Raw genomic sequence first — 72,089 nt, 5'->3', positions numbered from 1 at the left:
GACTCAATGCTCAGCCTATGCCAGCCCAGAGGTATTCAAAAACACACACAGAGCTCACTCTGACTCAATGCACATTACCTAACAGCACACACACACACACACTCTCACACACATGGCTCATAGTCAGTTCATAGTCTATAGCAGCATCACACCCACACTGAAAGCTCACTGTGACTCACTGTGCGACCTATTTAAGCACACACATACACACAGAGCCACAGACAGACACGGCTCACTCTATCTCTGTGTAAATCTTGTACCGGCAAAACAAACTCACAACAACACTGTGACTCAATGCTCAAACTATACCAGCATATGCAAACAGCTCACTGTGACTGAATTGATTGTCTATACTGGCACACAGACATACACAGCACACTATGAATCAATGCACAGCCGGTACCTTCATGCACTAGTACACACACATGGCTGTGACTCAGTTCACAGTCTATACCAAAACAACAAAAACATGGCTCACTGTGACACAACACGCTGCCTAAACCAGCATACTTTGACACACACACACACACACACACACAGAAGCACAAGACTCACAGTGACTTAATGCACAGTCCATACCTGCAGATAAACCCATACAAAGTGATAGCTCACTGGGACTGTGCACAGCCTATACCAAGAAACCCTCACAGACACTAACGGATCACTGTGACACAAATGCACAGCCTATATCTTCATGCATAAACACACAAACACACTTTCATTGTGACTCAATGCACAGCTCATAATAGAACACATGCATGCACACACACAAACAAGGCTCACTGTGACTCAGTGTGCCACCTATATAAGCACACACATACACACACTGCCACAGACACACATGGCTCACTGTAACTCAGTGTACATCTTACACAGGCACAAGAAATTCACAAGCACACTGTGACTCAATGCTCAAACTATACCAGCACATGCTCACACAAAGAGCTCACTGTGACTGAATTCCCAGCCTATACCGGCACACACACATACACAGCTCACTATGAATCAATGCACAGCCCGTAGCTTCATGCACAAACAAACACACATGGCCGTGACTCATTTCACACTCTATACCAACACAACACACACAGGACTCACTGTGACACAACACACAGCCTAAAGCAGCACACTTTGACACACACACACACACACACACACAGAAGCACATGACTCACTGTGACTCAATGCACCGTCCATACCTGCAGAGAAACACATACACAGAGATGGCTCACTGGGACTCTTTGCACAGACTATTCCAACAAACCCTCACAGACACTAACGGATCGCTGTGACTCAAGGCATAGCCTCTATCAGCATGCATAAACACACAAACACACTGTTCATTGTAACTAAATGCACACCTTATTACAGCATACATGCATGCCCACACACACACATGGCTCACTGTGAATCAGTCGACAGTCTCTGACAGCACACACACACACAAACACTCACAAACCCACTGTGACTCAATACACAAACTCTATCAGCACACACACACACAAGGGTCACTGTTACTCAATGCTAAACCTACAACTGAACAGACACACACTCAGACACACACCTCACGGTGACTCAATGCTCAGACTGTACCAGCACAGTCACATGCACACAGATCAGTGTGACTGAATTCACAGCCTATACGAGCACAAACACACACACACCTCACTATGAGTCAATGCATAGCCTATACCTGCATGCACACACACACAGACACATGGCCATGACTCAGTTCACTGTCTATACAAGCACACACTCACACATGGCTTACTGTGACACAACACACAACCAAAAACAGCACATGTGGACACACACACAAGCAGAGACACACACGATTCACTGTGACTCAAAGAACTGTCCATATTTGCACACACACACACACATATGGCTCACTGGGACCCTGTGCACAGCCTATAACAGCAAACACTCACAGACATTAACGGATCACTATGACTCAATGCATAGCCTATATCAACAAGCCTACATACACACCCAAACACGGCCATGTGACTCAGTGCACAACTTATAGCAGAAAACATGCAGGCAGACACACACACATGCGGCTCACTGAGACTCAATCCACGGCTCTAACAGCACACACACTCAAACCTCACTGTGTCTGAATACACAAGCTATACTAGCACACACACAGACAGACACTGACACACATGTCACTGTGACTCAATGCATAGCGTATCTCAACACACACACACACAAAGCTAACTGAGACTCAATGAGCAGCCTACACTTGAATGGCCACACACACCTCACTGTGACTCAATGCACAGCCTATGCAAGCACACACACACACAAGGCTCAGTGTGACTCAATTCACAGTCTCTAACAAGACACACCTCACTGTGACTCAATGCATCCCTACAACAGCACAGACACGTAGACACACACCTCACTGTGACTCAATGCACAGCCTATACCAGTACACACACACACACACGCACACACACTCACGGCTCACTGTGACTCAATGCCCAAAATTCACCTGAAAAGACACACACACTCACACACAAACCTCACTGTGGCTCTGTGCATGGCTTATACCAGTGCACAAAGACAGACATTCACACACACACCTCATTGTGACTCAATACCCAGCCTATATGTTCACACATATGCACGCTCACACACACACAGCACAGTGTGAATCAATGCAAAACATATAGCTGCACAGCACGCACAACCACACACAAAGCTCAATGTGAATCAATGCATAGCCTATACAGGCACACATGCATGCACACACACAGACACTATGTGCAGTCTATAGAGTGACACACAGAAAAACATGGCGCAGTGTTACAAAATGCGCAGCCTCTACCAACAGACACACACACACACAGCCACACATAAACACGGCTCACTGTATCTCAATGTTCATCTTATACCAGAACACACACACACACACACACACCACACTGTGACTCAATGGTCAGAATATACCAGAACGCACACATGAAAACAGCTCACTCTGACACAATGCATGGCCTATACAAGAACATCACACACACACAGCTCACTATGTGTCAATGCAAAACCTATACCAGCATGCCCCCCCCCCCCACACACACACACACACACACAAACGGCCATGACTCAGTTCACAGTGTATACAAGCACACACACACACACGGCTCACTGTGACTCAATAACCAGCCTACACCTGGACAGACACACACACACACCTCACTGTGAATGAATGCACAGCCTATACCAGTACAGAAACTTACACAAACACACACCACAGATGGTCACTAACTGCCAGCCTTTACATGCAGACACATGCACAGTCACACACACACACCTCACTGTGAAAGAATGCTCTGGCTGTACTGGCACACACAAACACACACACACACAGTTCACTGTGAAGCAATGGAAAGCATATAACAGCACACACACACACACACAGTTCAATATGAATCAAGGCACAGCCTGTAAAAGCACACACGCAAGAACACACACACACATGGATAACTGAGACTGAATGCACAGTATGGAACAGCACACACACACACACAATCACACACACACCTCACTGTGATTCAATGTGCAGCCTCTACAAGAACATTCAAACACACACACGACTCACTGTGACTGAATGCACAGCCTATACCAGCACACACACAAACAAACACAGCTCACTGTGATTCAATGCACAGCCTATACTTGCACACACATGCACATTCACACACACACTTCACTGTGACTCAATGCTCAGCCTATGCCTGCCCAGAGGTATTCAAAAACACACACAGAGCTCACTGTGACTCAAGGCACATTACCTAGCAGCACACACACACACACACATACTTCACTGTGACTCATTTCACAGACTAAACAAGCATCAAACCCACACTCACAGCTCACTGTCACTCAATGTGCAGCCTGTATATGCACACTCATACACACACAGCCACAGACTCTCATGGCTCACTGTAATAGAGTGTACATCTTGTACCGCCATAAGAAACTCACAACCACACTCTGACTCAATGCTCAAACTATACCAGCACATGCTCACACACAGCTCACTGTGACTGAATTGAGGGCCTATACCATCACAAACACATAAACCGCTCACTATGAATCAATGCACAGCCTGTACCTTCATGCACAAACACACACACATGGCCGTGACTCAGTTCACAGTCTATACCAACATGACACACACACGGCTCACTGTGACACAACACGCAGCCTAAACCAGCACACTTTGACACACACACACAGATGCACACGACTCACTGTGACTCAATGCACCGTCCATACCTGCATGGAAACACATACACAGAGACGGCTCACTGGGAATGTGCACAGCCTATACCAACAAACCCTCACAGACACTAACGGATCACTGTGACTCAATGCACAGCCTATATCTGCATGCATAAACACACAAACACACTGCTCATTGTGACTCAATGCACAGCTTATAACAGCACACATACATGCACACAGACACATATGGCTCACTGTGAATCAATCCACACTCTCTAACAGCACACACAGACACACACAAAACTCACTGTGACTCAATACACCACCTACACCAGCACACACAGACACACACAAGGCTCACTGTGACTCAATATCAAGCTGACAACTGAAGAGACACACACACACACAGATCACTGTGATTCAATCCTCAGACTATACCAGCACACTCACATGCACACAGATCAGTGTGACAGAATTCACTGCTTATACCAGCACACACACACACACACCCAGCTCCTTATTGGTCAATGCATAGCCTATATCTGCATGCACACACACACACACATGCCGTGACTCAATTCACAGTCTATACCAGCACACACACACACGGCTTACAGGGACACAACAAGTAGCCTAAAATAGCACATGTGGACACACACACACAGAGACACACACATCTCACTGTGACTCAATGCACTGTCCATATTTGCACAGACACACAGACAGCTCACTGGCACTCTGTGCACAGCCTATACCAACAAACCCTCACAGACACTAACGGATGACTTTGACTCAATGCATAGCTTATATCAGCAAGCACACACACACAAAAATACGGTCATGTGACTCAGTGCACAGCTAAGAATAGAACACATGCATGCACACACACACACAAGGCTCACTGTGACTCATTTCACAGTCTCTAACATCACACATAGACACACACCACAGTGATTCAATGCACACTGACACCAAAAGGGACACACATACACACAGCTCACTGACTCAATGCACAGCCTATACCAGCACACTCACACACACTCACACACACACATGGCTCACTGTGACTCAATGCCCGGCATAAACCTGAAAAGACACACACAAATATCCCTGTGTCTCAGTGCATGGCCTATACCAGTGCACACAAACACAAACTCACACACACACCTCACTGTGACAAAATGTCCAGCCTATATGTTCACACACATGCACACTCACACACACACAGCTCACAGTGAATGAATGCAAAACGTATAGCCGCACAACATGCACAACCACACACTAACTCAGTGTGAATCAATGCATAGCCTATACAAGCACACATGCATACACACACACAAACACAATGCACAGTCTATAGAGTGACACACAGAAACCCAAGGCTCAGTGTTACACAATGCACAGCCTCTAGCAGCACACACACACACACACACACACAGCCACATATATGCACGGCTCACTGTATCTCAATGTACATCTTATACCAGAACACACACACACACACACATACACAGCCACACACCACACTGTGACTCTACGTTCAGAATATACCAGCATTCACACATGAAAACAGCTCACTCACACTCAATGCATGGCCTATACCAGCACAAAACACACACGTAGCTCACTATGTGTCAATGCAAAATCTATATCAGCATTCACACGCACACACACGGCCATGACTCAGTTCACAGACTTTACAAGCACACACACACACATGGCTCACTGTCACCCAATAACCAGCCTACGCCAGGACAGACACACAAACACACCTCACTGTGAATGAATGCACAGCCTATACCAGTACAGAAACATACACAAACACACAAGGCACACTGTGACTAATAGCCAGCCTTTAGATGCAGACACATGCACACTCACACAAACACACTTCATTGTGAACAATGCTCAGCCTGTACCACAACACACAGACACACACACACACACCCAGCTGACTGTGAAACAATGCAAAGCATACACCAGCACACACCCACACACACAGTTCATGTGAATCAATGCACAGCTTATAAAGTCACACACAAATGCACACACACACATGGCTAACTGTGACAGAATGCACAGAATGGAACAGCACACACACACACAATCACACACACACCTCACTGTGATTCAATATGCAGCCTCTACAAGACACTCACACACACACATGGCTCACTGTGACTGAATGTGCAGCCTATACCAGCACACACACAAAAACACACAGCTCACTGTGAATCAATACCCAGACTCTACTTGCACACACACACACACCCTCACACAACACCTCACTGTTACTCAATGCTCAGCCTATACTAGCCCAGAGGTGTTCACAAACACAAACAGAGCTCACTGTGACTCAATGCACAGTAACTTGAAGCAAACACACACACACACACACACACACATGGTTCACTGTGACTCAGTTCACATTCTATACTAGCATCACATCCACATTCACAGCTCACTGTGACACACTGCACCACCTATATAGGCACACACATACACACACAGCCACAGACACCCAAGGCTCACTGTAACTCGGTGTACATCTTGTACCGGCAAAACAATCTCACAACCAAATTGTGACTCAATGCTCAAACTATATCAGCACATGCACATGCCAAGAGCTCACTGTGACTCAATTGACAGTCTATACCATCACACACACATAAACAGCTCACTATGAGTCAATTCATAGCCTATGTCTGCATGCATACACACACACATGGCCGTGACACAGTTCACAGTCTATAACTGCACACACTCACACATGGCTTACTGTGACACAACACGCAACTGAAAACAGCACATGTGGACACACACACACCCAGAGACACACATGACTCACTGTGACTCAATGCACTGTCCATATTTGCACAGACACACACACACAGGTGGCTCACTGGGACCCTGTGCACAGCCTATACCAACAAACCCTCACTGACACTAACGGATCACTGTAACTCAATGCATAGCCTATATCAACAAGCATACACACACACACACACAAATACGGCCATGTGACTCAGTGCACAGCTTATAACAGAACACATGCATGCACACACACAAAAACAAACATGGCTCACTGATACTCAATCCACAGTCTCTAACAGCACACACACACTCACACTCAAACCTCACTGTGTCTGAATACACAAGCTATACTGTTACACACTCACACAGACACTGACACACATGTCACTGTGACTCAATGCACAGCCTATCTCAGCACACACACACAGACATACAAAGCTGAGACTCAATGCCCAGTCTACACCTGAACAGACACACACACCTCACTGTGACTCAATGTCCAGACTATATGTTCACACACATGCACACTCACACACACACAGCTCACAGTGAATCAATGCAAAACATATAGCCACACAACACGCACAACCACACACTATCTCAATGTGAATCAATGCATAGCCTATGCCAGCACACATGCATGCACACACACACACTCAATGCACAGTCTACAGAGTGACACAAAGAAACACATGGCTCAGTGTAACACAATGCACAGACTCTATCAGCACACACACACACACAGCCACACACATGCACAGTTCACTGTATCTCAATGTACATCTTATACCAGAACACACACACACACACACACACACACAGCTCATTGTGAAACAATGCAAAACGTATACCAGCAGACACCCACACACCCACACTCACAGTTCAATGTGTATCAAGGCACAGCCTATAAAACCACACATGCATGCACACACACACACAGCAACCTGTGATTGAATGCCCAGTATGTAAGAGCACACACACACACTCATACACACCTCACTGTTAATCAGTGTGCAGCTTCTACAAGCACACTCACATACACACACGGCTCACTGTAACTGAATGTGCAGCCTATATCAGCACGCACACAAACACACACAGCTCATTGTGCTTCAATGCCCAGCCTATACTTGCACACACTTGCACACTCACACACACACCACACTGTGACTCAATGCTCAGCCTATGCCAGCCCAGAGGTATTCAAAAACACACACAGAGCTCACTCTGACTCAATGCACATTACCTAACAGCACACACACACACACACTCTCACACACATGGCTCATAGTCAGTTCATAGTCTATAGCAGCATCACACCCACACTGAAAGCTCACTGTGACTCACTGTGCGACCTATTTAAGCACACACATACACACAGAGCCACAGACAGACACGGCTCACTCTATCTCTGTGTAAATCTTGTACCGGCAAAACAAACTCACAACAACACTGTGACTCAATGCTCAAACTATACCAGCATATGCAAACAGCTCACTGTGACTGAATTGATTGTCTATACTAGCACACATACATACACAGCACACTATGAATCAATGCACAGCCGGTACCTTCATGCACTAGTACACACACATGGCTGTGACTCAGTTCACAGTCTATACCAAAACAACAAAAACATGGCTCACTGTGACACAACACGCTGCCTAAACCAGCATACTTTGACACACACACACACACACACACAGAAGCACAAGACTCACAGTGACTTAATGCACAGTCCATACCTGCAGATAAACCCATACAAAGTGATAGCTCACTGGGACTGTGCACAGCCTATACCAAGAAACCCTCACAGACACTAACGGATCACTGTGACACAAATGCACAGCCTATATCTGCATGCATAAACACACAAACACACTTTCATTGTGACTCAATGCACAGCTCATAATAGAACACATGCATGCACACACACAAACAAGGCTCACTGTGACTCAGTGTGCCACCTATATAAGCACACACATACACACACTGCCACAGACACACATGGCTCACTGTAACTCAGTGTACATCTTACACAGGCACAAGAAATTCACAAGCACACTGTGACTCAATGCTCAAACTATACCAGCACATGCTCACACAAAGAGCTCACTGTGACTGAATTCCCAGCCTATACCGGCACACACACATACACAGCTCACTATGAATCAATGCACAGCCCGTAGCTTCATGCACAAACAAACACACATGGCCGTGACTCATTTCACACTCTATACCAACACAACACACACAGGACTCACTGTGACACAACACACAGCCTAAAGCAGCACACTTTGACACACACACACACACACACACAGAAGCACATGACTCACTGTGACTCAATGCACCGTCCATACCTGCAGAGAAACACATACACAGAGATGGCTCACTGGGACTCTTTGCACAGACTATTCCAACAAACCCTCACAGACACTAACGGATCGCTGTGACTCAAGGCATAGCCTCTATCAGCATGCATAAACACACAAACACACTGTTCATTGTAACTAAATGCACACCTTATTACAGCATACATGCATGCCCACACACACACATGGCTCACTGTGAATCAGTCGACAGTCTCTGACAGCACACACACACACAAACACTCACAAACCCACTGTGACTCAATACACAAACTCTATCAGCACACACACACACAAGGGTCACTGTTACTCAATGCTAAACCTACAACTGAACAGACACACACTCAGACACACACCTTACGGTGACTCAATGCTCAGACTGTACCAGCACAGTCACATGCACACAGATCAGTGTGACTGAATTCACAGCCTATACGAGCACAAACACACACACACCTCACTATGAGTCAATGCATAGCCTATACCTGCATGCACACACACACAGACACATGGCCATGACTCAGTTCACTGTCTATACAAGCACACACTCACACATGGCTTACTGTGACACAACACACAACCAAAAACAGCACATGTGGACACACACACAACCAGAGACACACACGATTCACTGTGACTCAAAGAACTGTCCATATTTGCACACACACACACACATATGGCTCACTGGGACCCTGTGCACAGCCTATAACAGCAAACACTCACAGACATTAACGGATCACTATGACTCAATGCATAGCCTATATCAACAAGCCTACATACACACCCAAACACGGCCATGTGACTCAGTGCACAACTTATAGCAGAAAACATGCAGGCAGACACACACACATGCGGCTCACTGAGACTCAATCCACGGCTCTAACAGCACACACACTCAAACCTCACTGTGTCTGAATACACAAGCTATACTAGCACACACACAGACAGACACTGACACACATGTCACTGTGACTCAATGCATAGCGTATCTCAACACACACACACACAAAGCTAACTGAGACTCAATGAGCAGCCTACACTTGAACGGACACACACACCTCACTGTGACTCAATGCACAGCCTATGCAAGCACACACACACACAAGGCTCAGTGTGACTCAATTCACAGTCTCTAACAACACACACCTCACTGTGACTCAATGCATCCCTACAACAGCACAGACACATAGACACACACCTCACTGTGACTCAATGCACAGCCTATACCAGTACACACACACACACACACGCACACACACTCACGGCTCACTGTGACTCAATGCCCAAAATTCACCTGAAAAGACACACACACTCACACACAAACCTCACTGTGGCTCTGTGCATGGCTTATACCAGTGCACAAAGACAGACACTCACACACACACCTCATTGTGACTCAATACCCAGCCTATATGTTCACACATATGCACGCTCACACACACACAGCTCAGTGTGAATCAATGCAAAACATATAGCTGCACAGCACGCACAACCACACACAAAGCTCAATGTGAATCAATGCATAGCCTATACAGGCACACATGCATGCACACACACAGACACTATGTGCAGTCTATAGAGTGACACACAGAAAAACATGGCGCAGTGTTACAAAATGCGCAGCCTCTACCAACAGACACACACACACACACACACACAGCCACACATAAACACGGCTCACTGTATCTCAATGTTCATCTTATACCAGAACACACACACACACACACACCACACTGTGACTCAATGGTCAGAATATACCAGAACGCACACATGAAAACAGCTCACTCTGACTCAATGCATGGCCTATACAAGAACATCACACACACACAGCTCACTATGTGTCAATGCAAAACCTATACCAGCATGCCCCCCCCCCACACACACACACACACACACACAAACGGCCATGACTCAGTTCACAGTGTATACAAGCACACACACACACACGGCTCACTGTGACTCAATAACCAGCCTACACCTGGACAGACACACACACACACCTCACTGTGAATGAATGCACAGCCTATACCAGTACAGAAACTTACACAAACACACACCACAGATGGTCACTAACTGCCAGCCTTTACATGCAGACACATGCACAGTCACACACACACACCTCACTGTGAAAGAATGCTCTGGCTGTACTGGCACACACAAACACACACACACACAGTTCACTGTGAAGCAATGGAAAGCATATAACAGCACACACACACACACACAGTTCAATGTGAATCAAGGCACAGCCTGTAAAAGCACACACGCAAGAACACACACACACATGGATAACTGAGACTGAATGCACAGTATGGAACAGCACACACACACACACACCTCACTGTGATTCAATGTGCAGCCTCTACAAGAACATTCAAACACACACACGACTCACTGTGACTGAATGCGCAGCCTATACCAGCACACACACAAACAAACACAGCTCACTGTGATTCAATGCACAGCCTGTACTTGCACACACATGCACATTCACACACACACGTCACTGTGACTCAATGCTCAGCCTATGCCTGCCCAGAGGTATTCAAAAACACACACAGAGCTCACTGTGACTCAAGGCACATTACCTAGCAGCACACACACACACACACACACACACACATACTTCACTGTGACTCATTTCACAGACTAAACAAGCATCAAACCCACACTCACAGCTCACTGTCACTCAATGTGCAGCCTACATATGCACACTCATACACACACAGCCACAGACTCTCACGGCTCACTATAATAGAGTGTACATCTTGTACCGCCATAAGAAACTCACAACCACACTCTGACTCAATGCTCAAACTATACCAGCACATGCTCACACACAGCTCACTGTGACTGAATTGAGGGCCTATACCATCACAAACACATAAACCGCTCACTATGAATCAATGCACAGCCTGTACCTTCATGCACAAACACACACACATGGCCGTGACTCAGTTCACAGTCTATACCAACACGACACACACACGGCTCACTGTGACACAACACGCAGCCTAAACCAGCACACTTTGACACACACACACAGATGCACACGACTCACTGTGACTCAATGCACCGTCCATACCTGCATGGAAACACATACACAGAGACGGCTCACTGGGAATGTGCACAGCCTATACCAACAAACCCTCACAGACACTAACGGATCACTGTGACTCAATGCACAGCCTATATCTGCATGCATAAAGACACAAACACACTGCTCATTGTGCCTCAATGCACAGCTTATAACAGCACACATACATGCACACAGACACATATGGCTCACTGTGAATCAATCCACACTCTCTAACAGCACACACAGACACACACAAAACTCACTGTGTCTCAATACACCACCTATACCAGCACACACAGACACACACAAGGCTCACTGTGACTCAATATCAAGCTGACAACTGAAGAGACACACACACACACAGATCACTGTGATTCAATCCTCAGACTATACCAGCACACTCACATGCACACAGATCAGTGTGACAGAATTCACTGCTTATACCAGCACACACACACACACACCCAGCTCCTTATTGGTCAATGCATAGCCTATATCTGCATGCACACACACACACACATGCCGTGACTCAATTCACAGTCTATACCAGCACACACACACACGGCTTACAGGGACACAACAAGTAGCCTACAATAGCACATGTGGACACACACACACAGAGACACACACATCTCACTGTGACTCAATGCACTGTCCATATTTGCACAGACACACAGACAGCTCACTGGCACTCTGTGCACAGCCTATACCAACAAACCCTCACAGACACTAACGGATGACTTTGACTCAATGCCTAGCTTATATCAGCAAGCATACACACACAAAAATACGGTCATGTGACTCAGTGCACAGCTAAGAATAGAACACATGCATGCACACACACAAACAAGGCTCACTGTGACTCATTTCACAGTCTCTAACATCACACATAGACACACACCACAGTGATTCAATGCACACTGACACCAAAAGAGACACACACACACACAGCTCACTGACTCAATGCACAGCCTATACCAGCACACTCACACACACTCACACACACACATGGCTCACTGTGACTCAATGCCCGGCATAAACCTTAAAAGACACACACAAATATCCCTGTGTCTCAGTGCATGGCCTATACCAGTGCACACAAACACAAACTCACACACACACCTCACTGTGACAAAATGTCCAGCCTATATGTTCACACACATGCACACTCACACACACACAGGTCACAGTGAATCAATGCAAAACTTATAGCCGCACAACATGCACAACCACACACTAACTCAATGTGAATCAATGCATAGCCTATACAAGCACACATGCATACACACACACAAACACAATGCACAGTCTATAGAGTGACACACAGAAACCCATGGCTCAGTGTTACACAATGCGCAGCCTCTAGCAGCACACACACACACCCACACACACAGCCACATATATGCACGGCTCACTGTATCTCAATGTACATCTTATATCAGAACACACACACACACACACACACACACACATACACAGCCACACACCACACTGTGACTCTATGTTCAGAATATACCAGCATTCACACATGAAAACAGCTCACTCACACTCAATGCATGGCCTATACCAGCACAAAACGCACACATAGCTCACTATGTGTCAATGCAAAATCTATATCAGCATTCACACGCACAAACACGGCCATGACTCAGTTCACAGACTTTACAAGCACACACACACACATGGCTCACTGTCACCCAATAACCAGCGTATGCCAGGACAGACACACAAACACACCTCACTGTGAATGAATGCACAGCCTATACCAGTACAGAAACATACACAAACACACAAGGCACACTGTGACTAATAGCCAGCCTTTAGATGCAGACACATGCACACTCACACAAACACACTTCATTGTGAACAATGCTCAGCCTGTACCACAACACACAGACACACACACACCCAGCTGACTGTGAAACAATGCAAAGCATACACCAGCACAAACCCACACACACAGTTCAATGTGAATCAATGCACAGCTTATAAAATCACACACAAATGCACACACACACACATGGCTAACTGTGACAGAATGCACAGAATGGAACAGCACACACACACACAATCACACACACACCTCACTGTGATTCAATGTGCAGCCTCTACAAGAACACTCACACACACACACGGCTCACTGTGACTGAATGCGCAGCCTATACCAGCACACACGCAAAAACACACAGCTCACTGTGATTCAATACCCAGCCTCTACTTGCACACACACACACACACACTCACACAACACCTCACTGTTACTCAATGCTCAGCCTATACCAGCCCAGAGGTATTCACAAACACAAACAGAGCTCACTGTGACTCAATGCACATTAACTTGAAGCAAACACACACACACACACACACACACACACGGTTCACTGTGACTCAGTTCACAGTCTATACTAGCATCACACCCACATTCACAGCTCACTGTGACACACTGCACCACCTATATAGGCACACACATACACACACAGCCACAGACACCCAAGGCTCACTGTAACTCGGTGTACATCTTGTACCGGCAAAAGAATCTCACAACCAAATTGTGACTCAATGCTCAAACTATATCAGCACATGCACATGCAAACAGCTCACTGTGACTCAATTGACAGCCTATACCATCACACACACATAAACAGCTCACTATGAGTCAATGCATAGCCTATGTCTGCATGCATACACACACACATGGCCGTGACTCAGTTCACAGTCTATACCTGCACACACTCACACATGGTTTACTGTGACACAACACACAAATGAAAACAGCACATATGGACACACACACACACACAGACACACATGACTCACTGTGACTCAATGCACTGTCCATATTTGCACAGACACACACACACAGTTGGCTCACTGGGACCCTGTGCACAGCCTATACCAACAAACCCTCACAGACACTAACGGATCAATGTAACTCAATGCATAGCCTTTATCAACAAGCATACACACACACACACAAATACGGCCATGTGACTCAGTACACAGCTTATAACAGAACACATGCATGCACACACACAAAAACAAACATGGCTCACTGATACTCAATCCACAGTCTCTAACAGCACACACACACTCACACTCAAACCTCACTGTGTCTCAATACACAAGCTATACTGTTACACACTCACACAGACACTGACACACATGTCACTGTGACTCAATGCACAGCCTATCTCAGCACACACACACAGACATACAAAGCTGAGACTCAATGCCCAGTCTACACCTGAACAGACACACATACCTCACTGTGACTCAATGTCCAGACTATATGTTCACACACCTGTACACTCACACACACACAGATCACAGTGAATCAATGCAAAACATATAGCCACACAACGCGCACAACCACACACTATCTCAATGTGAATCAATGCATAGCCTATACCAGCACACATGCATGCACACAAGCAGACTCAATGTACGGTCTACAGAGTGACACACAGAAACACATTGCTCATTGTTACACAATGCGCAGCCTCTAGCAGCACACACACACACAGCTACACACATGCATGGTTCACTGTATCTCAATGTACATCTTATACCAGAAGACACACACACACACACACACACACACACACACAGCTCATTGTGAAACAATGCAAAACGTATACCAGCAGACACCCACACACCCACACTCACAGTTCAATGTGTATCAAGGCACAGCCTATAAAAGCACATATGCATGCACATTCACACACAGCAAACTGTGATTGAATGCCCAGTATGTAAGAGCACACACACACACTCATACACACCTCACTGTTAATCAGTGTGCAGCTTCTACAAGGACACTCACATACACACACGGCTCACTGTAACTGAATGTGCAGCCTATATCAGCATGCACACAAACACACACAGCTTATTGTGCTTCAATGCCCAGCCTATACTTGCACACACTTGCACACTCACAGACACACCACACTGTGACTCAATGCTCAGCCTATGCCAGCCCAGAGGTATTCAAAAACACACACAGAGCTCACTCTGACTCAATGCACATTACCTAACAGCACACACACACACACACTCTCACACACATGGCTCATAGTCAGGTCATAGTCTATAGCAGCATCACACCCACACTGAAAGCTCACTGTGACTCACTGTGCGACCTATATAAGCACACACATACACACAGAGTCACAGACAGACACGGCTCACTCTATCTCTGTGTAAATCTTGTACCGGCAAAACAAACTCACAACAACACTGTGACTCAATGGTCAAACTATACCAGCATATGCAAACAGCTCACTGTGACTGAATTGATTGTCTATACTGGCACACATACATACACAGCACACTATGAATCAATGCACAGCCGGTACCTTCATGCACAAGTACACACACATGGCTGTGACTCAGTTCACAGTCTATACCAAAACAACAAAAACATGGCTCACTGTGACACAACACGCTGCCTAAACCAGCATACTTTGACACACACACACACACACACACACACAGAAGCACAAGACTCACAGTGACTTAATGCACAGTCCATACCTGCAGATAAACCCATACAAAGTGATAGCTCACTGGGACTGTGCACAGCCTATACCAAGAAACCCTCACAGACACTAATGTATCACTGTGACACAAATGCACAGCCTATATCTGCATGCATAAACACACAAACACACTTTCATTGTGACTCAATGCACAGCTCATAACAGAACACATGCATGCACACACACAAACAAGGCTCACTGTGACTCAGTGTGCCACCTATATAAGCACACACATACACACACTGCCACAGACTCACATGGCTCACTGTAACTCAGTGTACATCTTACACAGGCACAAGAAATTCACAAGCACACTGTGACTCAATGCTCAAACTATACCAGCACATGCTCACACAAAGAGCTCACTGTGACTGAATTCCCAGCCTATACCGGCACACACACATACACAGCTCACTATGAATCAATGCACAGCCCGTAGCTTCATGCACAAACAAACACACGTGGTCGTGACTCATTTCACACTCTATACCAACACAACACACACAGGGCTCACTGTGACACAACACACAGCCTAAAGCAGCACACTTTGACACACACACACACACACAGAAGCACATGACTCACTGTGACTCAATGCACCGTCCATACCTGCAGAGAAACACATACACAGAGATGGCTCACTGGGACTCTTTGCACAGACTATTCCAACAAACCCTCACAGACACTAACGGATCACTGTGACTCAAGGCATAGCCTCTATCAGCATGCATAAACACACAAACACACTGTTCATTGTAACTAAATGCACACCTTATTACAGCATACATGCATGCCCACAGACACACATGGCTCACTGTGAATCAGTCGACAGTCTCTGACAGCACACACACACACAAACACTCACAAACCCACTGTGACTCAATACACAAACTCTATCAGCACACACACACACAAGGGTCACTGTTACTCAATGCTAAAGCTACAACTGAACAGACACACACTCAGACACACACCTCACGGTGACTCAATGCTCAGACTGTAACAGCACACTCACATGCACACAGATCAGTGTGACTGAATTCACAGCCTATACGAGCACAAACACACACACACCTCATTTTGAGTCATGCATAGCCTATACCTGCATGCACACACACACAGACACATGGCCGTAACTCAGTTCACTGTCTATACAAGCACAAACTCACACACGGCTTACTGTGACACAACATGCAACCAAAACCAGCATATCTGGACACACACACACCCAGAGACACACACGACTCACTGTGACACAATGCACTGTCCATATTTGCACAGACACACACACACAGATGGCTCACTGGGACCCTGTGCACAGCCTATAACAACAAACCCTCACAGACACCAACGGATCAGTGTGACTCAATGCATAGCCTCTATCAGCATGCATAAACACACAAACACACTGTTCATTGTGACTAAGGCAAAGCTTATTACAGCATACTTGCATGCCCACAACACACATGACTCACTATGAATCAATTGATAGTCTCTGACAGCCCCCACACACACAAACACACACAAAACGTACCAAGACTCAGTAAACAAACTCTGTCAGCACACACACACACAAGACTCACTGTGACTCAATGCTAAACCTACAACTGAACAGACACACACACTCACACACACACCTCACTGTGACTGAATGCTCAGACTATACCAGCCCAATCACATGCACACAGATCAGTGTGACTGAATTCACAGCCTATACCAGCACACACACACACACAGCTCACTATGAGTCAATGCATAGCCTATATATGCATGCACACACACACACATGGCCATGACTCAGTTCACTGTCTATACCAGCACACACTCACACAGGGCTTACTGTGACACAACACGCAACCATAAACAGCACATGTGGACACACACACACCCAGAGACACACACAACTCACTGTGACTCAATGCACTGTCCATATTTGCACAGACACACACACACAGCTGGCTCACTGGGACCCTGTGCACAGCCTATAACAACAAACCCTCACAGACACTAATGGATCTCTGTGACTCAATGCATAGCCTATATCAACATGCATACACACACACACAAACACAGCCATGTGACTCAGTGCACGGCTAACAACAGAACACATACAGGCAGACACACACACATGCCGCTCACTGAGACTCAATCCACGTCTCTAACAGTACACACACTCAAACCTCACTGTGTCTGAATACACAAGCTATACTAGCACACACACAGACAGACACTGACACACATGTCACTGTGACTCAATGCATAGCGTATCTCAGCACACACAAACACAAAGCTAAATGAGACTCAATGCCCAGCCTACAGCTGAACAGACACACACACCTCACTGTGACTCAATGCACAGCCTATGCAAGGACACACACGCACACACACACACAGCTCAGTGTGACTCAATTCACAGTCTCTAACAACACACACCTGACTGTGACTCAATGCACACCTACAACAGCACAGACACATAGACACACACTTCACTGTGACTCAATGAACATCCTATACCAGTACACGCACACACACATGCACACACACTCACGGCACACTGTGACTCAATGCCCAGCATACACCTTAAAAGACAAACACACTCACACACAAACCGCACTGTGTCTCAGTGCATGGCCTATGCCATTACACAAACACAGACACTCACACATACATCATTGTGACTCAATACCCAGCCTATATGTTCACACATATGCACACTCACACACACACAGCTCATTGTGAATCAATGCAAAACATATAGCAGCACAACATGCACAACCAAACACAAAGCTCAGTGTGAATCTATGCATAGCCTATACAAGCACACATGCATGCACACTCACAGACAGTATGTGCAGTCTATAGAGTGACACACAGAATCCCATGGCTCACTGTTACAAAATGCGCAGCCTAAACCAGCACACTTTGACACACACACACACATGCAGACGCACATGATTCAGAGTAACACAATGCACAGTCCATACCTGCAGAGAAACACATACACAGAGATGGCTCACTGGGACTGTGCACAGCCTATACCAACAAACTCTCCCAGACACTAACTGATCACTGTGACTCAAATGCACAGCTTATATCTCCATGCATAAACACACAAACACACTGCTCATTGTGACTGAATGAACAGCTTAAAACAGCACACATGCATGCCCACAGACACACATGGCTCACTGTGAATCAGTCGACAGTCTCTGACAGCACACACACACACAAACACTCACAAACCCACTGTGACTCAATACACAAATTCTATCAGCACACACACACACAAGGGTCACTGTTACTCAATGCTAAAGCTACAACTGAACAGGCACACACTCAGACACACACCTCATGGTGACTCAATGCTCAGACTGTACCAGCACACTCACATGCACACAGATCAGTGTGACTGAATTCACAGCCTATACGAGCACAAACACACACACACCTCACTGTGAAAGAATGCTCTGGCTGTACTGGCACACACAAACACACACACACACAGTTCACTGTGAAGCAATGGAAAGCATATAACAGCACACACACACACACACAGTTCAATGTGAATCAAGGCACAGCCTGTAAAAGCACACACGTAAGAACACACACACACATGGATAACTGAGACTGAATGCACAGTATGGAACAGCACACACACACACACAATCACACAAACACCTCACTGTGATTCAATGTGCAGCCTCTACAAGAACATTCAAACACACACACGACTCACTGTGACTGAATGCGCAGCCTATACCAGCACACACACAAATAAACACAGCTCACTGTGATTCAATGCACAGCCTATACTTGCGCACACATGCACATTCACACACACACTTCACTGTGACTCAATGCTCAGCCTATGCCTGCCCAGAGGTATTCAAAAACACACACAGAGCTCACTGTAGCTCAAGGCACATTACTTAGCAGCACACACACACTCACACACACACACACACATAGTTCACTGTGACTCAGTTCACAGACTAAACAAGCATCAAACTCACACTCACAGCTCACTGTCACTCAATGTGCAGCCTATATATGCACACTTATACACACACAGCCACAGACTCTCATGGCTCACTGTAATAGAGTGTACATCTTGTACCGCCATAAGAAACTCACAACCACACTGTGACTCAATGCTCAAACTATACCAGCACATGCTCACACACAGCTCACTGTTACTGAATTGAGGGCCTATACCATCACAAACACATAAACCGCTCACTATGAATCAATGCACAGCCTGTAACTTCATGCACAAACACACACACATGGCCGTGACTCAGTTCACAGTCTATACCAACACAACACACACACCGCTCACTGTGACACAACACACAGCCTAAACCAGCACACTTTGACACACACACACAGACGCACACGATTCACTGTGACTCAATGCACCGTCCATACCTGCATGGAAACACATACACAGAGACGGCTCACTGGGAATGTGCACAGCCTATACCAACAAACCCTCACAGACACTAACGGATCACTGTGACTCAATGCACAGCCTATATCTGCATGCATAAACACAAACACACTGCTCATTGTGACTCAATGCACAGCTTATAACAGCACACATGCATGCAAGACACATATGGTTCACCTTGAATCAATCCACAGTCTCTAACAGAACACAGACACACACAAAACTCACTGTGATTCAATACACCACCTATACAAGCACACACACACACACACAAGGCTCACTGTTACTCAGTGCCAAGCCGACAACTGAACAGACACACACACACACCCCATTGTGATTCAATCCTCAGACTATACAAGCACACTCACATGCACACAGATCAGTGTGACTGAATTCACTGCCTATACCAGCGCACGCACACACAGCTCAGTATTAGTCAAAGCATAATCTATATCTGCATGCACACACAGAGACACACATATGGAATGACTCAGTTTACAGTCTATACCAGAACACACACAGATGGCTTACTGTGACACAACAAGCAGCCTAAAACAGCACATGTGAACACAGACACACACATAACTCACTGTGAATCAATGTGTTGTCCCTATTTGCACAGACACACACACAGAGAGATGGCTCTCTGGGACTCTGTGCACAGCCTATACTAACAAACCCTCACAGACAGTAACGGATCACTGTGACACAATGCACAGCCTATACCACCAAGCATAAACACACAAAAACACGGTCATGTGACTCAGTGCACAGTTAATAACACAACACATGCATGCTCACACACAAGGAAGGCTCACTGTGACTCAATGTGCCACCTTATAAGCACAAACATACCCACACTTCCTCAGACACACACGGCTCACTGTAACTCAGTGTACATCTTACACCAGCACAAGAATTTCACAACCACACTGTGATTCAATGCTCAAACTATACCAGCACATGGTCACACACAGCACACTGTGACTGAACTCACGGCCTATACTGGCACACACACATAAACAGCTCACTATGAATCAATGCACAGCCCGTGGTTTCTTGCACAAACAGACAAACATGGCCGTGACTCATTTCACAGTCTATACCAACACAACACACACATGGCTCACTGTGACACAACAAACAGCCTGAAGCAGCACACTTTGACACACACAGACGCAAACGACTCACTGTGACTCAATGCACCGTCCATACGTGCAGAGAAAACATACACAGAGATGGCTCACTGTGACTCTTTGCACAGACTATTCCAACAAACCCTCACAAACACTACCAGATCACTGTGACTCAATGCATAGCCTCTATCAGCATGCATAAACACACAAACACACTGTTTATTGTGACTAAATAAACAGCTTATTACAGCATACATGCATGCCCACAGACACACATGGCTCACTGTGATTCAATCTACAGTCTCTGACAGCACACGCACACACAAACAGACACACACCGCACCGTGACTCAATACACAAGCTCTATCAGCACACACACACACAAGACTCACTGTGAATCAATGCTAAACCTAACACTGAACAGACACACACACTCACACACACACCTCACTGTGACTCAATGCTCAGACTATACCAGAACACTCACACTTACACAGATCAGTGTGACTGAATTCACAGCCTATACCAGCACACACACATAAACAGCTCACTATGAGTCAATGCATAGGCTATAACTGCATGCAGACACACACACACATGGCCGTGACTCAGTTCACTGCCTATACCTGCACACACTCACATATGGCTTACTGTGACCTAACATGCAATGCAAAACAGCACATGTGGACACACACACAACCAGAGGAACACGACTCACTGTGACTCAATGCACTGTCCATATTTGCACAGACACACACACACAGATGGCTCACTGGGACCCATTGCATAGCCTAAACAACAAACCCTCACAGACACTAACGGATCACTATGACTCAATGCATAGCCTATATCAACAAGCATACACACACACCCAAACACGGCCATGTGACTCAGTGCACAGCTTATAACAGAACACATGCAGGCAGACACACAGACACTATGTACAGTCTATAGAGTGACACAGAGAAACCCATGGTTCACTGTTACAAAATGCGCAGCCTCAACCAAAAGACACACACACCCCCAAACACACAGCCACAGCAATACAAAAACACGACTCACTGTATCCCAATGTTCGTCTTATACCAGAACACACACACACACCATACTGTGACTCAATGGTCAGAATATACCAGAATGCACACATGAAAACAGCTCACTCTGACTCAATGCATGGCCTATACCAGAGCAACACACACACACAGCTCACTATGTGTCAATGCTAAACCTATACAAGCATTCACACACACACACACACAACACCATGACTCAGTTCACAGTGTATACAAGCACACACACACACACGGCTCACTGTGACTCAATAACCAACCTACACCTGGACAGACACACACAAACACCTCACTGTGAATGAATGCACAGCCTATACCAGTACAGAAACATACACAAAAACAAACCACACATGGTGATTAACTGCCAGCCTTTAGATGCAGACACATGCACACTCACACACACACACCTCACTGTGAAAGAATGCTCCGCCTGTACTGGCACACACAAACACACACAATTCACTGTGAAGCAACGCAAAGCGTATACCAGCACACACCCACACACACAGTTCAAGGTGAATGAAGGCACAGCCTATAAACACACATACGCAAGAACACACACACACATGGATAACTGTGACTGAATGCACAGTATGGAACAGCACACAAACACACAAGCACACCGCACTTCACTGTGATTCAATGTGCAGCCTCTACAAGAACACTCACAAACACACACGACTCACTGTGACTGAATGTGCAGCCTATACCAGCACACACACAAACATACTCAGCTCACTGTGATTCAATGTCCAGCCTATACTTGCACACACATGAACATTCACACACACAACTCACTGTGACTCAATGCACTGTCCATATTTGCACAGACATACACACACATAGGTGGCTCACTGGGACTCTGTGCACAGCCTATGCCAACAAACCCCCACAGACAGTAATGGATGACTTCGACTCAATGCATAGCCTATATCAGCAAGCATACACACACAAAAATATGGTCATGTGACTCAGTGCACAGCTAATAATAGAACACATGCATGCACACACATAAACAAGGCTCACTGTGACTCAATTCACAGTCTCTAACATCACACACACACACACCCTTCAGTGATTCAATGCACACTTACACCAAAACAGACACACAGACACACACCTCACTGACTCAATACACAGCCTATACCAGCACATACACACACACTCACACACACACACATGGCTCACTGTGACTCAATGCCAGCATACACCTGAAAAGACACACGCAATCACACACAAACATCACTGTGTCTCAGTGCATGGCCTATACCAGTGCACACAAACACAAACTCACACACACACATCACTGTGACTCACTGTCCAGCCTGTATGTTTACAGACATGCATACTCAAACACACGCAGGTCACAGTGAATCAAGGAAAAACATATAGCTGCACAACATGCACAAGCACACACAAACTCAATGTGAATCAATGCATAGCCTATAAAAGCACACATGCATGCACACACACAACAAAATGCCAAGTCTATAGAGTGAAACACAGAAACACATGGCTCAGTGTTACACAATGAGCAGGCTCTAACAGCACACACACACAGACACACACAGCCACACACATGTATGTCTCACTGTATCTCCATGTACATCTTATACCAGAACACACACACTCACACACATATACAGCCACACACCACACTGTGACTCAATGTTCAGAATATACCAGCATGCACACATGAAAACAGCTCACTGAGACTCAATGCATGGCCTATACCAGCACAAGACACACACACAGCTCACTATGTGTCAATGCAAGACCTATACAAGCATTCACACACACACTCACAGCACCATGTCTCAGTTCACAGTGTATACAAGCACACACACACACACGGCACCCTGTGTCTCAATAACCAGCCTACACCTGTACAGACAATCACACACACCTCACTGAGAATGAATGCACAGCCTATACCAGTACAGAAACAAACACACATGGCACACTGTGACCAATTGTCAGCCTCCAGATGCAGAGTAATGCACACTCACACACACACACATTACTGTGACATAATGATCAGCCTGTACCAGAACACACACAAACACACACACAGTTCAATGTGAAACAAGGCACAGCCTATAAAAGCACACATGCATGCACACACACACACAGCAACCTGTGACTGAATGCACAGTATGGAACAACACACACACACTGATACACACTTCACTGTTTTCAGTGTGCAGCCTCTACAAGCACACTCACATACACACACGGCTCACTGTGACTGAATGCGCAGCCTTTATCAGCACACACACGAACACACACAGCTCACTATGATTCAATACCCAGCCTATACTTGCACACACATGCATACTCACACACACACCACACTGTGACTCAATGCTCAGGCTATGCCAGCCCAGTGGTATTCAAAAACACACACAGAGCTACTGTGACTCAATGCACATTACCAAACAGCAAACATACACACACACACACACACACACAGACACACACATGGCTCACTGTGACTCAGTTCATAGTCTATACCAACATCACAGCTGCACTCACAGCTCACAGCACACTTTGACTCACTGCGCCACCTATGTAAGCACACACATACACACACAGCCAGAGACACACACGGCCCACTGTAACTCAGTGTAAGTCTTGTACTGGCAAAACAAACTCACAACAACACTGTGACACAATGCTCAAACTATACCAGCACATGCACATGCAAACAGCTCACTGTGACTGAATTGACGGCCTATACCAGCACACACACATACAGCTCACTATGAATCAATGCACAGCAGGTACTTTCGTGCACACGTACACACAAACGGCTGTGACTCATTTCACTGTCTATACCAACACAACAAACACATGGCTCCCTGTGAGACAACACTCAGCCTAAACCAGCACACTTTGACACACACACACACATGCAGATGCACACGATTCACAGTGACACAATGCACAGTCCATACCTGCAGAGAAACACATACACAGAGACGGCTCACTGGGACTGTGCGCAGCCTATACCAACATACCCTCCCAGACACTAACGGATCACTGTGACTCAAATGCACAGCCTATATCTGTATGCATAAACACACAAACACACTGCTCATTGTGACTTAATGCACAGCTTATAAAAGACACATGCAAGCACACAGACACACATGGCTCACAGTGAATCAATCCACAGTCTCTAACAGCACACACAGACACACACAAAACTCACTGTGACTCAATACACCACTTATACCAGCACACACACACACACACAAGGCTCACTGTGACTCAAAGCCAAGCCAAAAACTGAACAGACACAAACACACACACCTCACTGTGATTCAATCCTCAGACTACACCAGCACACTCACATGCACATAGATCAGTGTGACTGAATTCACTGCCTATACCAGGACACACACACACACAGCTCAGTATTAATCAACGCATAACCTATATCTGCATGTGCACACACAAACACACACATGGGATATCTCAGTTCACAGTCTATACCACCACACACACACACGGCTTACTGTGACACAACAAGCAGCCTAAAACAAGCACATGTGGACACACACACACATACAACTCACTGTGACTCAATGCACTGTCCATATTTGCACAGACACGCACACACAGAGATGGCTCACTGGGACTCTGTGCACAGCCTATACCAACAAACCCTTACAGACACTAATGGATCAGTGTGACACAATGCACAGCCTATACCACAAAGCATACACACCACAAAACATGGCCATGTGACTCAGTGCACAGCGAATAACAGAACACATGCATGCACACACACAAACAAGGCTCACTGTGACACAATGTGCCACCTATATAAGCACACACATACCCACACTGCCACAGACACACAAGGCTCACTGTTACTCAGTGTATATCTTACACCGGCACAAGAAATTCACAAACACACTGTGACTCAATGCTCAAACTATACCAGCACATGCTCACACACACAGCTCACTGTGACTGCATTCACGGCCTCTACTGGCACACACACATACACAGCTCACTATGAATCAATGCACAGCCCGTGGCTTCATGCACAAACAAACACACAAGGCTGTGACTCATTTCACACTCTATACCAACACAAAACACACATGGCTTACTGTGACACAACACACAGCCTAAAGAGGCACACTTTGACACACACACACACAGATGCACATGACTCACTGTGACTCAATGCACCGTCCATCCCTGCAGAGAAACACATACAGGGAGATGGCTCACTGGGACTCGTTGCATAGACTATTCCAAAAAACCCTCACAGACACTAACGGATCACTGTGACTCAATGCATAGTCTCTATCAGCATGCATAAAGACACAAACACACTGTTCATTGTAAATAAGGGCACAGCTTATTAAAGCATACATGCATGCCCACAGACACACATGGCTCACTGTGAATCTATCGACAGTCTCTGACAGCACACACACACACACAAACAGACACAAACTGCACCGTGACTCAGTACACAAACAATTTCAGCACACACACACATAAGACTCACTGTGACTCAATGCTAAACCTACAACTGAACAGACACACACACTCACACACAGACCTCACTGTGACTCAATGCTCAGATTATACCAGCACACTCACATGTGCACAGATCAGTGTGACTGAATTCACAGCCTATACCAGCACAAACACACACACAGCTCACTGTGAGTCAATGTATAGCCTATATATGCATGCACACACACACACACTTGGCCGTGACTCAGTTCACTGTCTATAACAACACACACTCACACAGGGCTTACTGTGACACAACGTGCAACCAAAACAAGCACATGTGGACACACACACACCCAGAGACACACACGACTCACTGTGACTCAATGCACTGTCCATATTTGCTCAGACACACAAACACAGATGGCTCACTAGGACGCTGTGCAGAGCCTATAACAACAAACCCTCACAGACACTAACGGATCACTGTGACTCAATGCATAGCCTATATCAACAAGCATACACACATACCAAAACACGGCCATGTCACTCAGTGCACACTTTATAACAGAACACATGCAGGCAGACGCACACACACGCAGCTCACTGAGACTCAATCCACGTCTCTAACACCACACACACTCAAACCTCACTGTGTCTGAATACACAAGCTATACTATCACACACTCAGACACTGACATGCATGTCAGTGTGATGTAATGCATAGCGTACCTCAGCACACACACACACAAAGCTAACTGAGACTTAATGCCCAGCCTACACCTGAACAGACACACACACCTCACTGTGACTCAATGCACAGCCCATGGAAGCACACACAGACACACACACACAAGTCTCAGTGTGACTCAATTCACAGTCTCTAACAACACACAACTCACTGTGACTCAATGCACACCTACAACAGCACAGACACACACCTCACTGTGACTCAATGCACAGCCTATACCAGTACACACTCACACACATGCACACAAACTCACGGCTCACTGTGACTCAATGCCCAGCATACACCTGAAGACACACACACTCACACACAAACCTCACTGTGTCTCAGTGCATGGCCTATGCCAGTGCACAAACACAGACACACACTTCGTTGTGACTCATACCCAGCCTATATGTTCACACATATGCACACTCACACACACAGAGCTCACTGTGAAACAGTGCAAAACAGAGAGCAGCACAACACACACAACCACACACAAAGCTCAATGTGAATCAATCAAACTACAAGCACACATGCATGCACACACCCAGACACTATGTACAGTCTATAGAGTGACACACAGAAACCCATGGCTCAGTGTTACAAAATGCACAGCCTCTACCAGCAGACACACACACACACACCCAGAGCCACACATAAACTCGGCTCACTGTATCTCAATGTTCTTCTTATACCACAACACACACACACACAACACTGTGACTCAATGGTCAGAATATACCAGAACGCACACATGAAAACAGCTCACTCTGAATCAATGCATGGCCTATACCAGCACAACACACACACACAGCTCACTATGTGTCAAGGCAAAACCTATACCAGCATGCCCCCCCCCACACACACACAGAGAAAAGGCCATGACTCAGTTCACAGTGTATTTAAGCACACTCACACAGATGGCTCACTGTGACTCAATAACCAACCTAAACCTGGACAGACACACACAGACCTCAGTGTGAATGAATGCACAGCCTATACCAGTACAGAAACATACACAAACACACACCACACATGGTGACTAACTACCAGCCTTTAGATGCAGACACATGCACACTCACAAACATACAACTCACTGTAAAATAATGCTCTGCCTGTACTGGCACACACAAACACAAACACACACAGTTCACTGTGAAGCAATGCAAAGTGTATACCAGCACACACCCACACACACAGTTCAATGTGAATGAAGGCACAGCCTATAAAAGCACACACGCACACACACACACATGGATAACTGAGACTGAATGCACAGTATGGAAAGCACACAAACACACAATCACACCGCACCTCACTGTGATTCAATGTGCAGCCTCTAGAAGAACACTCACACACACACACGACTCACTGTGACTGAATGTGCAGCTTATACCAGCACACACACAAACACACACAGCTCATTGTGATTCAATGCCCAGCCTAACTTGCACACACATGCACATTCACACACACACCTCTCCCTGACTCAATGCTCAGCCTATGTCAGCCCAGAGGTATTCAAAAACACACACAGAGCTCACTGTGACTCAAGGCACATTTCCTAGCAGCACACACACACACACATAATTCACTGTGACTCAGTTCACAGACTAAACAAGCATCACACCCACACTCACAGCTCACTGTGACTCAATGTGCAGCCTATATAAGCAGGCTCATACACACACAGCCACAGACTCTCACGGTTCACTGTAATACAGTGTACATCTTGTAACACCATGAGAAACTCACAACCACACTGTGAGTCAATGCTCAAATTATACCAGCACAGGCTCACACACACAGCTCACTGTGACTGAATTGACGGCCTATACCATCACACACACATAAACAGCTCACTATGAATCAATGCACAGCCTGTACCTTCATGCACAAACACACACACATGGCCATGACTCAGTTCACAGTCTATACCAACACAACACTCACATGGCTCACTGTGACACAACACACAGCCTAAAGCAGCACACTTTGACACACACACACAGACGCACACGACTCACTGTGACTCAATGCACCGTCCATACCTGCACAGAAACACATACACAGAGACGGCTCACTGGGAATGTGCATAGCCTATACCAACAAACCCTCACAGACACTAACGGATCACTGTGACTCAATGCACAGCCTATATCTGCATGCATAAACACACAAACACACTGCTCATTGTGACTCAATGCACAGCTTATAACAGCACACATGCATGCACACAGACAAATGTGGCTCACTGTGGATAATTCCACAGTCTCTAACAGCACACACAGACACACACAAAACTCACTGTGACTCAATACACCACCTATACCAGCACACACACACACACACAAGGCTCCCTGTGACTCAATGCAAAGCCAAAAACTGAACAGACACACACACACCTCACTGTGATTCAATCCCCAGACTATACCAGCACACTCACATACACACAGATCAGTGTGACTGAATTCACTGCCTATACCAGCACACACAGACACACCCAGCTCCTCATTGGTCAATGCATAGCCTATATCTGCATGCACACACACATGCCGTGACTCAGTTCACAGTCTATACCAGCACACACAGAGATGGCTTACTGGGACACAACAAGTAGCCTAAAATAGCACATGTGGATGGACACACACACAGACACACACATCGCACTGTGACTCAATGCACTGTCCATATTTGCACAGGCACACACACACATAGGCGGCTCACTGGGACTCTGTGCACAGCCTATACCAACAAACCCTCACAGACAGTGACGGATGACTTTGACTCAATGCATAGCCTATATCAGCAAGCATACACACACAAAAATACAGTCATGTGACTCAGTGCACAGCTAAGAATAGAACACATGCATGCACACACACAAACAAGGCTCACTGTGACTCAATTCACAGTCTCTAACATCACACACACACACACCCCTCAGTGTTTCAATGCACACTTACACCAAAACAGACACACAGACACACACCTCACTGACTAAATACACAGCCTATACCAGCACATACAGACACACTCACACACACACACATGGCTCACTGTGACTCAATGCCAGCATACACCTGGAAAGACACACACAATCACACACAAACATCACTGTGTCTCAGTGCACTGCCTATACCAGTGCACACAAACACAAACTGACACACACACGTCACTGTGACTGAATGTCCAGCCTGTATGTTCACAGACATGCATACTCACACACACAGAGCTAACAGTGAATCAAGGCAAAACATATAGCAGCACAACATTCACAAGCACACACAAACTCAATGTGAATCAATGCATAGCCTAAACAAGCACACATGCATGCACACACACAGACACAATGCCAAGTCTATAGAGTGACACACAGAAACACATGGCTCAGTGTTACACAATGAGCAGCCAATAGCAGCACACACACACACACACACACATGAGATGACTCAGTTCACAGTCTATACCAGCACACACACACACGGCTTACTATGACAAAAGAGGCAGCCTAAGACAGCACATGTGGACACACACACACACACAACTCACTGTGACTCAATGCACTGTCCATATTTGCACAGACACGCACACACAGAGATGGCTCACTGGGACTCTGTGCACAGCCTATACAAACACTCACAGACACTAACAGATCACTGTGAATCAATGTACAGCCTATACCACAAAGCATACACACACAAAAACACGGCCATGTGACTCAGTGCACAGCGAATAACAGAACACATTCATGCACGCACACAAACAAGGCTCACTGTGACTCAATGTGCCACCTATATAAGCACACACATACACACACTGCCACAGAAACACACGGCTCACTGTAACTCACTGTACATCTTACACCAGCACAAGAAATTCACAACCACACTGTGACTCAATGCGCAAACTATACCAGCACATGCTCACACACAGCTCACTGTGACTGAATTCACGGCCTATACTGGCACACACACATACACAGCTCACTATGAATGAATGTACAGCCTGAAGCTTCATGAACAAACAAACACACATGGCTGTGACTCATTTCACAGTCTATACCAACAGAACACACACATGGCTCACTGTCACACAACACACATCCTAAAGCAGCACACTTTGACAAATACACACAGTTGCACACGACTACTGTGACTCAATGCACCGTCCATACCTGCAGAGAAACACATACACAGAGATGTCTCACTGGGAATCTTTGCACAGAGTATTCCAACAAACCCTCACAGGCACTAATGGATCACTGTGACTCAATGCATAGCCTCCATCAGCATGCTGAAACACACAAACACACTGCTCATTGTGACTAAGTGCACAGCTTATTGCAGCATACATGCATGCCCACAGACACACATGGCTCACTGTGATACAATCGACAGTCTGTGACAGCACACACACACACAAACCGCACCGTGACTCAGTACACAAACTCTATCAGCACACACACACAAAAGGCTCACTGTGACTCAATGTTAAAGCTACAACTGCACAGACACACACACTCACTCACACACCTCACTGTGACTCAACGCTCAGACTATACCAGAACACTCACATGCACACAGTTCAGTGTGACTGAATTCACAGCCTATACCAGCACACACACACACGCACACACACACAACTCACTATGAGTCAATGCATAGCCTATATCTGCACGTACACACACACACACACACAAGGCCATGTCTCAGTTCACAGTCTATACCAGCACACACTCAAACATGGCTTCATATGACACAACACGCAAACAAAAATAGCACATGTGGACACACACACACCCAGAGACACACACGACTCACTGTGACACAATGCACTGTCCATATTTGCACAGACACACACACACAGATGGCTCACTGGGACCTTGTGCACAACCTATAACAAGAAACCCTCACACACACTAACGGATCACTATGACTCAATGCATAGCCTATATCAGCAAGCATACACACACAAAAATATGGTCATGTGACTCAGTGCACAGCTAATAATAGAACACATGCATGCACACACATAAACAAGGCTCACTGTGACTCAATTCACAGTCTCTAACATCACACACACACACACCCTTCAGTGATTCAATGCACACTTACACCAAAACAGACACACAGACACACACCTCACTGACTCAATACACAGCCTATACCAGCACATACACACACACTCACACACACACACATGGCTCACTGTGACTCAATGCCAGCATACACCTGAAAAGACACACGCAATCACACACAAACATCACTGTGTCTCAGTGCATGGCCTATACCAGTGCACACAAACTCACACACACACATCACTGTGACTCACTGTCCAGCCTGTATGTTTACAGACATGCATACTCAAACACACGCAGGTCACAGTGAATCAAGGAAAAACATATAGCTGCACAACATGCACAAGCACACACAAACTCAATGTGAATCAATGCATAGCCTATAAAAGCACACATGCATGCACACACACAACAAAATGCCAAGTCTATAGAGTGAAACACAGAAACACATGGCTCAGTGTTACACAATGAGCAGGCTCTAACAGCACACACACACAGACACACACAGCCACACACATGTATGTCTCACTGTATCTCCATGTACATCTTATACCAGAACACACACACTCACACACATATACAGCCACACACCACACTGTGACTCAATGTTCAGAATATACCAGCATGCACACATGAAAACAGCTCACTGAGACTCAATGCATGGCCTATACCAGCACAAGACACACACACAGCTCACTATGTGTCAATGCAAGACCTATACAAGCATTCACACACACACACACAGCACCATGTCTCAGTTCACAGTGTATACAAGCACACACACACACACGGCACCCTGTGTCTCAATAACCAGCCTACACCTGTACAGACAATCACACACACCTCACTGAGAATGAATGCACAGCCTATACCAGTACAGAAACAAACACACATGGCACACTGTGACCAATTGTCAGCCTCCAGATGCAGAGTAATGCACACTCACACACACACACATTACTGTGACATAATGATCAGCCTGTACCAGAACACACACAAACACACACACAGTTCAATGTGAAACAAGGCACAGCCTATAAAAGCACACATGCATGCACACACACACACAGCAACCTGTGACTGAATGCACAGTATGGAACAACACACACACACTGATACACACTTCACTGTTTTCAGTGTGCAGCCTCTACAAGCACACTCACATACACACACGGCTCACTGTGACTGAATGCGCAGCCTTTATCAGCACACACACGAACACACACAGCTCACTATGATTCAATACCCAGCCTATACTTGCACACACATGCATACTCACACACACACCACACTGTGACTCAATGCTCAGGCTATGCCAGCCCAGTGGTATTCAAAAACACACACAGAGCTACTGTGACTCAATGCACATTACCAAACAGCAAACATACACACACACACACACACACACAGACACACACATGGCTCACTGTGACTCAGTTCATAGTCTATACCAGCATCACAGCTGCACTCACAGCTCACAGCACACTTTGACTCACTGCGCCACCTATGTAAGCACACACATACACACACAGCCAGAGACACACACGGCCCACTGTAACTCAGTGTAAGTCTTGTACTGGCAAAACAAACTCACAACAACACTGTGACACAATGCTCAAACTATACCAGCACATGCACATGCAAACAGCTCACTGTGACTGAATTGACGGCCTATACCAGCACACACACATACAGCTCACTATGAATCAATGCACAGCAGGTACTTTCGTGCACACGTACACACAAACGGCTGTGACTCATTTCACTGTCTATACCAACACAACAAACACATGGCTCCCTGTGAGACAACACTCAGCCTAAACCAGCACACTTTGACACACACACACACATGCAGATGCACACGATTCACAGTGACACAATGCACAGTCCATACCTGCAGAGAAACACATACACAGAGACGGCTCACTGGGACTGTGCGCAGCCTATACCAACATACCCTCCCAGACACTAACGGATCACTGTGACTCAAATGCACAGCCTATATCTGTATGCATAAACACACAAACACACTGCTCATTGTGACTTAATGCACAGCTTATAAAAGACACATGCAAGCACACAGACACACATGGCTCACAGTGAATCAATCCACAGTCTCTAACAGCACACACAGACACACACAAAACTCACTGTGACTCAATACACCACTTATACCAGCACACACACACACACACAAGACTCACTGTGACTCAAAGCCAAGCCAAAAACTGAACAGACACAAACACACACACCTCACTGTGATTCAATCCTCAGACTACACCAGCACACTCACATGCACATAGATCAGTGTGACTGAATTCACTGCCTATACCAGGACACACACACACACAGCTCAGTATTAATCAACGCATAACCTATATCTGCATGTGCACACACAAACACACACATGGGATATCTCAGTTCACAGTCTATACCACCACACACACACACGGCTTACTGTGACACAACAAGCAGCCTAAAACAAGCACATGTGGACACACACACACATACAACTCACTGTGACTCAATGCACTGTCCATATTTGCACAGACACGCACACACAGAGATGGCTCACTGGGACTCTGTTCACGGCCTATACCAACAAACCCTTACAGACACTAATGGATCAGTGTGACACAATGCACAGCCTATACCACAAAGCATACACACCACAAAACATGGCCATGTGACTCAGTGCACAGCGAATAACAGAACACATGCATGCACACACACAAACACAATGTGCCACCTATATAAGCACACACATACCCACACTGCCACAGACACACAAGGCTCACTGTTACTCAGTGTATATCTTACACCGGCACAAGAAATTCACAAACACACTGTGACTCAATGCTCAAACTATACCAGCACATGCTCACACACACAGCTCACTGTGACTGCATTCACAGCCTCTACTGGCACACACACATACACAGCTCACTATGAATCAATGCACAGCCCGTGGCTTCATGCACAAACAAACACACAAGGCTGTGACTCATTTCACACTCTATACCAACACAAAACACACATGGCTTACTGTGACACAACACACAGCCTAAAGAGGCACACTTTGACACATTGAGTGTGTGACTCAATGCACCGTCCATCCCTGCAGAGAAACACATACAGGGAGATGGCTCACTGGGACTCGTTGCATAGACTATTCCAAAAAACCCTCACAGACACTAACGGATCACTGTGACTCAATGCATAGTCTCTATCAGCATGCATAAAGACACAAACACACTGTTCATTGTAAATAAGGGCACAGCTTATTAAAGCATACATGCATGCCCACAGACACACATGGCTCACTGTGAATCTATCGACAGTCTCTGACAGCACACACACACACACAAACAGACACAAACTGCACCGTGACTCAGTACACAAACAATTTCAGCACACACACACATAAGACTCACTGTGACTCAATGCTAAACCTACAACTGAACAGACACACACACTCACACACAGACCTCACTGTGACTCAATGCTCAGATTATACCAGCACACTCACATGTGCACAGATCAGTGTGACTGAATTCACAGCCTATACCAGCACAAACACACACACAGCTCACTGTGAGTCAATGTATAGCCTATATATGCATGCACACACACACACACTTGGCCGTGACTCAGTTCACTGTCTATAACAACACACACTCACACAGGGCTTACTGTGACACAACGTGCAACCAAAACAAGCACATGTGGACACACACACACCCAGAGACACACACGACTCACTGTGACTCAATGCACTGTCCATATTTGCTCAGACACACAAACACAGATGGCTCACTAGGACGCTGTGCAGAGCCTATAACAACAAACCCTCACAGACACTAACGGATCACTGTGACTCAATGCATAGCCTATATCAACAAGCACACACACATACCAAAACACGGCCATGTCACTCAGTGCACACTTTATAACAGAACACATGCAGGCAGACACACATACACGCAGCTCACTGAGACTCAATCCACGTCTCTAACACCACACACACTCAAACCTCACTGTGTCTGAATACACAAGCTATACTATCACACACTCAGACACTGACATGCATGTCAGTGTGATGTAATGCATAGCGTACCTCAGCACACACACACACAAAGCTAACTGAGACTTAATGCCCAGCCTACACCTGAACAGACACACACACCTCACTGTGACTCAATGCACAGCCCATGGAAGCACACACAGACACACACACACAAGTCTCAGTGTGACTCAATTCACAGTCTCTAACAACACACAACTCACTGTGACTCAATGCACACCTACAACAGCACAGACACACACCTCACTGTGACTCAATGCACAGCCTATACCAGTACACACTCACACACATGCACACAAACTCACGGCTCACTGTGACTCAATGCCCAGCATACACCTGAAGACACACACACTCACACACAAACCTCACTGTGTCTCAGTGCATGGCCTATGCCAGTGCACAAACACAGACACTCACACACACACTTCGTTGTGACTCATACCCAGCCTATATGTTCACACATATGCACACTCACACACACAGAGCTCACTGTGAAACAGTGCAAAACAGAGAGCAGCACAACACACACAACCACACACAAAGCTCAATGTGAATCAATCAAACTACAAGCACACATGCATGCACACACCCAGACACTATGTACAGTCTATAGAGTGACACACAGAAACCCATGGCTCAGTGTTACAAAATGCACAGCCTCTACCAGCAGACACACACACACACACCCAGAGCCACACATAAACTCGGCTCACTGTATCTCAATGTTCTTCTTATACCACAACACACACACACACAACACTGTGACTCAATGGTCAGAATATACCAGAACGCACACATGAAAACAGCTCACTCTGAATCAATGCATGGCCTATACCAGCACAACACACACACACAGCTCACTATGTGTCAAGGCAAAACCTATACCAGCATGCCCCCCCCCACACACACACAGAGAAAAGGCCATGACTCAGTTCACAGTGTATTTAAGCACACTCACACAGATGGCTCACTGTGACTCAATAACCAACCTAAACCTGGACAGACACACACAGACCTCAGTGTGAATGAATGCACAGCCTATACCAGTACAGAAACATACACAAACACACACCACACATGGTGACTAACTAACAGCCTTTAGATGCAGACACATGCACACTCACAAACACACAACTCACTGTAAAATAATGCTCTGCCTGTACTGGCACACACAAACACAAACACACACAGTTCACTGTGAAGCAATGCAAAGTGTATACCAGCACACACCCACACACACAGTTCAATGTGAATGAAGGCACAGCCTATAAAAGCACACACGCACACACACACACGGATAACTGAGACTGAATGCACAGTATGGAAAGCACACAAACACACAATCACACCGCACCTCACTGTGATTCAATGTGCAGCCTCTAGAAGAACACTCACACACACACACGACTCACTGTGACTGAATGTGCAGCCTATACCAGCACACACACAAACACACACAGCTCATTGTGATTCAATGCCCAGCCTATACTTGCACACACATGCACATTCACACACACACCTCTCCCTGACTCAATGCTCAGCCTATGTCAGCCCAGAGGTATTCAAAAACACACACAGAGCTCACTGTGACTCAAGGCACATTTCCTAGCAGCACACACACACACACATAATTCACTGTGACTCAGTTCACAGACTAAACAAGCATCACACCCACACTCACAGCTCACTGTGACTCAATGTGCAGCCTATATAAGCAGGCTCATACACACACAGCCACAGACTCTCACGGTTCACTGTAATACAGTGTACATCTTGTAACACCATGAGAAACTCACAACCACACTGTGAGTCAATGCTCAAATTATACCAGCACAGGCTCACACACACAGCTCACTGTGACTGAATTGACGGCCTATACCATCACACACACATAAACAGCTCACTATGAATCAATGCACAGCCTGTACCTTCATGCACAAACACACACACATGGCCATGACTCAGTTCACAGTCTATACCAACACAACACTCACATGGCTCACTGTGACACAACACACAGCCTAAAGCAGCACACTTTGACACACACACACAGACGCACACGACTCACTGTGACTCAATGCACCGTCCATACCTGCACAGAAACACATACACAGAGACGGCTCACTGGGAATGTGCATAGCCTATACCAACAAACCCTCACAGACACTAACGGATCACTGTGACTCAATGCACAGCCTATATCTGCATGCATAAACACACAAACACACTGCTCATTGTGACTCAATGCACAGCTTATAACAGCACACATGCATGCACACAGACAAATGTGGCTCACTGTGGATCATTCCACAGTCTCTAACAGCACACACAGACACACACAAAACTCACTGTGACTCAATACACCACCTATACCAGCACACACACACACACACAAGGCTCCCTGTGACTCAATGCAAAGCCAAAAACTGAACAGACACACACACACCTCACTGTGATTCAATCCCCAGACTATACCAGCACACTCACATACACACAGATCAGTGTGACTGAATTCACTGCCTATACCAGCACACACAGACACACCCAGCTCCTCATTGGTCTATGCATAGCCTATATCTGCATGCACACACACATGCCGTGACTCAGTTCACAGTCTATACCAGCACACACAGAGATGGCTTACTGGGACACAACAAGTAGCCTAAAATAGCACATGTGGATGGACACACACACAGACACACACATCGCACTGTGACTCAATGCACTGTCCATATTTGCACAGGCACACACACACATAGGCAGCTCACTGGGACTCTGTGCACAGCCTATACCAACAAACCCTCACAGACAGTGACGGATGACTTTGACTCAATGCATAGCCTATATCAGCAAGCATACACACACAAAAATACAGTCATGTGACTCAGTGCACAGCTAAGAATAGAACATATGCATGCACACACACAAACAAGGCTCACTGTGACTCAATTCACAGTCTCTAACATCACACACACACACACCCCTCAGTGTTTCAATGCACACTTACACCAAAACAGACACACAGACACACACCTCACTGACTAAATACACAGCCTATACCAGCACATACAGACACACTCACACACACACACATGGCTCACTGTGACTCAATGCCAGCATACACCTGGAAAGACACACACAATCACACACAAACATCACTGTGTCTCAGTGCACTGCCTATACCAGTGCACACAAACACAAACTGACACACACACGTCACTGTGACTGAATGTCCAGCCTGTATGTTCACAGACATGCATACTCACACACACAGAGCTAACAGTGAATCAAGGCAAAACATATAGCAGCACAACATTCACAAGCACACACAAACTCAATGTGAATCAATGCATAGCCTAAACAAGCACACATGCATGCACACACACAGACACAATGCCAAGTCTATAGAGTGACACACAGAAACACATGGCTCAGTGTTACACAATGAGCAGCCAATAGCAGCACACACACACACACACACACATGAGATGACTCAGTTCACAGTCTATACCAGCACACACACACACGGCTTACTATGACAAAAGAGGCAGCCTAAGACAGCACATGTGGACACACACACACACACAACTCACTGTGACTCAATGCACTGTCCATATTTGCACAGACACGCACACACAGAGATGGCTCACTGGGACTCTGTGCACAGCCTATACAAACACTCACAGACACTAACAGATCACTGTGAATCAATGTACAGCCTATACCACAAAGCATACACACACAAAAACACGGCCATGTGACTCAGTGCACAGCGAATAACAGAACACATTCATGCACGCACACAAACAAGGCTCACTGTGACTCAATGTGCCACCTATATAAGCACACACATACACACACTGCCACAGAAACACACGGCTCACTGTAACTCACTGTACATCTTACACCAGCACAAGAAATTCACAACCACACTGTGACTCAATGCGCAAACTATACCAGCACATGCTCACACACAGCTCACTGTGACTGAATTCACGGCCTATACTGGCACACACACATACACAGCTCACTATGAATGAATGTACAGCCTGAAGCTTCATGAACAAACAAACACACATGGCTGTGACTCATTTCACAGTCTATACCAACACAACACACACATGGCTCACTGTCACACAACACACATCCTAAAGCAGCACACTTTGACAAATACACACAGTTGCACACGACTCACTGTGACTCAATGCACCGTCCATACCTGCAGAGAAACACATATACAGAGATGTCTCACTGGGAATCTTTGCACAGAGTATTCCAACAAACCCTCACAGGCACTAATGGATCACTGTGACTCAATGCATAGCCTCCATCAGCATGCTGAAACACACAAACACACTGCTCATTGTGACTAAGTGCACAGCTTATTGCAGCATACATGCATGCCCACAGACACACATGGCTCACTGTGATACAATGACAGTCTGTGACAGCACACACACACACAAACCGCACCGTGACTCAGTACACAAACTCTATCAGCACACACACACAAAAGGCTCACTGTGACTCAATGTTAAAGCTACAACTGCACAGACACACACACTCACTCACACACCTCACTGTGACTCAACGCTCAGACTATACCAGAACACTCACATGCACACAGTTCAGTGTGACTGAATTCACAGCCTATACCAGCACACACACACACACACACACACAACTCACTATGAGTCAATGCATAGCCTATATCTGCATGTACACACACACACACACACAAGGCCATGTCTCAGTTCACAGTCTATACCAGCACACACTCACACATGGCTTCATATGACACAACACGCAAACAAAAATAGCACATGTGGACACACACACACCCAGAGACACACACGACTCACTGTGACACAATGCACTGTCCATATTTGCACAGACACACACACACAGATGGCTCACTGGGACCCTGTGCACAACCTATAACAAGAAACCCTCACACACACTAACGGATCACTATGACTCAATGCATAGCCTATATCAACAAGCATACACACACACCCAAACACAGCCATGTGACTCAGTGCACAGCTTATAACAGAACACATGCAGGCAGACACACACACATGCGGCTCACTGAGACTCAATCCACGTCTCTAACAGCACACACACTCAAACCTCACTGTGTCTGAATACACAGCTATACTGGCACACACACAGACAGACACTGACACACATGTCACTGTGACTCAATGCATAACGTATCTCAGCACTCACACACACAAAGCTAACTGAGACTCAATATCCAGCCTAAACCTGAACAGACACTCACCTCCCTGTGACTCAATGCACAGCCTATGCAAGCACACACACAAACACATGGCTCAGTGTCACTGAATTCACAGTCTCTAACAACACACAACTCACTGTGACTCAATGCACACCTACAACAGCACAGACACATAGACACACACCTCACTGTGACTCAATGCACAGCCTATACTAGTACACACACACACACATGCACACATACTCACGGCTCACTGTGATTCAATGCCAAGCATACACCTGAAAAGACACACACACTCACACACAAAACTCACTGTGTCTCAGTGCATGGCCTATGCCAGTGCCCAAACAGAGACATTCACACACACACCTCATTGTGACTCAATACCCAGCCTCTATGTTCACACATATGCACACTCACACACACACAGCTCAGTGTGAATCAATGGAAAACATAGAGCAGCACAACATGCACAAACACACACAAAACTCAATGTGAATCAATGCATAGCCTATACAAGCACACATGCATTCACACACACAGACACTATGTGCAGTCTATAGAGTGACACACAGAAACCCATGGTTCAGTGTTACAAAATGCGCAGCCTCTAACAGATGACACACACACAGCCACACATAAACATGGCTCACTATAGCTCAGTGTTCATCTTATACCAGAACACACACACACACACCACACTGTGACTCAATGGTCAGAATATACCAGAACACACACATGAAAACAGCTCACTCTTACACAATACTTGGGCTATACCAGCACAACACACACACACAGTCACTATGTGTCAATGCAAAACCTATACCAGCATGCCCCCCACACACACATGCACAGACGGCCATGACTCCGTTTCACAGTGTATTCAAGCACACACACACACGGCTCACTGTGACATAATAACCAGCGTACACTTGCACAGACACACACACACTTCACTGTGAATGGATGGACAGCCTGTACCGTCAGGCACAAACATACACACATGGACGAGACTCACTTCACAGTCTATACCAACACAACACACACACGGCTCACTGTGACAAAACACACAGCCTAAACAAGCACACTTTGACACACACACACAGATGCACACAACACACAGTGACTCAATGCACAGTGCATACCTGCACAGAAACACATACACAGAGATGGCTCACTGGGAATGTGCACAGCCTATACCAACAAACCCTCACAGACACTAACGGATCACTGTGACTCAATGCACAGCCTATATCTGCATGCATAAACACACAAACACACTGCTCATTGTGACTCAATGCAGTTTATAACAGCACAGATACATGCACACAGACACATATGGCTCACTGTGAATCAATCCACACTCTCTAACAGCACACACAGACACACACAAAACTCACTGTGACTCAATGCACCACCTATACCAGCACACACAGACACGCACAAGGCTCACTGTGACTCAATGTCAAGCTGACAACTGAAGAGACACACACACACACAGCTCACAGTGATTCAATCCTAAGACTATACCAGCACACTCACATGCACACAGATCAGTGTGACAGAATTCACTGCTTATACCAACACACACACACACACACAGCTCCTTATTGGTCAATGTATAGCCTATATCTGCATGCACACACACACACACACAAGCCGTGACTCAATTCACAGTCTATACCTGCACACACACACACGGCTTACAGGGACACAACAAGTAGCCTAAAATAGCACATGTGGACACACACACACAGAGACACACACATCTCACTGTGACTCAATGCACTGTCCATATTTGCACAGAAACACAGACGGTTCACTGGCACTCTGTGCACAGCCTATAACAACAAACCCTCACAGACACTAACGGATGACTTTGACTCAATGCATAGCTTATATCAGCAAGCATACACACACAAAAATACGGTCATGTGACTCAGTGTGCAGCTAAGAATAGAAAACATGCATCCACACACACAAACAAGGCTCACTGTGACTCATTTCACAGTCTCTAACATCACACATAGACACACACCACAGTGATTCAATGCACACTGACACCAAAAGAGACACACACACACACACACCTCACTGACTCAATGCACAACTTATACCAGCACACTCACACAGACTCACACACACACATCGCTCACTGTGACTCAATGCCCAGCATAAACCAGAAAAGACACACACAAATAACATTGTGTCTCAGGGCATGACCTATACCAGTGCACACAAACTCACACACACACCTCACTGTGACTCAATGTCCAGCCTATATGTTCACACACATGCACACTCACACACACACGGCTCACAGTGAATCAATGCAAAACTTATAGCCGCACAACATGCACAACCACACACTAACTCAATATGATCAATGCATAGCCTATACAAGCACACATGCATACACACACACAAACACAATGCACAGTCTATAGAGTGACACACAGAAAACCATGGCTCAGTGTTACACAATGCGCAGCCTCTAGAAGCACACACACACACCCACACACACAGCCACACATATGCACGGCTCACTGTATCTCAATGTACATCTTATACCAGAACACACACACACACACACACACACATACACAGCCACACACCACACTGTGACTCAATGTTCAGAATATACCAGCATTCACACATGAAAACAGCTCACTCACACTCAATGCATGGCCTATACCAGCACAAAACACACACGTAGCTCACTATGTGTCAATGCAAAAATTATACCAGCATTCACACACACACGGCCATGACTCAGTTCACAGACTTTACAAGCATACACACACACATGGCTCACTGTCACCCAGAAACCAACCTACACCAGGACAGAACACACAAGCACACCTCACTGTGAATGAATGCACAGCCTATACCAGTACAGAAACAAACACACAAGGCACATTTTGACTAACAGCCAACCTTTATATGCAGACAGATGCGCACTCACACAAACACACTTCATTGTGAACAATGCTCAGCCTGTACGACAACACACAGGCAGACACACACACACACCCAGCTGACTGTGAAACAATGCAAAGCATACACCAGCACACACCCACACACACAGTTCAATGTGAATCAATGCACAGCATATAAAATCACACACAAATGCACACACACACACAGTTAACTGTGACAGAATGCACAGAATGGAACAGCACACACACACACAATCACAGACACATCTCACTGTGATTCAATGTGCAGCCTCTACAAGAACACTCACACACACACAGGGCTCACTGTGACTGAATGCGCAGCCTATACCAGCACACACACAAAAACACACAGCTCACTGTGATTCAATACCCAGCCTCTACTTGCACACACACACACACTCACACAACACCTCACTGTGACTCAATGCTCAGCCTATACCAGCCCAGAGTTGTTCACAAACACAAACAGAGCTCACTGTGACTGAATGCACATTAACTTGAAACAAACACACACACACACACATGGTTCACTGTGACTCAGTTCACAGTCTATACTAGCATCACACCCAAATTCAAGGCTCACTGTGACACACTGCACCACCTATATAGGCACACACATACACACACAGCCACAGACACCCAAGGCTCACTGTAACTCGGTGTACATCTTGTACTGGAAAAAGAATCTCACAACCAAACTGTGACTCAATGCTCAAACTATATCAGCACATGCACATGCAAACAGCTCACTGTGACTCAATTGACAGCCTATACCATCACACACACATAAACAGCTCACTATGAGTCAATGCATAGCCTATGTCTGCATGCATACACACACACATGGCCGTGAATTAGTTCACAGTCTATACCTGCACACACTCACACATGGCTTACTGTGACACAACACGCAACTGAAAACAGCACATGTGGACACACACACACCCAGAGACACACATGACTCACTGTGACTCAATGCACTGTCCATATTTTCACAGACACACACACACAGATGGCTCACTGGGACCCTGTGCACAGCCTATACCAACAAACCCTCACAGACACTAACGGATCACTGTAACTTAATGAATAGCCTATTTCAACAAGCATACACACACACACAAATACAGCCATGTGACTCAGTGCACAGCTTATAACAGAACACATGCAAACACACAGACATAAACAAACATGGCTCACTGATACTCAATCCACAGTCTCTAACAGCACACACACGCTCACACTCAAACCTCACTGTGTCTGAATGCACAAGCTATACTGTTACACACTCACACAGACACTGACACACATGTCACTGTGACTCAATGCACAGCCTATCTCAGCACACACACACAGATATACAAAGCTGAGACTCAATGACCAGTCTACACCTGAACAGACACACATACCTCACTGTGACTCAATGTCCAGAGTATATGTTCACACACATGCACACTCACACACACACAGCTCACAGTCAATCAATGCAAAACATATAGCCACACAACACGCACAACCACACACTACCTCAATGTGAATCAATGCATAGCCTATACCAGCACACATGCATGCACACCCACAAACTCAATGCACAGTCTACAGAGTGACACACAGAAACACATGCCTCAGTGTTACACAATATGCAGCCTCTAGCAGCACACACACACAAACACAGCCACACACATGCTCGGTTCACTGTGTCTCAATGTACATCTTATACCAGAACACACACACACACACACACACACACACAGTTCATTGTGAAACAATGCAAAACGTATACCAGCAGACACCCACACACCCACACTCACAGTTCAATGTGAATCAAGGCACAGCCTATAAAAGCACACATGCATGCACACACACACACAGCAACCTGTGACTGAATGCCCAGTATGTAACAGCACACACACACACTCATACACACCTCATTGTTAATCAGTGTGGAGCTTCTACAAGCACACTCACATACACACACGGCTCACTGTAACTGAATGTGCAGCCTATATCAGCACGCACACAAACACACACAGCTCATTGTGCTTCAATGCCCAGCCTATACTTGCACACACTTGCACAGTCACACACACACCACACTGTGACTCAATGCTCATCCTATGCCAGCCCAGAGGTATTCAAAAACACACACAGAGCTCACTCTGACTCAATGCACATTACCTAACAGCACACACACACACACACACACACACACACACGGCTCATAGTCAGTTCATAGTCTATAGCAGCATCACACCCACACTGAAAGCTCACTGTTACTCAATGCGCCACCTATATAAGCACACACATACACACAGAGCCACAGACAGACACGGCTCACTCTATCTCTGTGTAAATCTTGTACCGGCAAAACAAACTCACAACAACACTGTGACTCAATGCTCAAACTATACCAGCATATTCAAACAGCTCACTGTGACTGAATTGATTGTCTATACTGGCACACAGACATACACAGCACACTATGAATCAATGCACAGCCGGTACCTTCATACACAAGTACACACACATGGCTGTGACTCAGTTCACAGTCTATACCAAAACAACAAAAACATGGCTCACTGTGACACAACACGCTGCCTAAACCAGCATACTTTGACACACACACACACACACAGAAGCACAAGACTCACAGTGACTTAATGCACAGTCCATACCTGCAGATAAACCCATACAAAGTGATAGCTCACTGGGACTGTGCACAGCCTATACCAAGAAACCCTCACAGACACTAACGGATCACTGTGACACAAATGCACAGCCTATATCTGCATGCATAAACACACAAACACACTTTCATTGTGACTCAATGCACAGCTTATAACAGAACACATGCATGCACACACACAAACAAGGCTCACTGTGACTCAGTGTGCCACCTGTATAAGCACACACATACACACACTGCCACAGACACACACGGCTCACTGTAACTCACTGTACATCTTACACAGGCACAAGAAATTCACAAGCACACTGTGACTCAATGCTCAAACTATACCAGCACATTCTCACACAAAGAACTCACTGTGACTGAATTCCCAGTCTATACCGGCACACACATATACACAGCTCACTATGAATCAATGCACAGCCTGTAGCTTCATGCACAAACAAACACACATGGCCGTGACTCATTTCACACTCTATACCAACACAACACACACAGGGCTCACTGTGACACAACACACAGCCTAAAGCAGCACACTTTTACACACATACACACACACACAGACGCACATGACTCACTGTGACTCAATGCACCGTCCATACCTGCAGAGAAACACATACACAGTGATGGCTCACTGGGACTCTTTGCACAGACTATTCCAACAAACCCTCACAGACACTAACGGATCACTGTGACTCAAGGCATAGCCTCTATCAGCATGCATAAACACACAAACACACTGTTCATTGTAACTAAATGCACACCTTATTACAGCATACATGCATGCCCACAGACACACATGGCTCACTGTGAATCAGTCGACAGTCTCTGACAGCACACACACACACACACACTCACAAAACCACTGTGACTCAATACACAAACTCTATCAGCACACACACACACAAGGGTCACTGTTACTCAATGCTAAACCTACAACTGAACAGACACACACTCAGACACACACCTCACGGTGATTCAATGCTCAGAATGTACCAGCACAGTCACATGCACACAGATCAGTGTGACTGAATTCACAGCCTATACGAGCACAAACACACACACATCTCACTATGAGTCAATGCATAGCCTATACCTGCATGCACACACACACAGACACATGGCCGTGACGCAGTTCACTGTCTATACAAGCACACACTCATACACGGCTTACTGTGACACAACACACAACCAAAAACAGCACATGTGGACACACTCACAACCAGAGACACACATGATTCACTGTGACTCAAAGAACTGTCCATATTTGCACAGACACACACACAGACATGGCTCACTGGGACCCTGTGCACAGCCTACAACAACAAACACTCACAGACATTAACGGATCACTATGACTCAATGCATAGTCTATATCAACAAGCCTACATACACACCCAAACATGGCCATGTGACTCAGTGCACAACTTATAACAGAACACATGCAGGCAGACACACACACATGCGGCTCACTTAGACTCAATCCATGGCTCTAACAGCACACAAACTCAAACCTCACTGTGTCTGAATACACAAGCTATACTAGCACACACACAGACAGACACTGACACACATGTCACTGTGACCCAATGCATAGCGTATCTCAGCACACACACACACAAAGCTAACTGAGCCTCAATGACCAGCCTACACTTGAACGGACAAACACACCTCACTGTGACTCAATGCACAGCCTATGCAAGGACACACATACACACAAGGCTCAGTGTGACTCAATTCACAGTCTCTAACAACACCCACCTCACTGTGACTCAATGCATCCCTACAACAGCACAGACACATAGACACACACCTCACTGTGACTCAATGCACAGCCTATACCAGTACACACACACACACATGCACACACTCACGCACATGGCTCATAGTCAGTTCATAGTCTATACCAGCATCACACCCACACTCAAAGCTCACTGTGACTCACTGCACCACCTATATAAGCACACACATACACACAGAGCCAGAGACAGACACGGCTCACTCTATCTCTGTGTAAATCTTGTACCGGCAAAACAAACTCACAACAACACTGTGGCTCAATGCTCAAACTATACCAGCACATGCACATGCAAACAGCTCACTGTGACTGAATTGATGGTCTATACCAGCACACACACATACAAAGCTCCCTATGAATTAAGGCACAGCCGGTACATTCGTGCACAAGTACACACACACACATGGCTGTGACTCAGTTCACAGTCTATACCAACACAACACAAACATGCCTCACTGTGACACAACATGCTGCCTAAACCAGCACACTTTGACCCCCCCCCACACACACAGAAGCACAAGACTCACAGTGACTTAATGCACAGTCCATACCTGCAGATAAACCCATACAAAGTGAGAGCTCACCGGGAATGTGCACAGCCTATACCAAGAAACCCTCGCAGAAACAACGGATCACTGTGACTCAAATGCACAGCCTATATCTGCATGCATAAACACACAAACACACTGCTCATTGTGACTTAATGCACAGTTTATAAAAGCACACATTCAAACACACAGACACACCTGGCTCACTGTGAATCAATCCACAGTCTCTAACAGACACACACAAAACTCACTGTGACTCAATACATCACATATACCAGCACACACACACACACACACACAAGGCTCACTGTGACTCAATGCCAAGCCAAAAACTGAACAGAAACACACACACACACCTCACTGTGATTCAATCCTCAGACTATACCAGCACACTCACATGCACACAGATCAGTGTGACTGAATTCACTGCCTATACCAACACACACACACACACAGCTCAGTATTAGTCAACGCATAACCTATATCTGCAGGCACACACACAAACACACACATGGGATATCTCAGTTTACAGTCTATACCAGCACACACAAACACGGCTTACTGTGACACAACAAGCAGTCTAAAACAGCACATGTGGACACACACACACATACAACTCACTAAGACTGAATGCACTGTCCATATTTGCACAGACACACACACACAGAGATGGCTCACTGGGACTCTGTGCACAGCCTATACCAACAAACCCTCACAGACACTAACGAATCACTGTGACACAATGCACAGCCTATACCACCAAGCATACACACACAAAAACACGGCCATGTGACTCAGTGCACAGCGAATAACAGAACACATGCATGCACACACACAAAAAAGGCTCACTGTGACTCAATGTGCCACCTATATAAGCACACACATACACACACTGCCACAGACACACATGGCTCACTGTAACTCTTTGTATATCTTACACTGGCACAAGAATTTCACAACCACACTGTGAATCAATGCTCAAACTATACCAGCACATGCTCACACACAGCACACTGTAACTGAATTCACGGCCTATACTGGCACACACACATACACAGCTCTCTATGAATCAATGCACAGCCTGTGGCTTGATGCACAAACAGACAAACATGGCCGTGGGTCATTTCACAGTCTATACCAACAGAACACACACATGGCTCACTGTGACACAACACACAGCCTAAAGCAGCACACTTTGACACACACACAGACGCACACGACTCACTGTGACTCAATGCACCATCCATACGTGCAGAGAAACACATACACAGAGATAGCTCACAGGGTCTCTTTGCACAGACTATTCCAACAAACCCTCACAAACACTATCGGATCACTGTGACTCAATGCATAGCCTATATCAGCATGCATAAAGACACAAACACACTATTAATTGTGACTAAGTGCAGCTTATTACAGCATACATGCATGCCCACAGACACACATGGCTCACTGTGAATCAATCGACAGTCTCTGACAGCACACACACACACAAACAGACACAAACTGCACCGTGACTCAATACACAAACTCTATCAGCACACACACACACACACCTCACTGTGACTCAATGTTCAGACTATACTAGCACCCTCACATGCACACAGATCATTGTGACAGAATTCACAGCCTATACCAGCACACACACACACACAGCTCACTATGAGTCTATGCATAGCCTATAACTGAATGCACACACACACACATGGCCGTGACTCAGTTCACTGCCTATACCAGCACACACTCACACATGGCTTACTGTGACACAACACGCAACTGAAAACAGCATATGTGGACACACACACAACCAGACACACACACGACTCACTGTGACTCAATGCACTGTCCATATTTTCACAGACACACACACACAGATGGCTCACTGGGACCCTGTGCATAGCTTATAACAACAAACCCTCACAGCCACTAACGGATCACTGTGACTCAATGCATAGCCTATATCAACAAGCATACACACACTCACAAACAAGGCCCTGTGACTCAGTGCACAGCTTATAACAGAACACATGCAGGCAGACACACACACATGCGGCTCACTGAGATTCAAACCACGTGTATAACAGCACACACACTCAAACCTCACTGTGTCTGACTACACAAGCTATACTAGCACACACACACACAGACACTGACACACATGTCACTGTGACTCAATTCATATTGTATCTCAGCACACACACACACCCATAGCTAACTGAGACTCAAAGCCCATCCTACACTTGAACAGACACACACCCCTCACTGTGACTCAATGCACAACCTATGCAACCACATACACACACACACACACAAGGCTCAGTGTGAGAAAATTCACAGTCTCTAACAACAGACACCTCACTGTGACTCAATGCACACCTACAAGAGCACAAACACAGAGACACAAACCTCACTGTGACTCACTGCACAGCTTATACCAGTAAACACACACACATGCACACACACTCACGGCTCACTGTGACTCAATGCCCAGCATACACCTGAAAAGACACACACATTCACACACAAACCTCACTGTGTCTCAGTGCATGGCTTATGCCAGTGCTAAACACAGACACTCACACACAGAAAACATTGTGACTCAATACCCAGCCTATATGTTCACACATATGCACACTCAAACACACACAGCTCAGTGTGAATCAATGCAAAACATAGAGCAGCACAACATGCACAACCACACACAAAGCTCAATGTGAATCAATCAACCTATACAAGCACACATGCATGCACACACAAAGACACTATGTAAAGTCTATAGAGTGACACACAGAAAATCATGGTTCACTTTTACAAAATGCGCAGCCTCTACCAGCACACACCTACCCACACACACACACACACACACACACACACAAAAACACGCCTCACTGTATCTCCATGTTCATCTTATACCAGAACACACATACACACACCACACTGTGACTCAATTGTCAGAATATACCAGAACACACACATGAAAACAGCTCACAATTACTCAATGCATGGCCCATACAGGCACAACACACACACACAGCTCACTATGTGTCAATGCAAAACCTATACCTGCATGCCCACACGCACACACAAACACACACACACAGAAAAGGCCATGACTCAGTTCACAGTTTATTCAAGCAGACTCACACACATGGCTCACTGTGACTCAGTAACCAGCGTACACCTGGACAGACACACACACACACCTCACTGTGAATGAATTCACAGCCTATACCAGTACAGAAACTGTGACACAAATGCACAGCCTATATCTGCATGCATAAACACACAAACACACTTTCATTGTGACTCAATGCACAGCTTATAACAGAACACATGCATGCACACACACAAACAAGGCTCACTGTGACTCAATGTGCCACCTATATAAGCACACACATAAACACACTGCCACAGACACACACAGCTCACTGTACCACAATGTAAATCTTACACCGGCACAAGAAATTCACAACCACACTGTGACTCAATGCTCAAACTATACCAGCACATGCTTACACACACAGCTCACTGTGACTGAATTCATGGCCTTTACTGGCACACACACATACACAGCTCACTATGAATCAATGCACAGCCCATAGCTTCATGCACAAAGAAACACACAAGGCTGTGACTCATTTCACAGTCTATACCAACACAACACACAGACTAAAGCAGCACACTAGGACACACACACACACACAGAGATGCACATGACTCACTGTGACTCAATGCACCGTCCATCCCTGCAGAGAAACACATACACAGAGATGGCTCACTAGGACTCTTTGCACAGACTATTCCAACAAACCCTTACAGATAATAACGGATCACTGTGACTCAATGCATAGCCTCTATCAGCATGCATAAACACACAAACACACTGTTCATTGTGACTAAGTGTGCAGCTTATTACAGCATACATGCATGCCCACAGACACACATGGCTCACTGTGAATCAATCGACAGTCTCTGAGAGCACACACACACACACAGACAAAAACCGCACCATGACTCAGTACACAAACTCTTTCAGCACACACACACAAGACTCACTGTGACTCAATGCTAAACCTACAACTGAACAGACACACACACTCACACACACACCTCACTGTGACTCAATTCTCAGACTATACCAGCACACTCACATGCGCACAAATCAGTGTGACTGAATTCACAGCCTATACCAGCACACACACACAGCTCACTCTGAGTCAATGCATAGCCTATATATGCATGCACACACACACACACATGGCCGTGACTCAGTTCAATGCCTATACCAGCACACACTCACATATGGCTTACTGTGACACAACACGCAATGCAAAACAGCACATACACAGATGGCTCACTGGGACGCTGTGCAGAGCCTATAACAACAAACCCTCACAGACACTAATGGATCACTGTGACTCAATGCATAGCCTATATCAACAAGCATACACACACACCGAAACACGGCCATGTGACTCAGTGCACAGTTTATAACAGAACACATGCAGGCAGACACACACACACGCAGCTCACTGAGACTCAATCCAAGTCTCTAACACCACACACACTCAAACCTCACTGTGTCTGAATACACAAGCTATACTATCACACATCAGACACTGAGATGCATGTCACTGTGATGCAATGCATAGTGTATCTCAGCACACACACACACAAAGCTAACTGAGACTCAATGCCCAGCCTACACCTGAACAGACACACACACCTCACTGTGACCAATGCACAGCCCATGGAAGCACACACAAGTCTCAGTGTGACTCAATTCACAGTCTCTAACAACACACAACTCACTGTGACTCAATGCACACCTACAACAGCACAGACACATAGACACACACCTCACTGTGACTCATTGCACAGCCTATATCAGTACACACTCACGCACATGCACACAAACTCACAGCTCACTGTGACTCAATGCCCAGCATACACCTGAAGACACACACACTCACACACAAACCTCACTGTGTCTCAGTGCATGGCCTATGCCAGTGCACAAACACAGACACTCACACACACACCTCATTGTGACTCAATACCCAGCCTATATGTTCACACATATGCACCCTCACACACACGCAGCTCAGTGTGAATCAATGCAAAACATAGAGCAGCACAGCATGCACAACCACACACTGAGCTCAATGTGAATCAATCAACCTATACAAGCACACATGCATGCACACACAGTGACACTATGTACAGTCTATAGAGTGACACACAGAAACCCATGGCTCACTGTTACAAAATGTGCAGCCTCTACCAGCAGAAACACACACACACACAGCCACACATAAACATGGCTCACTGTATCTCAATTTTCATCTTACACCAAAACACACACACACACAACACTGTGACTAATTGTCAGAATATACCAGAACGCACACATGAAAACAGCTCACTCTGAATCAGTGTATGGCTTATACCAGCACAACACACACACACAGCTCACTATGTGTCAATGCAAAACCTATACCAGCAAGCCCACACACACACACACACACACACACACACACACACAAAGAAAAGTCCATAACTCAGTTCACAGTGTATTCAAGCACACTCACACAAATGGCTCACTCTGACTCAATAACCAGCCTACACCTGGACAGACACACACACACACCTCACTGTGAATGAATGCACACCCTATACCAGTACAGAAACATACACAAAAACACACTACACATGGTCACTAACTGCCAGCCTTTAGATGCAGACACATGCACACTCACACACACACACCTCACTGTGAAATAATGCTCCATCTGTACTGGCACACATAAACACACACACACACTGTTCACTGTGAAGCCATGCAAAGCATATACCAGCACACACCCACACACACAGTTCAATGTGAATGAAGGCACAGCCTATAAAAGCACACATGCAAGAACACACACACACATGGATAACTGTGACTGATTGCACAGTATGGAACAGCACACAAACACACAATCACACCACACCTCAGTGTGATTCAATGTGCAGCCTCTACAAGAACACTCACACACACACACGACTCACTGTGACTGAATTCGCAGCCTATGCCAGCACACACACAAACACCCTCAGCTCACTGTGATTCAATGCCCAGCCTATACTTGCACACACATGCACAGTCACACACACACCTCACTGTGACTCAATGCTCAGCCTGTGTCAGCCCAGAGGTATCACAAACACACACAAAGCTCACTGTGACTCAAGGCACATTACCTAGCAGCACACACACACACACACACATAATTCACTGTGACTCAGTTCAGAGTCTAAACAAGCATCACACCCACACTCACAGCTCACTGTGACTCAATGGTCAGCCTATATAAGCACACACATACACACAGCCACAGACTCTCATGGCTCACTGTAATACAGTGTACATCTTGTACCGCCATAAGAAACTCAGAACCACACTGTGACTCAATGCTCAAACTATACCAGCACATGCTCACACACACAGTTCACTGTGACTCAATTGACGGCCTATACCATCACACACACATAAATAGCACACTATGAATCAATGCACAGCCTGTATCTTCATGCACAAACACACACACATGGCCATGACTCAGTTCACAGTCTATACCAACAAAACACACACATGGCTCACTGTGACACAACACACAGCCTAAACCAGCACACTTTGACACACACACACACAGAGACGCACACAACTTACAGTGACTCAATGCACCGTCCATAGCTGCATGGAAACACATACACAGAGACGGCTCACTGGGAATGTGCACAGCCTATACCAACAAACCCTTACAGACACTAACAGATCACTGTGACTCAATGCACAGCCTATATCTGCGTGCATAAACACACAAACACACTGCTCATTGTGATTCAATGCACAGCTTATAACAGCACACATGCATGCAAGACACATATGGCTCACTGTGAATCAATCCACTGTCTCTAACAGCACACACAGACACACACAAAACTCACTGTGACTCAATACACCACCTATACCAGCACACACACACACAAAGGCTCACTGTGACTCAATGCCAAGCCGTCAACTGAACAGACAAACACACACACACACACCTCACTGTGATTCAATCCTCAGACTATATCAGCACACTCACATGCACACATGCCGGGAGCCGTATAGGAAGTGCCTTTGAGTCTCAGCACGGACGAGCCTTTGAGTCTCAGCACGGACGAGACCCATAGTGCCAAGCAAAGCTGGTACTGCCAGGTACAAATATGGAGAAGCAAAACTCTCCTCTGTATGGTTCCCCTTGCCCCCCCCCCCGCTTTTGTTTAAGGTGATAAATATTCCCGGCTTTGATAGAGGATTTAGAGAAAGACCCCTACCTAGGGTAAAATTAAGCGGGATTGTGATTACTCCGGCTCCCTTAATGATTATGCCTGAAATTTTCACTCCCAGGTTGAGGCGTTAGGTTTAAGGAAATACAATAGAAGCATTTATGTGGCAAAAGCCTATTTTAGAAAACAAGTTGAATGAGTTATGGCCTTCCTGGGGAGGTAGAGGTAGGTTAGGAAATTTTTGGGTATGGTGGTGGGAAGGTTTTATGCTACAGTGGGTATATAGCAAATTAGATAGAGTAGGCTATTTGGCAGCCTTTTATAAGTTTCGATCATAAAGGTAGAAGAAAATAGTCTGTAAATATTTATAATTGTTAAAAGAATAATGTGCTTGAGTTTGTGCTTTGAATAGTTGGCTGATTGAACAAGAACATACAGGTACAAGAACATCTAATTTTCTAAGGAAGACGATGAAACCGCAGACTGTGTTCCTGACGTAGATGTGACCAACATGTACCTAACCACAGGAGATGAAAGAGACTCTGGGTGATGGGAAAATTACCTAACCTGTTTTGATCAATCTGCTGATGTAAATTACCTTTGTTTTGTGGCCTATGTGGGGGAGTTTTTGGCGTGGGAATGAGGATGTTGAATTTGAAAATGAGATCACTTTATAGTATAAATGCTTTGAAATCACGAAGAATAAATTTGTCAGATCCTTGCATCCTCTGAGGTGTCTTGTGCTCTGTCCACGCCGACTCCGTCTTCCCCTTTGGGTGAATCCTGTCCAGCTGGGGCTGGTCCTCGGCACACACAGATCAGTGTGACTGAATTCACTGCCTATACCAGCACATACAGACACACCCAGCTCCTTATGGGTCAATGCATAGCCTATATCTGCATGCACACACACATGCCGTGACTCAGTTCACAGTCTATACCAGCACACACACAGATGCCTTACTGGGACACAACCAGTAGCCTAAAGTAGCACATGTGGACGGACACACACACAGACACACCCAACTCACTCTGAATCAACGCACTGTCCATATTTGCACAGACACACACACACATAGGCGGCTCACTGGGACTCTGTGCACAGCCTATACCAACAAACCCTCACAGACAGTAACGGATGACTTTGACTCAATGCATAGCCTATATCAGCAAGCATACACACACAAAAATATGGTCATGTGACTCAGTGCACAACTAATAATAGAACACATGCATGCACACACACAAACTAGGCTCACTGTGACTCAATTCACAGTCTCTAACATCACACACACACACACCCCTCAGTGATTCAATGCACACTTACACCAAAACAGACACACAGACACACACCTCACTGACTCAATACACAGCCTATACCAACACATACACACACACGCACACATGGCTCACTGTGACTCAATTCCAGCATACACCTGAAAAGACACACACAATCACACACAAACATCACTGTGTCTCAGTGCATGGCCTATACCAGTGCACACAAACACAGACTCACAAACACACGTCACTGTGACTCAATGTCCAGCCTGTATGTTCACAAATATGCATACTCACACACACACATGTCACAGTGAATCAAAGCAAAACATATAGCTGCAGAACATGCACAACCACACACAAACTCAATTTGAATTAATGCATAGCCTATACAAGTACACATGCATGCACACACACAGACACAATGCCAAGTCTATAGAGTGACACACAGAAACACACGGCTCAGTGTTACACAATGAGCAGCCTCTAGCAGCACACACACACACACACACACACACACTGTCGCACACAAGTACGGCTAACTGTGACTCAATAACCAGCCTACACCAGGACAGACAATCACACACACCTTACTGAGAATAAATGCACAGCCTATACCAGTGCAGAAACATACCCAAACACACATGGCACACTGTGACCAATTTTCAGCCTCCAGGTGCAGACACACACACACACATACACCATACTGTGACACAATGCTCAGCCTGTACCACACACACACACACACACACACACAGTTCAATGTGAATCAAGGCACAGCCTATATAGGCACACATGCATGCACACACACACACACAAAACTGTGACTGAATGCACAGTATGGAACAACACACACACACACTCATACACACCTCACTGTTATTCAGTGTGCAGCCTCTACAAGCACACTCACATACATGGCTCACTGTGACAGAATGTGCAGCCTTGATCAGCACACACACGAACACACACAGCTCACTATTATTCAATGCCCAGCCCATCCTTGCACACACATGCACACTCACACACACACCACACTGTGACTCAATGCTCAGCATATGCCAACCCAGTGGTATTCAAAAACACACACAGAGCTAACTGAGAATCAATGCACATTACCAAACAGCACACACACACACACACACACACAGACACACATGGCTCACTGTGACTCAGTTCATAGTCTATACCATCATCACACCCACACTAACAGCTCACTGTGATTCACTGCACTGCCTATATAAGCACACACATACACACACAGCCACAGACACACACGGCTCACTGTAACTTAATGTAAATCTTGACCGGCAAAACAAACTCACAACAAAACTGTGACTCAATGCTCAAACTATACCAGCACATGGACACACAAACAGCTCACTGTGACTGAATTGATGGCCTATACCAGCACTGCCTATACCAGCACACACAAACACACAGCTCAGTATTAGTCAATGCATAAACTATATCTGCATGCACACACACAAACACACACATGGGATATCTCAGTTCACAGTCTATACCAGCACACACACACATGGCTTACTGTGACACAACAAGCAGTCTAAAACAGCACATGTGGACACACACACACATACAACTTACTGTGACTCAATGCACTGTCCATATTTGCACGGACACACACAGAGATAACGCACTGGGACTCTGTGCACAGCCTATACCAAAAAACCCTCACAGACACTAACGGATCACTGTGACACAATGCACAGCCTATACCACCAAGCATACACACACAAAAACACGGCCATGTGACTCAGTGCACAGCAAATAACAGAACACATGCATGCACACACAGAAACAAGGCTCACTGTTACTCAATGTGTCACCTATATAAGCACACACATACACACACTGCCATAGACACACACGGCTCAAAGTAACTAAGTGTATATCTTACACTGGCACAAGAAATTCACAACCACACTGTGACTCTATGCTCAAACTATTCCAGCACATGCTCACACACAGCTCACTGTGACTGAATTCACGGCCTATACTGGCACACACACATACACAGCTCACTATGAATCAATGCACAGCCCGTGGCTTCATGCACAAACAGACAAACATGGCTGTGACTCATTTCACAGTCTATACCAACACAACACATACATGGCTCACTGTGACACAACACACAGCCTAAAGCAGCACACTTTGACACACATACACACACAGATGCACATGACTCACTGTGACTCAATGCACCGTCCATCCCTGCAGAGAAACACATACACAGAGATGGCTCACTGGGACTCTTTGCACAGACTATTCCAACAAACCCTCACAAACACTAACCGATCACTGTGATTCAATGCATAGCCTATATCAGCATGCATAAAGACACAAACACACTGTTCATTGTGACTAAGTACACAGCTTATTACAGCATACATGCATGCCCACAGACACACATGGGTCACTGTGAATCAGTCGACAGTCTCTGACAGCACACGCACACACAACAGACACAAACTGCACCGTGACTCAATACACAAACACTATCAGCACACACACACACACAATACTCACTCTTACTCAATGCTAAACCTACAACTGAACAGACACACACACTCACACACACACCTCACTGTGAGTCAATGCTCAGACTATACCAGCACACTCACATGCACAAAGATCAATGTGACTGAATTCACAGCCTATACCAGCACACACAAACACACAGCTCACTATGAGTCTATGTATAGCCTATAACTGCATGCACACACACACACATGGCCGTGACTCAGTTCACTGCCTACACCAGCACACACTCACACATGTCTTACTCTGACTCAACACGCAATGCAAAACAGCACATGTGGACACACACACAACCAGAGACACACACGACTCACTGTGACTCAATGCACTGTCCATATTTGCACAGACACACACACACAGCTGGCTCACTGGGACCCTGTGCACAGCCTATAACAACAAACACTCACAGACACTAATGGATCACTGTGACTCAATGCATAACCTATATCAACAAGCATACACACACACCCAAACACGGCCATGTGACTCAGTGCACAGCTTATAATGGAACACATGCAGGCAGACACACACACATGTGACTACCTGAGACTCAATCCACGTCTCTAACAGTACACACACTCAAACCTCACTTTGTCTGAATACACAAGCTATACTAGCACACACACACACAGACACTGACACACATGTCACTGTGATTCAATGCATATTGTATCTCAGCACACACACACACCCATAGCTAACTGAGACTCAAAGCCCAGCCTACACTTGAACAGACACACACCTCTCACTGTGACTCAATGCACAGCCTATGCAGGCACACACAGACACACACACAGAGGGCTCAGTGTGAGTCAATTCACAGTCTCTAACAACACAAACCTCAATGTGACTCGATGCACATCTACAACAGCACAGACACATAGACACACACCTCACTGTGACTCAATGCACAGCCTATACCAGTACACACACACACACACACACACACACACAGTTCAATGTGAATCAAGGCACAGCCTGTAAAGCACACATGAATGCACACACACACACAACAAACTGTGACTGAATGCACAGTATGGAACAACACACACACACTCATACACACCTCACTGTTATTCAGTGTGCAGCCTCTACAAGCACACTCACATACACACACGGCTCACTGTGACTGAATGCACAGCTTTTATCAGCACACACTTGAACACACACAGCTCACTATGATTCAATGTCCAGCCTATACTTGCACACACATGCACACTCACACACACACCACACTGTGACTCAATGCTCAGCCTATGCCAGCCCAGTGGTATTCAAAAACACACACAGAGCTCACTGTGACTCAATGCATATTACCAAACAGCACACACACACTCACACACACACACACACTCAGAGACACACATGGCTCACTGTGACTCAGTTCATAGTCTATACCAGCATCACAGGCACACTCACAGCTCACTTTGACTAACTGCGCCACCTATGTAAGCACACACATACACACACAATCACAGACACACACGGCTCACTGTAACTCAGTGTAAATCTTGTACTGGCAAAAGAAACTCACAACAACACTGTGACACAATGCTCAAACTATACCATCACATGCACACGCAAACAGCAGACTGTGACTGAATTGATGGCCTATACCAGCACACACACATATACAGCTCACTATGAATCAATGCACAGCAGGTACCTTCGTGCACAAGTACACATACATGGCTGTGACTCATTTCACTGTCTATACCAACAAACAAACACATGGCTCCCTGTGAGACAACAGGCAGCCTAAACCAGCACACTTTGACACACACACACACACACACACTCAGATGCACACTATTCACAGTGACATAATCACAGTCCATACCTGCAGAGTAACACATATACAGAGATGGCTCACTGGGACTGTGCACAGCCTATACCAACAAACCCTCCCAGACACTAATGGATCACTGTGACTCAAATGCACAGCCTCTATCTGCATGCATAAACACACAAACACACAGCTCATTGTGACTTAATGCACAGCTTATGAAAGCACACATGCAATCACACAGACACACATGGCTCACTGTGAATGAATCCACCGCATCTAACAGCACAAACAGATACACACAAAACTCACTGTGACTCAATACACCACCTATACCAGCACACACGCACACACACACACACACACACAAGGCTCACTGTGACTCAATGCCAAGCCAAAAACTGAACAGACACACACACACATACCTCACTGTGATTCAATCCTCAGACTATACCAGTACACTCACATGCACACAGATCAGTGTGACTGAATTCACTGCCTATACAAGCAGACACACACACACAGCTCAGTATTAGTCAACGCATAAACTATATCTGCATGCACACACACAAACACACACATGGGATATCTCAGTTCACAGTCCTTACCAGCACACACACACACGGCTTACTGTGACACAACAAGCAGCCTTAAACAGCACATTAGGACACACACACACATAAAACTCACTGTGACTCAATGTATTGTCCATATTTGCACACACACACACACACAGAGATGGCTCACTGGGACTCTGTGCACAGCCTATACCAAAAAACCCTCACAGACACTAACAGATCACTGTGAATCAATGTACAGCCTATACCACAAAGCATACACAGCACAAAACACGGCCATGTGACTCAGTGCACATTGAATAACAGAACACATGCATGCACACACAAAAAAAGGCTTACTGTGACTCAATGGGCCACCTATATAAGCACACACATACACACACTGCCACAGACACACACAGCTCACTGTAACTCAGTGTACATCTTATACTGGCACAAGAAATTCACAACCACACTGTGACTCAATGCTCAAACTATACCAGCACATGCTCACACACACAGCTCACTGTGACTGAATTCATGGCCTGTACTGGCACACACACATACACAGCTCACTAGGAATCAATGCACAGCCCGTAGCTTCATGCACAAAGAAACACATAAGGTCGTGACTCATTTCACAGTCTATACCAACAGAACACACACATGGCTCACTGTGACACAACACACAGCCTAAAGCAGCACACTTTGACACACACACACACACACACACACACAGATGCACATGACTCACTGTGACTCAATGCACCGTCCATACCTTCAGAGAAACACATACACAGAGATGGCTCACTGGGACTCTTTGCACAGACTATTCCAACAAACCCTCACAGACACTAACGGATCACTGTGACTCAATGCATAGCCTCTACCAGCATGCATAAACACACAAACACACTGTTTATTGTGACTAAGTGCACAGCTTATTACAGCATACATGCATGCCCAGAGACACACATGGCTCACTGTGAATCAATCGACAGTCTCTGACAGCACACACACACACAGACACAAACTGCACCGTGACTCAGTACACAAACTCTTTCAGCACAAACACACACAAGACTCACTGTGACTCAATGCTAAACCTACAATTGAACAGACACACACACTCACACACACACCTCACTGTAACTCAATGCTCAGACTATACCAGCACACTCACAGGCGCACAGATCAGTGTGACTGAATTCACAGCCTATACCAGCACACACACACACACAGCTCACTGTGAGTCAATGCATAACCTATATATGCATGCACACACACACACACATGGCCGTGACTCAGTTCACTGTCTATAACAGCACACACTCACACAGGGCTTACTGTCACACAACACACAACCAAAAACAACACATGTGGACACACACACACCCAGAGACACACAAAACTCACTGTGATCCAATGCACTGTCCATATTTGCACAGAGACACACACACAGATTGCTCACTGGGACTCTGTTCACAGCCTATAACAACTACCCCTCACAGACACTAATGGATCACTGTGACTCAATGCATAGCCTATATCAACAAGCATACACACACACACAAACATGGCCATGTGACTCAGTGCACAGCTTATAACAGAACACATGCAGACAGACACACACACATGTGGCTCACTGAGACTCAATCCATGTCTCTAACAGCACACACACTCAAACCTCACTGTGTCTGAATACACAAGCTATACTAGCACACACACAGACAGACACTGAAACACATGTCACTGTGACTAATTGTATAACGTATCTCAGCACTCACACACACAAAGCTAACTGAGACTCAATGCCCAGCCTACACCTGAAAAGACACACACACCTCACTGTGACTCAATGTACAGCCTATGCAAACGCACACACACACACACACACACAAGTCTCAGTGTGAGTCAATTCACAGTCTCTAACAACACACACCTCACTGTGACTCAATGCACACCTACAAAAGCACAGACACATAGACACACACCACACTGTGACTAAATGCACAGACTGTACCAGTACACACCAATACACATGTACACACACTCACGGCACACTGTGACTCAATGCCCAGCATACCCCTGAAAAGACACACACACTCACACACAAACCTCACTGTCTCTCACTGCATGGCCTATGGAAGTGCACAAAGACAGACACTCACACACACACCTCATTGTGACTCAATACCCAGCCTATATGTTCACATATATACACGCTCACACACACAGCTCAGTGTGAATCAATGCAAAACATAAAGCAGCACAACACACACAACCACACACAAAGCTCAATGTGAATCAATGCATAGCCTATACAATCACACAGGCATGCACACACACAGACACTATGTGCAGTCAATAGAGTGACACGCAGAAACCCATGGCTCACTGTTACAAAATGCGAAGCCTCTACCAGCAGACACACACACACACACACAGCCACACATAAACACGGCTCACTGTATCTCAAAGTTCATCTTATTCCAGAACACACACACACACACCACACTGTGACTCAATGGTCAGAATATACCAGAATGCACACATGAAAACAGCTCACTGTGACTCAAAGCTTTGACTATAACAGCACAACACACACACACAGCTCACTATATGTCAATCCAAAACCTATACCACCATGCTCCCCACACACACACATGCACAAACGGCCATGACTCAGTTCAAAGTTTATTCAAGCACACACACACACACGGATCACTGTGACTTAATAACCAGCATACACCTGCACAGACACACACACACACTTCACTGTGAATGGATATACAGACTGTACCTTCATGCACAAACATACACACATAGCCGAGAATCAGTTCACAGTCTATACCAACACAACACACACATGGCTCACTGTGACACAACACACAGCCTAAACAAACACACTTTGACACACACACACAGATGCACACAACACACAGTGACTCAATGCACAGTGCATTCCTGCATAGAGCACATACACAGAGACGGCTCACTGGGAATGTGCACAGCCTATACCAACAAACCCTCACAGACACTAACGGATCACTGTGACTCAATGCACAGCCTATATTTGCATGCATAAACACACAAACACACTGCTCATTGTGACTCAATGCACAGCTTATAACAGCACACATACATGCACACAGACACATATGGCTCACTGTGAATCAATCCACACTCTCTAACAGCACACACAGACACACACAAAACTCACTGTGACTCAATACACCACCTATACCAGCACACACAGACACACACAAGGCTCACTGTGACTCAATATCAAGCTGACAACTGAAGACACACACACACACACAGATCACTGTGATTCAATCCTCAGACTATACCAGCACACTCACATGCACACAGATCAGTGTGACAGAATTCACTGCTTATACCAGCACACACACACACACACCCAGCTCCTTATTGGACAATGCATAGCCTATATCTGCATGCACACACACACACACATGCCGTGACTCAATTCCCAGTCTATACCAGCACACACACACACGGCTTACAGGGACACAACAAGTAGCCTAAAATAGCACATGTGGACACACACACACAGAGACACACACATCTCACTGTGACTCAATGCACTGTCCATATTTGCATACACACACAAAAATACGGTCATGTGACTCAGTGCACAGCTAAGAATAGAACACATGCATGCACACACACAAACAAGACTCACTGTGACTCATTTCACAGTCTCTAACATCACACACACACACACCCCACAGTGATTCAATGCACACTGACACCAAAACAGACACACAGACACACACCTCACTGACTCAATGCACAGCCTATACTGGCACACTCACACACACTCACACACACACATGGCTCACTGAACTCAATGCCCGGCATAAACCTGAAAAGACACACACAAATATCACTGTGTCTCAGTGCATGGCCTATACCAGTGCTCACAAACACAAAAACACACACACCCTCACTGTGACTCAATGTCCAGTCTATATGTTCACACACATGCACACTCACACACACACAGCTCAGTGTGAATCAAAGCAAAACATATAGCCACACAACATGCACAACCACACACTAACTCAATGTGAATCAATGCATAGCCTATACAAGCACACAGGCATACACACACACAAACACAATTCACAGTCTATAGAGTGACACACAGAAACCCATGGCTCAGTGTTACACAATGAGCAGCCTCTAGCAGCACGCACAAACCCCGACACACACAGCCACACATATACATGGCTCACTGTATCTCAATGTACATCTTATACCAGAACACACACACACACACACATACACAGCCACACACCACACTGTGACTCAGTGTTCAGAATATACCAGCATGCACACATGAAAACAGCTCACTCACACTCAATGCATGGCCTATACCAGCACAAAACACACACGTAGCTCACTATGTGTCAATGCAAAAACTATACCAGCATTCACACAAACACACACGGCCATGACTCAGTTCACAGACTTTACAAGCACACACACACACATGGCTCACTGTCAACCAGAAACCAGCCTATGCCAGGACTGTCACACAAACACACCTCACTGTGAATGAATGCACAGCCTATACCAGTACAGAAACATACACAAACACACAAGGCAGACTGTGACTAATAGCCAGCCTTTAGATGCAGACACATGCACACTCACACAAACACACTTCACTGTGACACAATGCTCAGCCTGTACCACAACACACAGACACACACACACACACAGTTGACTGTGAAACAATGCAAAGCATACACTGGCACACACCCACACACACAGTTCAATGTGAATCAATGCACAGCTTATAAAATCACACACAAATGCACACACACACATGGCTAACTGTGACAGAATGCACAGAATGAAACAGCACACACACACACAATCACACACACACCTCACTGTGATTCAATGTGCAGCCTCTATAAGAACACTCACACACACACGGCGCACTGTGACTGAATCCGCAGCCTATACCAGACCATAGGTATTTACAAACACAAACAGAGCTACTGTGACTGAATGCACATTAACTTGTAGCAAACACACAAATACACACACACAGATGGTTCACTGTGACTCAGTTCTCAGTCTATACTAGTATCACACCCACATTCACAGCTCACTGTGACTCACTGCACCACCTGTATAGGCACACTCATACACACACAGCCACAGACACCCACGACTCACTGTAACTCGGTGTACATCTTGTACCGGCAAACAAACTCACAACCAAACTGTGACTCAATGTTCAAACTATATCAGCACATGCAAATGCAAACAGCTCACTGTGACTCAATTGACAGCCTATACCATCACACACACATAAACAGCTCACTATGAGTCAATGCATAGCTTATGTGTGCATGCATACACACACACACACACACACATGGCCGTGACTCAGTTCACAGTCTATACCAGCACACACTCACACATGGCTCACTGTGACACAACACACAACTGAAAACTGCACATGTGGACACACACACACCCAAAGACACACATGACTCACTGTGATTCAATGCACTGTCCATATTTGCACAGACACACACACACAGATGGCTCACTGGGACCCTGTGCACAGTCTATACCAACAAACCCTCACAGACACTAACAGATCACTGTGACTCAATGCATAGCCTATATCAACAAGCATACCCACGCACACACAAAAATGGCCATGTGACTCAGTGCACAGCTTACAACAGAACACATGCAAGCACACACACAAAAACAAACATGGCTCACTGATACTCAATCCACAGTCTCTAACAGCACACACACAGTCACACTCAAACCTCATTGTGTCTGAATACACAAGCTATACTGTTACACACTCACACAGACACTGACACACATGTCACTGTGACTCAATGCACAATCTCAGCACACACACACAGACATACAAAGCTGAGACTCAATGCCCAGTTTACACCTGAACAGACACACACCTCATTGTGACTCAATGCACAGCCTATACCAGCACACAAACACACACATGCACACACACACATGGTTCACTGTGACTCAATGCCTAGCATAAACCTGAAAAGACACACACAATCACACACAAACATCACTGTTTCTCAGTGCGTGGCTTTTACCACTGCACACAAAAACAAACACACACACACACCTCACTGTGACTCAATGTCCAGCCTATATGTTCACACACATGCACACTCACACACACACAGCTCACAGTGAATCAAGGCAAAACATATAGCCACACAACACGCACAACCACACACTAACTCAATGTGAATCAATGCATAGCCTATACTAGCACCCATGCATGAACACACACATACTCAATGCACAATCTATAGAGTGACACACAGAAACACAAGGCTCAGTGTTACAAAATGCGCAGCCTGTAGCAGCACACACACACACACACACAGCCACACACATGCACGGCTCACTGTATCTCAATGTACAACTTATACCAGAACACACACACACACAGCTCATTGTGAAACAATGCAAAACGTATACCAGCAGACATCCACACACCCTCACTCACAGTTCAATGTGAATCAAGGCACAGCCTATAAAAGCACACATGCATGCACACACACACACACACAGCAAACTGTGACTGAATGCCCAGTATGTAACAGCACACACACACACACACTCACACACATGGCTCATAGTCAGTTCATAGTCTATACCAGCATCACACCCACACTCAAAGCTCACTGTGACTCACTGCGCCACCTATATAAGCACACACATACACACAGAGCCACAGACAGAAACGACTCACTGTATCTCTGTGTAAATCTTGTACCGGCAAAACAAACTCACAACCACACTGTGACTCAATGCTCAAACTAACCAGCACATGCACATGCAAACAGCTCACTGTGACTGAATTGATGGTCTATACCAGCACACACACATACACAGCTCACTATGAATAAATGCACAGTTGGTACCTTCATGCACAAGTACACACACATGGCTGTGACTCAGTTCACAGTCTATACCAACACAATACAAACATGGCTCACTGTGACACAGCACGCTGCCTAAACCAGAACACTTTGACACACACACACACACACACACAGAAGCACAAGACTTAATGCACAGTCCATAACTGCAGATAAACCCATACAAAGTGACAGCTCACTGGTACTGTGCACAGTCTATACCAAGAAACCCTCACAGACACTAACGGATCAAGTATAGTCTGAGCATTGAAGCGCAGTGAGCTGTGTG

Source organism: Stenella coeruleoalba, assembly GCF_951394435.1.
Source record: "Stenella coeruleoalba genome assembly, chromosome: Y".
Lineage (NCBI taxonomy): Eukaryota > Metazoa > Chordata > Mammalia > Artiodactyla > Delphinidae > Stenella > Stenella coeruleoalba.
The sequence above is the reverse complement of the archived record's forward strand: the minus strand, read 5'-3'. Positions refer to the sequence as shown.